General features: G+C 36.8%; 1 protein-coding gene across 1 annotated transcript; it reads right to left on the reverse strand.

Annotated features, from left to right (window-relative positions):
* Window positions 1-34,245: 34,245 nt before the first annotated feature.
* Window positions 34,246-38,275, reverse strand: LOC131055111 (G-type lectin S-receptor-like serine/threonine-protein kinase LECRK3). Its single transcript, XM_057989758.2, has 2 exons — window positions 37,755-38,275; window positions 34,246-36,457 (listed from the first exon to the last, which is right to left on the reverse strand). Exon 2 carries the CDS (start codon window positions 36,416-36,418, stop codon window positions 34,487-34,489), a length of 1,932 nt encoding a protein of 643 aa, XP_057845741.2. The 5' UTR covers window positions 36,419-36,457; window positions 37,755-38,275; the 3' UTR covers window positions 34,246-34,486.
* Between the last annotated feature and the right edge of the window lie 33,814 nt (window positions 38,276-72,089).

The following is a 72,089-nucleotide window of genomic DNA, read 5'->3' on the forward strand; positions in this document are numbered from 1 at the left end:
TTCTTCTTTGATTCACTAGACTTGACTACATTTTCCTCCATATACTTCTCCATACCAACCTCATTTCTACACTTATTAGCATAATGTCCAAATTGCTTAAACTTGTAATATTTGATGTTTGTGTGCACTGAATTCGTTGAATGTATTCTAGATCTATACTAATTAGCTTTGTGACCATAACCATTGCATAGATGATAATATCCATGAAAGTTACTATTCATCATACTCATTCCAACCGGATAATGATTCTGACTGACAACATGATTCCTACAATAATTTTCTTTGTGATCAAACTTCTTGAAATTGTAACATTGAAAGATTCTACAATTTGCAACCTTATGACCAAATTCACTACATTGTAAACAATAACCATTAAATGATAGTTACCTTTGTGCATTCGGTTGATGAACCAGTTGTCCTCTCGTAGTACATATTTGATTCTGTATTTTTCTTTTATCTTTAGGTTTGTTCTCTACTTCAACCTTAACTTCTTTGTCTTTTTCTTTGTCATTCTGGTTTTAACAGTCTCTAGTTTGAAATCTTGATCCAGTCTTGTCTACATGAGATTTCTACATGTCAATCAAATCTTCCAAATGTTTTCTACTTTCAAGAACTTTAGTTTTTGCCTTTAGTTTCTTTACTTCTTATTCTAGCTTCTCACATTTTTCAGTCTTCAACTTAATTGATTATTTTAGAGTTTCTTCCCCTTCTTTCTTTTCCTCAATTTTCAGCATCAAATCTTTAATCGTTTCATTCGCCCGCTTTAACTAATTATTAACTTGAACCTTATGTTGAGCAACTAGAACTTTCAGATCTATTCTCTCAGCTTCATTACACACTCATTCACTACCTTCACATTTTATTTTAATTCTTCATTCTCTAATTCCACACTTTTCATATCTTCAAAAGTTGTCTTTAATTTGTCATTCAGATGATATTCTTTGGTCATATTCATTGGTGCCATGATTCAACCAACAAGGATCTCCCTCAAGCAATTAAGCTAGCAATCAAGGGACCAAGCTTTGATTCAATTTATTGATTGGTTGAATGGATTGGAATACTAAGAGGGGGACTGAATTAGTATTTCTAAAGCAGTAAAACCTTTATTGATATTTTAACCTTAGCAGTTAATCTCATCAATATGAATCAGCAAATGCAAAATGAATGGAAAACATAATCACAAGATAGACACCAAATTTTTATACATGAAAAACCCAAATGGGAAAAACCATACAGAGGGTTAACTCTCAAGATAATATAACCAGTTATATGGTTTTTACAAAAAGGGGTGGCTTACTACCTGATTACAATTCAGCTCACTTTCAGAATGCTCACTGTAATAGAAATAAGTGAAATGAGGAAAATTCCATCTCCAAATGCATGAGGTCAGTTCCAAGATAAGCTCAGATATCAAAACAACAACTTACAACAAATCTAGTGAGGGACCACTGCAACACTTTCTCCAACCTATCATCACAATTGCTTGCAACAAATCCAATAAGGATTACTACAACACTATCTACATTATTTCAATTTAATTGCTTGCAACAGATTCGGTAAAGGATTATTGTAACTGTAGTCACATAAATCTGTCCATTTTAATTAAATGAATATTTGTTATTTATTTGATTAATAAACCACTAGCCATCAATTAATTAAATTATCATTTAATTAATTCATCTTCAAACATTCTCCTATTAATTAAATAAATTATTTAATTTATTTTAATTAATTCATTAAACCAAATTCACAATCAATTAAATGAATAAATTCTATTTATTTCATTTAAACCCCTTTCCTCTTTTAAATTTATTAAATAAAATATTTATTTAAATCATTTAAATCCCCCCCACTTGCATTTTCCTAAAAATGCAACTTGCACCTATTTGTTAAAATAAATGAATTTTATTCTAATAAAAATCCTATTTTCCCTCACCCACCAAACCCACTTGCAATCCTAACCCCCTTCTAGATTCTTCTAACTCCTTCCTAAATTAGCCTAATCCATCGTCTAATTATTGTCACATTCCTAAGCAACTTGAAGTCACTTCTCAAAGACTCCAAAGTCTTTGAAAAGCATTTAATGCTTTGCATGTTCAACAATTTAACCTCTAAAGTCTTGCAAACCACTTATGGCTCTTACATGACCATTAATGGTTAAATCCACTTGCACCCATGGTTAAATACTTTAACCCCTAAACTCAACCCTCATGTAACCCATGTGTCTCCTCAAGTATTTATTGCTTTGACCATGGTTACCCCTTTAACCTTTGCACAAGAGTTTATCCATTGGATAAAAGCATTATTCTTTGAATAATGAATTTATTCACTCAACCCAACCTTGACCTTAACTCCCAAATTAACACTCAAGTCATGTCAAGCATTTAATGCTTATTCCCTCTCCTCTCAAACTCATCTCATGTTGACACTTGTCATCCTAAGATTGGGTTGAAATCCCTCCCCTCGATTGAATATCATTCAATCCCGACCCTTGAGATTGCTCAATCTCAACAATCCATTGCTCCATTTTTCCTATAAATGGAGCCCATTTCTTCATAATCCAGATCCTGAAAAACTTGTATGCATTTAACCTATAGTGAATTTTAGAGAGAATTTAGTATAAGCATTTACATTTACTCTTTTGGACTAAAATCAACACTAGATTAGATAATAATCTCATTTCTAGTTTGTTCATGTTTGCATTTCATGAGCTTTTTATTTCATAATCTTGAATCTCCATAAGACATCCAAAAATAGTGCAAAAAGCTACTGAGAGCTACACTCATTTGGGAACTTGGAGAGGAGAGGAACAAGGGAGAAGGAGCTAAGAGCATGGTAGAAGGCATTTGGAGATGCCTTGTTGTATTTGCTTCCATAGTTAAATATTTCATCATTTTTTTAGTGTCTCTTTTGATATGCCTGCTTAGACTAGTTTCTGGTTGATTAACACTAACATTTGTCTTTGTTTCTTGTGTTTTTGTGTGTTATACGACCACAGGTTTTAGTCTAACATCATCCATTTTGTAGAGCATCAGTAACTATCTATACTCTATCAATTTAACAAACAACAGATCTCATTAAGGATTACTACAATATTATCTGCACTCAATTTCTTGCAATAAAATCGGTAAAGGATTACTACAACACTACACTCTCACCTTTTCACATACACCTTCACTCTTACACATACATCATACTCCATTATTCACCTTGCTATTGCTCGCACACTCCATACACTCTCATACATATGTATCCATATGTCTTCTATATATACCGGTGAGCACATACACCATGATAATATATTGGTCAAACACAAAAGGTTTATATAATAAAGCATTGCTCAAATCAACATGTTACCAAAATTAAAATATGTCTTGATCAAAATAGGGTAACCAAGTTGGCCTTTATAGATCTTATACATGCTTCCTTCACACACTTCACTTACCTCAATTATTGAAACAGAACAAGGGTCTACCAGAACCATAGATACGGGCCCATAGACATAAATTTCAGAAATAACAACTTCCATATTCAAGATATAGATGTCATAGATTTTGGAGCATAGAATTCATAAATTATAATGCAATACAACTATTCAGTTAGCAATACAATAGACACAACAAATACCAGAACTCGATACCAACCATGATAAGAAAAACTCAATATTTCAAAGAAGAGGATCTTCTGGAAAGTGCTCCTATAAATCGTACATTCCTTATTGCCCAATGTCACATACATACCTAATTTCCATTGTTGTCCAATATGCCACATCTGGTCCTAACCAAACCACCAGGTTTAACATCAATGACAATATTTACACTAATCTAACACGGCCACTATTCTCATCAAGTATGCATCTACAATAACATTTGGGTGTTGAACTCGAGGTGGGTGAGTAATAGGCATGGGAACATAAGGTCTCTTTACTACTCAAATTGCTCAAGGTCTATCGTGGGACATACGTCTACCCACACCCTATACATCTCTCCTTTCAAAGTAGTTGACATGGTTACCTAGGATAAATGAATTCAACATATAGCTTATGAAGGAAATACTGAGGAACATTGATATTGTTGTTGGTTGGTTTCTCAAAATCCATCCACCAACGATCCTAAAAGTTATCTAAGAGACCTTGATGTTGGTACCATATAATAGAATATTTTGGCTTATACACATTGAAGGGTTGTCTAGTTTTAGGATTGATGAATCACTAGGCTAATTTTTCTTTGGTAATGTCAAGATTGTTCACCTCATCATACAAAAAGCCATTAGCATGTTGTTTCTTCATGACCTCTCACCATAATATATAGGAGTTGTGTTGGTGTGTGAGGATTTCTACATTAGAAATTATCGACTCTAAGATGGCTATCACTAAGGATAGATGAGGGTGCCTATAAAATAGTTTACAAATATTTCTCAATTTTATCAAATTGACATTCATTAAATCCAAAATTGATGGAGGGTTTGGTTGTGGAGAGATTGGTGGTGTAGGATGATTTGGTTGGATAGGGTTTGGATTATTAGCCATGTTTGTAAACTTGATTGAAGTTAAAAATTAAAAAATGAACACATTTTAATCTACAAACTATAATTCATATTTAAAATATAATTTACAATTTTAATAAACCAAAAAATAAATGCCAAAATTAATCAAAATGAAGAAAAACAAATAAAATACATGCTTTGCAAGTGATCTTGACATGGATTAAGGGATCTTCAAAATAAATATCATTTTGACTTTGATATTTGTTATCTTACCTTCACTTGAGGTTTTTTCATCATCATGGGTTCAAATGATCCATGATGGCTCTGATTTTTTTTATTTATTGTCTAAGAGCAAATGACTATTCATTTGCTGAATTAGGATTTTTTAAAAAATATCTCAATTTCTAACCAACTATATTATATGTTATACTATATATTATTATATTAGGCATTTTTATTAATATACATTATATATTAACATATAATATATATTATATTTTTACTTTTTATTTTTTATTATGGGATAACTAATGGATATCTATTTCAAACGAATATTGCCATGATTGCATGTACTATTACCCAACCCAAGTAAAAAGTCTAAACTGATCTTTGCATTTTTGGGCAAATGAAAAATACATTTTTTGTTTCACATTGTCACTTTTTTGACCCTCGTGATCCTACACACACCTAGAAGTTTTTATTTTGTGAAAAGGTTAATCTTTTTTAAGCTTTGGATTAATTTTTATTGATGTTTTCATATCCTTTTTAGAAGTTGATTAGGTTCTCACAACCTTGCTAGAGGTTGACGAAAAACACACAACCATCGAAACATGAATTTCTTGAAGACCTATGTGAAAGTAAGAAAGTTCTCACACATTGGTGTTTTGATATAGTTTTTAATTTTTTGTGAGATCTCAACAAGGTTCTTGGTACCCCTTTATGGGTTGAAAAGGTTTTGAGAACCTTTGTTCATTCTACATGGTCTCACTAAGCAAGAAAAAACTCTAAAACTAGAGACTATGCATTCCATGTGGCAACTCCTCATTGTTTCAATGTGCACCCTTTACTTTTCAACTAGGTGATGGAGGAAAGTGATGAACTTTGATAGATTTGATCAACGACCCTATGGTATGGTCAATATAGATCCCTTGTGGCTTCCAATAGCCTACCAATAGATCTGATCCAATGGTATGGATTTAAACATTTAAACTTTGATTAATGGTTGTGACAGTGGCTTCTTTTGCAATAGAGATTGATATAGAGGATACAATTTATTACACCAACTGCCTTAATGATATTATTCTTAGGCCTGAAAGTATAGAATGATGACATTAACTTCATTCCCAATACCTTATAGGTAAGATTTGATTGTGAATATGTTTGTTTATTTTTCACAACGGGCACATTTTTTATATCAATATGTTTTTATCAACCTTTGAGTTTCTTTCTTAAGAAGGATTTGTTGATCCCAGCCACTGAAATTAATGAACATTCATAATTATACACTAGAGAATTATATGTTTTTACCCTTTAGTTAAATATTTGATTGAGTGTGGTGTCTAGTTAGTTTTTACCCTTTCGTTAACCCCAACAGTGTTAGGGCTTGAGTTCTAAGTCAATATTTCATCTTAGTTACACCTAAGTTATAATGAAAATCTTTGTAGCTATTCAAAGGTTTGGATTTTTATCCAAGGTTGACCTTAATTTAGAGTTTGACTTATTTCTATAATTAGGGATTGTAAATTATGTATTTTGGTGTCCTATAGGCACATTATCTTAATTCAATTTTGAGTCTATAAATCCTGTTTGATTAATAATTATATATATGTATGCTTAAATTTGAATATCTCCACCATTGTGTTCATGTATTCTAGTACAAATTTAGTCACAGGATAAACCTCTTACCTTGCCAATTTTCCTACATTTTGGCTTTGTTACAATTGTCATCTAACCAAGAAGTGGAAGAGGTACTTCTATGACAAAATAGAGAGTGCATCCAAATATAATTAGATTATAAAGAATGTTCATATTGAAAGTCATTTACAAGTTACATCATTTAAGGAAATGATCATTTTAAATCCATCAAATTATAATTCAGTGTGCACGATGGATACATATTGACTATTTGACTCTTTTTTAATAGGCACCAATATAGTTTTCATCCCCTTAATTCTCAAGTCATCCACCCAAACACAAAAAGAAGAATATAGATTCACTTCCTTTAAGAATTTTTATATATTTTTTATCTATATCATCTCATAAAAGCCTAAAAACCCACAAGAGTTGCTTATACCATTGACAAAACTTGTATACTCTTGTCTTATGGTATGAAGTGAAATCTATAGTAATAGCACTTATGTTTTCACTAGTTCTCAAGTATTTTTTGTTGTGGGATTACTAACCTAGATCTAATAGAATGTAAAGAGAAGACAATGATCATATTAGTAGAGGTAATCCTTTGTCAAGTTGGCCAACACCTTGGGGCCTCTAAGTATAAAGAGTGGCATACTTTTAGAGAATCTCAAGGCCATTTGTTGTAATAACCAATAGTAGTAATATTCTACTAATGATTAACAAAGGTCTGAAGATGCCAAATATTAGGGGTAACTTTATTGGCTTAAACTTATATCTCCATGAATTAATTAAAGTCGCTCATGATTTGGAGTGACTAGGAAAATTAAAACCCACAATGAAGTTAGTAAATATAGTAGAAAATTCCTATATTTCCTAAAAAAGCATCTTTGACTTGAAATAACGTCATAGTTGAGATAAATTGATGGGAAACTTAGGTCATCACCCAAAAAAATTATGTCAATTAAACAACTCTAGTATTATAGGCTAGAAAAACTCATGAGTCCATTGTTGGGTCATTTGTATACAAGTATACAACCAAAATAAATATAATAAAAATTCAAGTTATTCACAAAATAGTTATCTTGAATTATCAAGACCAAGACATATTAGACAATTGTAAAAGGCCTTCATAAAGAAAACACTAGAAAAAACATGAACAACCAAGTGGGATCGACAATCATTTTCCAAATCATTTGAAAGAATTTATCCCACATAAAATATCAAAACTATAGGGACCATCAAAAATTTAGTTTTTGGAGCATACAAAAATACAATGAAAGACTATTTATATTTGTTTGTGGAGGTACACCTATGAAAGACTATTTATATTTATTTATAGAGGGAAGCCACATCAAGTCCTTCCACCAAAGCTTAGTAGAATGCATAGAAATTTTGTACAAGTGTTGTGAAGGCATGACCTTCACTATTATTTGGATGGTTTCTTTATCTACAAGTTCAAAAGAAGCTCAACTTTGGCTTGCTACAAAGAGAGCTAAATAAAATTGATCTTGGAGAATAAATCTTGGAGATTCCAAAGCCTCCTCAAAAAATGTAGGGGGTGCATGGAATAATTATTTACCAATGACTTATCTTGGAAAAAAATGGTAGGAGTATTGACAAGAGACATTGCATGTATGTTGAGATGTTGTCATTGATGGCAACTCATATCAGAATCGGAATCCACAATTCATGTTTTCATCATTTTGGAAGATTGAGTGAAGATTGCTTAAGTTTGGTAAGGTTCGGTAAGATGAACAGGGTATCCGACAGAGTGTACAGTATTTTCATTGGTGGATTATTTTGGTTGAGTATTTTGTTTTGCAAATCTCTGAGATGTATTATGGATATGCAATTTACCTTATTCTAGGTTTGTGGCCTCCGGTGATAAGTTTTGTGCAAGTTAGAAGGTCCAGTAATCATGTCTTTGGCTAGAACAATGGCTATCTATGGTAATGTGTGATGATTCATTTTGCGGATCTTGTAGATCAATTTTTGTGGTTCATTGTGTGTTCAAGGTTGGTAATCCAACTTTTGGGAAGCATAAGGATGTTGCTTTTTGGTCCTCTTAATTGGTTTTGGATCAGTTTGAGCTAACTTATGTACACATTTCATATTGTGTGTTATGTTGTTTTGGGGCAGACATGGTGGTGACTTAAATTGGTGATGTAGATATATTAGATAGGTTTATTTGATCATTTTGGTATTTGATGATTGTGTAGGATGTGTGTATGAGCAAGGATGTGCAATTTCACATGCGTAAGGTGAAGATTAGTGCTCTGGTATGCTGTAGAATATCAAAACAAAGCAGTTTTGCATAATAGAGTTAGAATATGTTTTGTGCTTAATCGGAACTAAATCTGGGCATTTGTTGATGCTACATCATAGTTCAAACTTCATTGTAATCTCTTGCAAACATTTTGTAAGGTAGTGAGCCTTCCAGGTTGTAGCCCTTATTTGTAAATTGAGTAGTGAGCTCTAGGCAGTGTGCCTAAATGCATGTGCATTCTCCTATGCAATATTTTTATACTTTTAACAAAGTAATAATATTGTGAGTTTGAATCCCACTGTGGTTTTTCCCTTGACTGGGTTTCCAAGTAAAAATCTTGGTGTTATGATGTTGTTGATCTTTGCTTTGTATTTCTGCACTTTAATTTCCTTCATATGCATTAAGTGGTTTAATGAATATATTATCAAAGTTAAAAATTCCGAAACACTGATTCACCCCCCCTCTCAGTGTTCCTTGATTCCAACAACTGGTATCAGAGCCAGGTTCCTTGGAGTAAGCCTAACAACTTGAGGTTGATCTAGGAAGGAGAATTAATGGATTTCACTAGTCTTAGAAAGTAGTTGATTGTTGCTCTTAAAGATCTTAATCATGTACAAGATGAGAACCAGAAAGTGAAAGAAAATCTCAAAGATGTTGAAGAATATATTGAAACATTGAAGTATCAATTGAACAAATAAAGGGAAAAGATAAAAGAACTTGTTGATCAGCTTAAGAAGAAGGAAAGTCGGAGCATTGATGAAGAAGCCTTGAAGGAAAAGACAGAAGAATGTGATATACTAGCTAGAGAAAATATAGTCCAAAAGAATGAAAGGGAAGCTATTGTGATAAGATTGACAAAAGAGATTGAAGAAAGGAAGAAGAATGAAGAAAAGCTTGCTCAGTATTCGAAAGACAAATCTGAAGAATGCTACAGACTTGAGACTGAGAATGGAAAACTGGAGCTTGACCTAAAAGATGCTAGACAACATGTTGACTTGAATTTCATTCTCAGAATGCTACCTACAATAAGTTAGTTTCACAAAATACAAATGGAAATACTACAGGAAATCCAAACTCAACCAATGAAGATGCATGAAATACATATTAAAATAAAACATTATTTTTACCTTCATGATTTATGTCTCATTGTGTCCTAACTCCACTGTTCCTGGTTCCAGATAGTGTGCTCTCAGATAATGCACTGATGGCTTCCAAGATGGCATATGAAGAATGGACTGATAACTTGTAGTTAACTGATACTATGATATGCAAATACTACATGATTATGCTAAATGATTATGCTATGTGATAATTGCTATTGCTATTACTATTTGCTATTTGCTATTTTCTATTTTCTATTTGCTTCAAAAACTCATGGATGCATATGATTGATTTGAAGACTAACTCTCTCTCAACTAAAGCTCTTGATTTAATAGACCTTGAGAGGATTGGATGATGTGGCTCAGATCAACGATCCTGATCAGATCTGCAGATTTGAATGCCTATGAAAAAAGGTGAAGGTTGAGAGAAAGGGGGAAGGAGAAGACAAGTGTCACTCATCTCACCTTGACTGAATTGTTGAATGAGGGAATCTAGGGATGGTTGGAGAATATTTAGGCATGATAGGACAAGTGGACTCAAGTCCTTCCTAAGATGTAGGGGGTGTTGGAGAGAATATAGGAAATGGTTATGAAATATGTGTACGTACACAATTTTCATTAATATTGGAAGTTGAAGATAAATGATGAATTAATATTTAAAAAATATTAATTTCCTTTGCCACATGTTTGATGAGTTGGCAAAGGGAAGATGAAGTGGAGATGGAGGGTGAGTTGGAAAAAGGATTTAAATAATTTAGGAAATTATTTAATATTTGAGACTAGAGGACAGGAGAATAACTATTAAATATTGGATATTTAATTGTTTGAAGGAGATAATTAAATATTAGATATTTAATTAACTTGGTTAAAAGGATAATTAAATATTAGATATTTAATTAATTAAAAGAATAGGATAAATGAATTAATTAATACAATATTAATTAATAGAAAGACATAAAAATGAATTAAATAAATTAATCTTTTCAAATTAACTATTTAATAGAAGAATAATCATTAAATAAATATAAAAGATTTATTTAATTGCTCATAGCCAATTTTTATGTGTATACATTTTGCCCCTCTTTGAAATAATGTCAAGACAAACATTGTTTCAAAGATTAAAGCAAGTCTCAAAAATGCCTGATAGAGATTGAAAATCCTAATTGTGTGCCCCCTCAGGAGATTGATCGTGAAATTGTCAAAAATTCTGGTTGGAACGATTAATCTCATGATAATTTGATAAAAATTCAATCAATTGAATTCATTTCTAAAAAACAAATTAAATTGCCCAGTGAAATTAATTACTCTTCAAATAGTAAATATAAAATTAACCAAGGCTAATTTTAATTTCATTGTTATCCTGTGGCGAAATGGTGACTCCTATGGAGAACCATCTATTTGAGCGTGTTCGGTGTTATTAGCGACCTGTCGAGCATGGATATCCGGTAGGTATCTTATCCTAAGCTTTGTTTTCAAGTTTTTGTGCAAATTTTCATGCTTTTAGGCACGTTTTTGAATTTTCCAATTTTTTTGATTTTTTCGGTGTTAGGTTAGCATTTTTGCAATTTGTTTTAGCGCATATGCAATTAGGTTTAGTTCAAATGCATGTTTTAGCACAAATGCTCTTTCTGCTTGCACATATGTTAAAGATGTTAGCGCATATGCATAGGGTAGCGCAAATGCGTTGTTTGTTAGCGCTTTTGCATGGGTTTGCGCATATGCATGTAGAGTTAGCACATTTGTTCAAAAAGATAGTGCATATGCTCTAGTTTAGCGCAAATGCTCAATAGGATAGTGCTTTTGCTCAAATGTTATGTTTTTGATAAGTGCAAAGGTTAAAAATCACTTTGATGATTAGATTTAACATGTTTAATACGCATTGATGATGAAATATAGACTTGATTAAGTGATTACGTTATTGATAGATTGATAGATATCTTTGATTGCTAGACTGATTGATAGGATTGCTTTGATTAGCTTGATTGATAGATTGGATTTCTTTGATTAGCTTGATTGATAGAGTAACTCTAAGAAACTGATTTAGTTTCTGATGTGAGAGCTTAGCAGAGTTTTGAGTGAACTCAGTGATTGATAGAAAACCATGATTGATAGGTTTTAAAATGTTTTGATAGCGTAAGTTGCTTCAATTTGATTTGATAGATAGATAGATGATGATTCAATTTTGATTTGATAGATAGATCTCGTAGTTTGCTTCAGGTTGATTTTATAGATAAATAGATGATTTGATGATTGATTTATTTCTCTTGACAAATAGGAGAAACTTGATGTTCTCCAGTGTCGGGAGAAATTACCGAGATGCATCATTTAGTTCCAAAGTTGACACACGCTGAGATTAGACACATAGATGCTTGTGGTTTATGCCATTTGTTGTATATGCCTGACAGTACGCATAATAGAGGATTATTGATGGTGTTGGCCGAGAGATGGCATAGCGAGCATAACACTTTCCATGTGCCGACGGGTGAGATTAGTGTGACTCTTGAGGATGTCTACAGGATTCTGCACATCCAAGTGACTAGCGAGCTAGTGCAGTATGATTTTCAGGATCGGGTTGGGATAGAGACTTGCAAAGTCGTGTTTGTTGATGAGAGCATTGGTAGAGGAGAGATCCGATGGGTAGATATGGTGATGTATTACGAGGCTCTTCCTGTTATTCTTGCTGGTCTGATTGGAGGATTTATATGTCCTAATAGGAGATCACGAGATTTTCCCATTGGATGAGGTGAGATTATCCTGAGTATGATGCAGCATCGTACTCGATATGCTTGGGGTGTTTGCATGCTGGCACACTTATATCATGATCTTCATCAGGTAGTGTATGATGAGAGTGTGATTTTGTCTACAAGATGCACTTTATTGTAGATCTGGTGCTGGGAGCACATTGTTGTCACTCGGCCTATCCATCACAGAGTTCGTGGAGAGAGATAGCCATATGTATATTTTTATGCAAGTATCCTTACTCAGCATAAGCTGGGTAAGATGGAGTATTGCCGGTGGGTGCTAGATTCATTGGATAGCATTACTTGGAGACCATATCTTGATTGTGAGCCATGGATGGATGATGCACAGACATTACCATTTATCATGCATAGTAGATATCTCATTGGTCGGACTCCTTACATTGTTGAGCAACAATTGATTGGTCGCATTTTGAGACATTTTGGTATCATCTAGCCTATGCCTACTGGTGTGACGATATATGCTCGGTGGTATAGAGATAGACGAGATTGGGGACCTTTCTTGTCATTTGAGATTGCTCGCGCAGAGTTTGTTGCTACTTTGAGGGTGGCTTATGATATGAGATTGCACATTCTTGATCCTGGGGTTACTACAGATTATGCTCAGTACATATTAGTTCATCCATTTCCTCGCATTACTGATCCAACAAATCCTCCTCCCAGCTCAGGAGATGAGGATGATGATTCAAATGATCCAGTTTCTAGGAGATGGAGACAGAGACGAGAGCTTAGAGCTGCTCATGAGGCTGGGGGAGGTGGAGATGAGGGTGGGGATGGAGGTGGTGGTGGGAGGAGACCTAGACAGAGGGGAGGTCGATTGAGAGTCCGTGGAGGACTGTTTGGACTGGCTGGTAGGATTGAGAGAGTATGTCCTATGGGTGGGAGAGCTGTTGGACGGATTAGGAGGGACCATGGCAGGATAGGTATGAGATCACCAAGAGGGTTGCCATTGACAGGAGGAGGCAGGTTGACTAGACTGGATGGGGGTTGTGGGAGAGGCATTGGTTTTGGACAGATTCAGCCAGATCCTAGGGTTATTATAGCACATGGTGGAGATGATGAGGATCCTAAGGATCATGTTCCCCTAATTAGACGACAGGTTCAGAGAGTTACTCGAACCGAGATTCCAGCAGTTGGATAGGTTGGTGGTGAGGGGATTGGGGTTCATGCACCACAACAGGATTTGCCAGAGCAGGTTGCACCAAAGCATGATATGCCAGAGCAGGATGCACTAGAGCATAATGTTCCAGAGCAGGATACTATTGATAGTCTGAGAGCATAGATTGATCAACTTCAAGCATAGGTGCAGACTCTTATGACTGAGAGGGATAGAGCTATTAGGAGACAACAGGATACTCAGGGCCTTCTTGATCACATTTAGTAGGTTGGATCAGGTACTCTCTCAGCTGACACTATTAGAGCATTAGTTTGGGCTAGGAAGGAGACTTCCCATTGAAGAGATCCAGAGAGCAGGTAGTTATCATACCACCATGTTGATGGACACTAGCAGTGGTGGGGTCATGTGACCTCCTCAGAGGAGTGGTGATCATGGGAGATAGGCATCTGGAGGATCATCTTGCCCATAGCCATAGAGATGAATAGAGTCAAGTGGTAGTGGTACAGGACAGCCATGACTTGATTTTTATTTGATGAGGCATTTGTATTGTTTATTTGATATCATTGTATACTTGGACTTTTATTGTTTTTATGATGATCTATATGCAGACATGGATTCTATATGATGATGATCTTTATTATGCATGTTACTCTATTTGATGATCTATCTATGATGATGTCGTGATTAGATGGATAATGATATGATCTTTTCTTTTCATTATGATGATGCTTTATATGATGATGCAATGATAAATGCTTTTGTTGATTTTCAGTTTTTTGATGATCTTGGATGCAAATGAAAATGATTACTAACTTAAATGATATGCAAATGAATGATTTCTTTAATGCTTATGATGATGTAAATGCAAATGATCTATATGGAAATGCAAATGAATGATTGCTTTAATACTTATGATGATGTAAATGCAAATGATCTATATGAAATGTTTTTGAGTTTTTATGTAATGCTTATGAGTCTAAGTGCAAAGATGCAACTAAATGATCGTTAATGGAATGATAATACAAATAATAATGATGATACACTACATGAAGAATAAAATTCACTTAATTTAATGCAAACTAATGCAAATGATTTATATACAACTAAATGAAATGGATAATGATTCTAAAATGACCGTTATGACCGTTATGACCGTTGATCCAAGTATACTCAATCTTTATTTATGACCGTTGATCTGTTAATGAAATGATATGCTTACAATGCAACTGACAAATGAATGATTTATAATGCAGACAAATAATGAGCTAATGAAATGATCTAACTAAAAATTGTACTGCCATTCTTCATATGCTATCTTGTAACAGTGCTTGATTTCATCATTGAGCTTTAAAATGTTATAAGAAAATATAAGCAACTTGACATAATGATTCAAGATGACCTGAGTATTCCTTACATGGATTTTGATATAGTAAGTTAATACAAGCAACTTGATATATTGGATCAAGTTGACCTAAGTATTGTTTGCAGAATAGACAAGGATTATCCCCTTTCATGCATGACTTGAAACATCCTCCTTGATCTTTTGCCGATAATATCCTGACACAAGTTCATACCGTAGTAAGAGATAAACCACAGATAGCAATCAAAGAAAATAATCATGCCGCATCATAGCTTCTCTAGTCATGGACATTCTTGAGTTGCATAGAGTACATTATTAGCAATAAAATCAAGATATAAACATTAAATCTTGCATGTCATTCACATGTTCTTATGGTCATTAACTGATATAATTATCTTTATGAATGATCTCTAATAATCCCATATTACTTGCTGATCGATTCTTCAGTTTCTGAGTTTCACGATTCAGCTGTTGATGAAATGCCTTGATTTTTGTTGCTTTGTTGCTCGTTATCTATTTCAAAACCCTAGGTGTTTTTTGTTTTTTTTCTAAATTTTTCAAATGTTTTGGATTTTCAAAGATTCAAAAGATCACCTTAGCAAAAAGAATGAGGATTTTGCCCCCAGTGGAAACAAAAATTTATTATGGATGTATGAATTGATCAAGGTCCAAACCATAGCAAGAGAAAAATGCAGATATGATCGATTTTGATAAGATCCAAGATAGTGACTATGACAAATATGTCAAAGATTGATAACTGTTGGTAGGATGCATATTTCTTGCTAAATAGTTCAGAGCAAATGGATGCTAAAGATGGAATGGATAAACTATGATAGATGGAAGCGATAGATGCGATAGGATGGAGTGGATAGGTGCGCAAAGCGATCTCATAGATGGAGGAACTTACTCCTTAGATAGCGCCTTTTTACCAGTTTTTCACCATCTAAATTTATTGCATTTTTTTTTTTTTAATATGCTTTTTGTTGATTTTTTCAGGACTTTATATGCTTTTTGTTGATTTTTTAAGGACATCATATGCTTTTTGTTGATTTTTTTTCTTTTTCAGGACTTTATATCTCAAGCATAGAATTTATTGAGATGGATAGAATTGATAGGTTCATTAAACCAATCAACTTTAGGGGTAGATAACTTGTATGCTCTTGATCCATATGTTGCTACTATGACAAAAGGTCCTAACCAATTTGGTTCAAATTTTCCCTTCTTTTCCCAGTCTTGCTAATTTCTTGGATTCTCTCTTAGAACTATATCCCCAATCTGGAAAATATGTGGCTTGACTCTATGGTTATAGCTTCTTACCATTCTTTGTTGGTATACTTTCAAATGTTCTATTGCATTTTGGCGACATTCCTGAATCAGTTCTAGTTCCTAGAGTCAAGAGACTCGTTGTTCTTCTTTTGGTATAAGACTGTGCAAAGATACACGTAGAGAAGGTATCTCTACTTCTATAGGTAATAATATGGCTTCTGATCCATAGACCAAACAATATGGAGTTGCCCCTGTTGGAGTGCGGACACTAGTTTAGTATGCCCAAAGAGCAGGATTTACCTGAATGTGCCAATCTTTTCCAGCTTCGTTGACCATTTTCTTCAAGGTTTTCTAGATAGTTTTGTTTGATGCCTCAGCTTGACCATTACCTTGTGGATAATATGGAGTAGAGAACCTATGTTGGATATGGAACTGTTCACATAGCTCTTTCACATCTTGATTTTTGAATGGTCTTCCATTATCAGTGATGATGGTCATAGGAACTCCATAGCGACAGATTATATCGTTCAAGATGAATGATGATATTTATTTTCCTATCACTGTTGTTAAAGGCACTGCTTCAATCCACTTAGTGAAATATTTAGTAGCAATTAGAATAATCTTATGTTTGTTAGAAGATGAGGGATTGATCTTTCCTACCAAATCAAGGCCCCATTGTGAAAATGGCCATGATCCTATCATAGGATATAACTATTGTGCTAGTGCATGAATGAAATTTCCATTGATTTGACATTGTTTACATTTTCTAGCATAGGTGAAAGAATCTCTTTCCATAGTACGCCAAAAGTAACCCATACGAATAAGTTTCTTAGCCAATGTTAAACCACTTGAGTGTGTACCACAAATATCCGCATGAATGTCATTAAGAACTCTCTCAGATTCTTCTTTTTCAAGACATATCAACAACGTACCATCTAGACCATGCCTATATAGGATATCAACAATAATAGTATAGTGAGAGGACTAACGGATAAATTTTCTTCATTGATTACGAGATAATTCAAGAGAAAGGATATGATCTTTCAAATATTGGTAGGTTTGACCATATAAGGACTGACTAGTTCCTGATATATGGCAAATTCGATAGGTATGTTGGGATTGGATGGTAGGGGTTAAGATATCTTTAATGAGAAATTCACAATGCTATTAATTCTCCTTATTTTGCAAGAGAGATGCTATTGTAGCCATTGCATCTGCTGCTTTATTCTCATTTCTGGGAATCTGGGTGAATGTGATTTCTTTAAAGTGTCCTTTAAATTCCTCTATCAGATATTTGTATGGCATAAGCTTATCATCCTTTGTTTGATATCCATCATTTATTTGATTAATGACAAGTTATGAATCACCATAGACATGTAGTTCTTTTACATTCCATTCAATGGCCATTTTGAGTCCTATAGCTAATGTTTCATACTCTACAGTATTATTGGTGCATGAAAAGCATAATCTATATGATTTTGGAATTGTATATCCTTGAGGTGTGATGAAAAAGATTCCTGCACCTAAACCATATTGGGTATAAGAACCATCAAAGTACAATTCCCAAAATTTTGTACTTACTGTCAAGATATCTGCATTAGGAAATTTGATGTGCAAAGGCATGCCATTTTGTAAAGGTGCATCAGCCAATTGATCAGCGATGACTTGTCCCTTGATAGCTTTCCGGTCAACATATTCTATGTCAAATTCACTCAGTATCATAACCCATTTGGCTAGTATCCCTATCAATGTTGACTTGCTCAACAAATATTTGAGAGGATCTATCTTTGCTATTAGTTTCACATAATGAATCAACATATAATGTCATACCTTCTGAGTTGCAAATACAACTACTAGACATATCTTTTCAATTCAAGAATAATTTAATTCATAGCCAACAAGTGTTCTACTGAAATAATAAACTACTCTTTCTTTTCCTTCATCATCATGTTGAGCTAGAAGAGCACCTAATGAGACACTTGTTGCTGAGACATAGAGTAACAATGGTTTCCCTTTGGTTGGTGATATCAGTACTGGAGGACTCATAAGGTATTCTTTTATTTGCAAGAAAGCTTCTTCATATTTTAGATCCCATTTAAATGGAATGTTTTTATGTAGAAGATGGGTAAATGGAAGACATCTATCAGCTAACTTAGAAACAAATCTCCTGATTGATTGCAATCTTCCTTGTAAAGATCGCAATTGACTTATGTTCTTAGGTGACTCCATCTCCATGATAGCTTTAAATTTTTCAGGATCTACTTCAATGCCACGAGCTGATATAATGTACCCAAGGAGCTTTCCAGAGGTTACCCCAAATGAACATTTCTTTGGATTTAGTCTCAATTGATATCTTTCTAGCCTACCAAAAATCTTGCTTAAAATGTTCAAATGTGCTTGTCTTGTGTGAGATTTTGTGAGTATGTCATCGACATAATCTTCCATAAATGTATGCATCATATCATAGAAAAATGTCATCATAGCCCTTTGATAAGTCGCTCTTGCATTCTTAAGCCCAAATGGCATAACATTCCAGCAATATGTTCCCCATGCATAGGTGAAAGTCGTCTTCTCTTGATCTTCAAGTGCAATTCTTATTTGTTTATATCTTGAGAAGCCATCCATTAATGAAAACATCTCATGTCCTACTAATAAGTCCACTATGATATCAATGTTTGGTAGCAGGAAATCATCTTTTGGACATGCTTTATTTAGATCTCTGAAATCTCTACAGACTCTTATGCTCTTATCTGGCTTTGATACTGTTACAATACTTGAGACCCATTCTGGATAAGCAACTGGTCTTATAAAATCCACTTCTAATAGTTTCGTTAGCTCGATTTTTACAAGAAGAGCAATGTGCGGATGCATCTTTCTTAGTTTCTACTTAACGGGTTTTGCTTTTAAATCCACATTAAGATGATGCATGATAAGATCTAGATTAAGACCTGGCATATCTGCATAAGACCAAGCAAAATTTATTTGTCTTTGCATAAAGAATTCCTTGTATTATTTCCTCTCTTTTTTTGACAGTGAGGTAGCAAAATGAAGTATTTTAAGATCCTTTGATGTACCAATGTTTACTGCTTCCATCAGTTCTATCAGGATAGCAGATCTCTCTTGAAAATATGCAAGAAGAATGTCAAAATTTCCATCTGTTGGTGCCTCAAGGAGATTTTCACCATCAGATATGTCCTTTGTTTTCTCTTTTGATTGATCTAATGTTGCCATGAAATGGTTTTCAACAATAGGTCTCTTTCCTTATTTTATTTCGCTTTTGCGACTGAAGAGTTTGGCATTCTCCTGACTACAAGAAACATCACTTGATTCTGCAATGGAAGATATCTTAGGATGGATGGGTTCAACAATGTTAAGTTATACGGCTAAGTCATGATCATTGGAAAAGACATTCAGTTCGGGGTTGTCTAAATTATCCCAATCAATTGGTTCAGGATGCAGAAGGGGTAAATCATAATCACTGTCATCATTAGGTATTTCAATGTTCATGACATAATGATCATAACCTGGCGTAGAATAGGTACCGTCATAGATTAAATGTTTTTGAGAATTGTCTTTCTCAAGCATTTCGAATTAGTCTTAACAAAATTAATATTAGCATTTTATAGTTCACACTCAAATGGTTCTTCAACTAACGTTTGTCCCTTAAATGAATGGATTATATCCACACGCACATCTTTGATACTACAATTTCCTTCTTAATTGATCTCATTTGCATTTAGAAGTTGACATTTTTGTGCACATGGTAAAGTGGATTCTTTTAATAGATTTTATCTCCTTTCAAACTCAACTTCTTCTGGACTAATAGTCAATCCAACTTGACTATCTCTTAGTTCTTCTATGGTTCTTCCATATCTGACTTTTGTTTGTGCTTCTTGTGGCATTGGTTCTCTGTCTTTTTCATTCCCTTTTCTTTTTGCATATGCCTCTTTTCTCTGAATTCTGAGTTTCTCTTGTCTTCTTTCTAACTTCATCTTTTGTTCTACAATAGACAAGTCTTCTTTCATGATAGCTGCTTGATCTTCATTGTGTTTCTTACTTGATGTAGTGGATAAGGCATCTGGACTTCATTCATATTCATTGGAATCTGTCTCTGAATCCTAATCTAAGATTAGTCCACTATACCATACTGGAATGTCATATGATGCAAAAAGTTCTCTAATTTCTGTCATCTATATTTTTACTGCTTCTGGAATATGTTGTTCAGATTTTACCTTTGTTTGTATTTTCAGAACTTGTTGACAAGATTTTTCTTCACCTTGGATGATAATCTCCTCCTCTTTCTTTTCATGTTCTTCTTGCTTCTTTTGTTTATTGGTTACTATTTCGACCGCTTGATGTAGCTTTTCTTGCCTGTTTTCTTCTTTAGAAACTGATTTCTTCCTCCATTTTTGTTGTTGATGATTATGTTGCTTTTGATTGTATTTTAGATATCCTAGCCCGGATTTATCTTCTGTGGATTGTGAGTGTAGACAAATAGGTTCTGAAATACCTTAATGTTGCTTACCAATTGGTCCTTTTCCTTCATATCCCATCTTTTGCATGATTTCATATCCTTTGCCATATTGTTTTATGGGAATATTGACTTCTGTTGTTGTTGCTATAGTTTTATCTTCATCCTTGTACAACCAACCAATAATGTCTTTGTCTTCATTTTCTTCTTCAAGAGTTCCAGCACTAACAAAGGTTGCTTTAAACATATGTTTTGATTTTCCTGATGTCTTTGATTGAATATCTATAGGTTTTCCATATGACTTAGGGGAAAGTGGAAAATTTTGCAAAGAATACTTTCCCATTCCTTTATCATTTAATTTGAGCTTTTCTTCAAAAGTTTCCCATAACTTTTCTTGAATTTCTTTGGTAGGATATACAGATTCTCTGTTATGTGGAACTCTTGTATCTTGTGTGGGCTTCAAATTATTGCAATATTGATTGGAATATGCAATTATAGTGATTTCTTTTCCTTCATGAGGAAATTTAACACATTGATGATATGTAGAAGGAATTGCTTGCATCTTGTGAGTCCATGGTCTCCCTAGAAGAATTTTGTAGGAGAGGTTCAAATCTAAAACTTGACACAATGTATCTTTGTCCATAGGTCCTATTCTTATTGGTAGTACAATAGTTCCTTTAGAAGAACGCTCTGCTTCATCATAAGCTTTGATGGTTACTTTCTTTTTCGGATCTACTACATTCTCTAAATATCCCAAAGCTTTTATCAAACTTAACACACAAATGTTTAAGTGAGCTCCTTCATCTATGAGCACACGTTTGACACGAGTTTTATTTATGGAGACTTCAACATGTAAGGGAGCATTGTGAGGATGTTGTAAGGATGCATCATCATTTTCAGAAAATGATAAGCAATGAGGAGCCATAAAGTGTCCTACCATGTTTTGTAATTGATCTGCATCAAAATCTTTTGAAACTGTTGTTTCCACTAAAGCTTTTTCCAAAATTTCTTTATGCATAGGTGAAATCTTGAGAAGTTCCAGAATTGATATTTGAGCGGGTATTCTTTGTAATTGCTCTACTAAATTGTATTGTTGTGAATTGGGTGTTGGGTCTTTCGCTACACCTGGAAAGGTAACCTTTGCTTTGCTTCTCGTGATAACATTAATTGGTTCTGAAGATGGACTTTCATTAACAATGATCACATTCACCACATCATCATATGTATAAGTGTAATTCACTTTGGTTTTTCCTTTGTCATCTTTTAATTGGGATGATTCACCTTTTTCATAATTCAGAAGTGGAGTTTTGAAAGCCAAGTGTGATTCGTTTGTGTTATGGCTATCCACTGTGATGGTTCCATTATCAATTAAATCTTGGATAAGGTGTTTCAATCTCTGACAATCATTTGTTAGGTGTCCTTTATTCTGATGATAGTTGCAAAAATGATTGTCATTCCACTAATTAGGCTTGACTAGCGGTTCATAATTTCTTTCTTCTGGTAAAACAATTAATTTGTTAGCAAGAAAAGTTTTTAGAGTTGATTCCAAAGATTCTCCAATGTTTGTGAATTTCCTCTGCGGATTGGAGAAAAAGGACTTGGCTTTATTGTTTTCTAGATTGTTATTGCTTGGGATTTGACTTGATAGATTGAAAATTGGTTTTTGTTGTTTTGTAGTACTATTACCGCCATTCCCTTCATTGCTGACATTCCTATTCTTTAACCAGAACTTGGGTTTGTCATTACTGTTGTTGTTGTTGTTGTTGTATGAATTATTGTAAAGTTTTAGTTCTCCTTTCTTTACCATTGCATTCTCTATTTTCAGACCATTCTTGATCATTTTGGAAAAAGAGAGAGGACATTGCATCCTTAGTCGATAACTCATTTCACTAATAAGATTATCAATGAATATGTCCATCTTTTCTTGATCAGGTACATCTCGGGGATACCTATTAAACATGCGTTTCCATTATTATAAGAAGATCATAAATGATTCACCATTCTTCTGTTTAACATTGTAGAGATCCAACATTGTTATTTCATTCCTTATATTGTAGGAGTATTGTGAAATAAATCTATTCACAAGTTCTTCAAAGGATTTGATTCCAGATCATAATCTTGAAAACCACTCCATTGATTGTCCATTTAAACTCATGGGAAAAAGATGCATAAGGTAAGTTTCATCATGAGCAAATTCCATGTTCATAATACAAAACTCCCTAATGTGATCTTGAGGATCAGATTTTCCATCATATTTGTCATATTTAGGAATCTCGCAATGTTGCGAAAATGGTATCATATTCAGATTTTTATCAAAAGGATATAGGCATATATCTTCTAATGAATATTTCTTGGAACTTGTCCCATTTTGCATGTCTTGTATCTGTTGTTATAGAGTTTGTATTTGTTAATTAAGGTTTGATAATGGATTATCCACATAGTTTCTCCTTGTTTATTCGTGAGCTCTCTTATCACTACGCTCTTTTCTTTTGTCATCCCTTTCTTTCCTTGTTTCTTCATTACTTTCTTTGTTCACATCTTTGTTATTTTGCTCATCCATGTTTTGAGTGTTACTTGTCTCCGCATCTTATTTCAAGCTTTCTATGTTAAAGTCTTGTGGTAGTTTAGCTCCAGATTTTGCCAACATCAAGAGCTATTTTTCTTTTTGTTTTGCTAACAATTTTTCCATCAGCCTATCAAATTTGAAATCTTGCTCAAGGTCTCTAATGGTGCTATTGACTACTTCTTTGTCAATAGTGGTAAATCCAAAAGTTTGGAATATAGGAGTATCTTCTTCCTCCATTTGTTGTTGTTTTCTAAGTTGTTTGTGTTGGGCTCTAGTCCAAACTAGCATGTGATTCTTTCAAAGTTGTTGAAAGTTCCAAAGGATAAAGTCAATAGGTGATTATCGATTTAAGAAGATATCCTTTGTTGATCTTACCACTATTGTTTGTTCGTTGGGATAAAGCATCTCTTTGTTGAAAAGCACATCTTTGTAAAGTTTCAACATCAAATTCTGTACCGCAGCCACGTAAGTAGTGATGAAAACGGTGTAGGAATGTCCTATGTTTCAATAAGATCTTCTGATTGATATACAAGAATCTTATCCTTTTCTGAGTAGCTTTATAACTGGGTTTTCTTTTCTTAAGGTGATACTTAAAAGTCATATAAGCATTTGTCAATTCACAAGTTTATTTGATTCTAATGTTGGTGCGATTTTGGTTTTGATATAACCTAGGTTTAAAATAGGAAAGATATATCCAAGATTAGGAACCTAGTATAGATTTCATTAAGCTTTGTGATAGAGGATTTGACTATCCTGATGAGAAACTTGACAAGGATGTTGATTTTTGCACTTAAGATAGTTGAATCGATAGCTTGTTAAACGTTGATCTTTATAGAACCTTTTGAGTACAACCTGTTGGATTAGTAACCTAGTTGTTTGAGCTAGTTTGAAAATACGTGATGGTTTAGAGACAAACCTACTTCAAGAATTATTTTGATATTGATGTTTTGACACTTTGATTTTGATCTGGTGTTTCAAGTGTTGGAAAAAATTTGTATTCCCCTTTTCGATCAAACTTTTTCAGCAATTTGTTTGATTTTTGCTCACTTGTAGATGACAATTTTCTTCAATTTTTGACCATTTGGAACATGTTACAGACATAGAAGACACAATGTCTAATAAACAAAATGCACAAGCAAGTACAATCCCTATGGCAGGCTGAGACAATAGTTGTTGAATCTAACATGGGGTTTCCCCTGAGGCTACGTTGTTCAAAGCGGATATTTACATGCTTGACCCCACTGGCTCCACCCTCGGCACTCACTTCTTCGGGGCAGCCAAGCACCAGTTTCCATGAAAACTCCCCATGGCAAACTTTATATCTCTACTAAGAACCGTATGTATGTGAGCCGCTTCAGATGTCCAACCTCCTACGCCAACAACTAGAAGGATTTTGGCAACTAGTACAAGTGGTTTTTAGTAAAGGCTTCTAGTCATGTGGCCATACATGCGACACTTTCAGCTCTGTAAATACAAAAGGTTCCCGACCTATAGTGGTTACGCTCCATAGGGTTTATTGGGAAACATAGTGTCGGTATGAACTTATCAACACATGTTGTTTGGGACTTTCGTCACAAACATGACTTATTTATAGTGGATTGGAAGGACTCGGTATTAGCCCATTTCCACTTTAAGTCGTTCCCCTCTCACTGGCCCCCTCAAGGCAGCTTAGGAAGGCAGGTCCTCTAAAGGATTTAATTGCTTGAAAGTAAAGAAAGTGTAAAAGAGTGGGTTTGGCTTTTTGGTCACCCAATTAAAGGGAGAGCATATACCTACCACTTTCGAGACACAAAATACAAGTGTTCTTTTTAACCTTTTCAAAGCAATTGTTGGCTAAAGTCCTATTTGGAGATGTTGCTCCAACAAGAATGGTGTTCATTTTAGCCCTTTTAAAAGTCTATGTGCAACTATTTTTAGAGAAAATACTAAAAATGCAAGTTGCATGTTGTCAATTCATCCTCTTAGTTAAAATAGATGAACAAGATATGATATATTTCTTCCCAAATGAAGACTTTTAATTAACTAGATGATGAAATGCATAAAATTTGCCTTGAACACCATCCTACACATGCATGTTAGTAGTCTGAAAAATCTGATTTCTTGGACATTCGGACCTACAAGAAAATTTTGTCAGTTTTATAAACAGAAATGCTAATCTAACATATGCGCTATCTTTTTGCTCAAAAGCGCTAACCTCCAGATCAAAAGTGCTAACCTGCAGATCAAAAGCGCTAACCTAGACTACAAAAGCACTACTCTGTTGATACAAAAGCGCGATTTCTTTGACATAAGTGCTAACCTAGGATACAAATGCGTGAATCTGTAATGCAAATGTGCAAATGTTAAGACAAAAGCACTAACCTAAAATGCTCATGCGCTAACCTATGCTGCAAATGCGCTAACCTGTAGAACAAAAGCACTGTCAGAATTTAAACATGCATGAATCTACATTACAAATGCGTTAATTTTACTATTTGTGAGATTTTTAAAGGTATATGTGAGGTCTATGAGCCCCACGGTGGGTGCCAAAATGTGTCGACTTGAATTTCATCCTCAGAATGCTACCTGCAATAAGTTAGTTTCACAAAATACAAATGGAAATGCTACAAGAAATCCAAACTCAACCAATGAAACTACATAAAATACATATTAAAATAAAACATTAGTTTTACCTTCATGATTTATGTCTCATTGTGTCCTAACTCCACTATTCCTGGTTGCAGATGGTGTGCTCTCAGATAATGCACTGATGGCTTCCAAGATGGCATATGAAGAATGGATTGATAACTTGTAGTTAACTGATACTATGATATGCAAATACTACATGATTATGCTATATGATAATTGCTATCGCTATTACTATTTGCTATTTTCTATTTGCTTCAAAAACTCACAGATGCATAAGATTGATTTGAAGACTAACTCTCTCTCAACTAAAGCTCTTGATTTTATACACCTTGAGAGGATTGGATGATGTGGCTTAAATCAACGGTCATGATCAGATCTGCAGATTTGAATGGCTGTGAACAAAGGTGAAGGTTGAGAGAAAGGGAGAAGGAGAAGACAAGTGTCATTCATCTCACCTTGACTGAGTTGCTGACTAAGGGAATCTAGGGATGGTTGGAGAAGATATAGGCATGATAAGACAAGTGGACTCAAGTCCTTCCTAAGATGTAGGGGGTGTTGGAGAGAATATAGGAAATGGTTATGAAATATGTGTACGTACACAATTTTCATTAATTTTGGAAGTTGAAGATAAATGATGAATTAATATTTAAGAAATATTAATTTTTTTAGCCACATGTTTGATGAGTTGGCAAAGGGAAGATTAAGTGGAGATGGAGGGTGAGTTGGAAAAGGGATTTAAATAATTTAAGAAATTATTTAATATTTGAGACTATAGGACAGGAGAATAACTATTAAATATTGGATATTTAATTATTTGAAGGAGATAATTAAATATTAGATATTTAATTAATTAGAAGAATAGGATAAATGAATTAATTAATACAATATTAATTAATAGAAAGACACGAAAATGAATTAAATAAATTAATCTTTTCAAATTAACTATTTAATAGAAGAATAATCATTAAATAAATATAAAATATTTATTTAATTGCTCATAGCCAATTTTTATGTGTATACATACAACATGAGGAAGATATTTAAAGGTAGCTCATTCTTATTAGATATGATCTTGAAGTTGCAAATGAATACAAGTAGAAGTTCCAGATCAATTCAGCTAAACTTGATGAAATGCTTGCAAGTCAGAAGAATCCTAATAACACTCAAGGTCTTGGATATGAGAAACAATAAAGATCTAGTTTTAGTCAAAGCAATCCTAAGACTCAACAGCAGAAGAACAACTCAAGAAGGCCTCCGGTAAGATAACCTAATGCTCGTAAATTCAATGGCAACTATTTTGTTTGTAATAAATTAGATCATATGGCAAGTCAATATAGAAGTAGGATGATCAATAATGCTCCATCTTTTATTGGTCAATATTTCAAATGCAATAAGTATGGTCATAAGGAAAATGTATGCAGAAGTATGATGAATAGCCTTCAAGGTAAGAAAAATATCAAATGTTATGCATGTGGTATGTTTGGACATATTGCTAATCAATGCAGATCAAGAAGAAATCAGATGAATTTCTAACCTATGCAAAGATATGTTATTTTCTATGCTTGCAACAAATCCAGACACATTACTAAGTATTGTAGAATAAGAAATAAGAATAAGAGAGGTTCAGAAGATGAAAGGCAATAACAAGAATGAGAAACTAGATGAGAAGGGAAAAACAAAAGTTGAGGAGATCAGAGATCAGATGAAGAAGACATCATAGGTTAAGAATATAGATTCAGAGGCAAGATGTGAGTCTGCTATTGATTCTGGTGTTGTAACTATATCTGGTAACTGAACCTAGGTATTTGGCCTTGGGGGAGTTATAAAGCAAATATTTCAAAACCCCTATTTGAAAATCTGTGCCTATTTCCAACAGGTTGCATAAGTATTTATGATTGCAGATGTTTGTGGTAGATTTTCTGAAGATTTGAACCTATTTCAAGATTTGATTAAGAAATTCTGCCAGATATAGAGCATCTAGAAGAATTAAGGTAGAGTTCATTTGTTGCAGTTAAAATTTAGGTTTGCGAAGAGTAAAAGGTAACTTTTCCTCTTCATTTCTCATTTTTCGATTGAAGAGAAGAAGTATAGAGAGCTCTGCGAAGAAGGATATCAAGCAAACTTTGGTGCTATTGATTTTTGAAGAGATTTGGTGAGTAAAAGTAATCCGACATCAAAGTTATTTATTAGTGAAAACCCTCTTTCGGTTGAAGTTTGAAATTTGAATCAGTAAGAATGGTTGCATCCGGTACTGCAACAACCCCTCTGGTTGTCAATATCACTGAGTGTGCTCATCCCAACTTTAAGAATCATCCATTCATTTCGATGGAGGATGATCTAAAGAGTGATTTTTCATTTGTACCCCATGGAGTGGTACACATTGAAGATATAAGGGTTTACACTCATGGTTTGATTAAAGAATTGGGAAACTCCCAACTGTTGAATCTTTTCAACAACCAATTACCCGATCAATTTTCCATGTTGAAACCTGAATTTCAAGAACTATAAAGCAAAGGTTTTATTCAATTTCTGAAGTTTCCAATGGCGTATGAGTAGGAGTGGATCCGATATATTTTGAGTCGCGTTCATGATGAATTCATGTGGTTGGATAAGCCGCACAAGATCACTAAAGGTATGATTCAAGCAGTTATAGGGTTGTGTGCATTTGGTCCATTGCCCTCTCTAAAAATAGTGAAGAATGACATTGTAACCAATGCAAATGGGTCAAAGTTTGATAAACGAGTGATGACTATTGATGACATCTTGGAGGATGACATCTGGTTTGCATCTATGGTGATAGGGCTATAAGATTTATTACTCTAGTAAAATGAACTTTCTATCCAGTACTGCAATGTACACTACATATGAGATGTTAAGAGAGAACAAGAAATATGATCTTTGTGAGTTGCTTCCAAGTGAGCTCATCAAGAATCTAAAGAAGATAAAAGAAAATATGAAGCACCCCTTTAAATACGGTACCCTACTTCTATGCATATTCTTCTATTTCAAGAATGAGATTTTGGGAGTTGGTCCGGTACAGTGGGCATTTGATAGGCCTATGGGAATGTAGATTAGGGAGTATCTCTACAGCTCTGGTCACTCTAAAGCCCAAAACAGGAATCTATGGGGATATTCCAAGAACTTTCAAGAGGAAATGAATGATATGGAGAGAATCCCTAAAGCTATTATGGAAAAATATACTGACACCATCTAATTCATGATTGAAATTGATCAATTCCTTATGGAAGCAGTGAAGCCCCAAATTTCATGAATTTTACCAATGGGCTATGAAGTTGATGAGCAAATTTTGGAACTATATGTGCAACATTTGCTGAGCCAATTAGTGGAATCTAATGAAGAAAGGTTTAGAACCCACTAGGAGAAGAGCCTAAAACTTCATCAACAATTTAAGAGACCAATCATTTAGGAGAAGGTCCGAAAAGAGGTTGAAGCTTTTGCAGAAAGCATGGGAATATCAAAAGGGGTTGTCTGGAAAGATAGAGAGGAAAACATTACCTCTGAAGGGCAATCGGTAAGAGTGAAGAAGGAACCAATAGCAGTCCCTAAGCCAAAATCCAGAACCAGAAGTATTGCTCCTATCTCTCAACCTCCCAAGCCTAAATCACCAATTAAGCCATCTGGTGGAGTGCAGAAGAAGAAATTACTCAGACTTATGGTGGTTGATGAAGAAGAAACCAAATTGGATGAGGCAGTAACAGAAGTAAAGGCAAAATCTCTTAAGGCCACCAAGGTTTCTAAGGAGAAACCATCCAGCAGAACAAGATCCAACAAGAAGCCAAAATCTAAGCTTGATGAGGCATTGAAGTTAGGCAAACTTCAAGGTAATTACACTATTGTGCCTCCTATTACATTAAAACAGATTGTTAATTCAATTGTCAAAGATGGTAATTTGAAATCACTATCTGAGTAGTATGAAAATTTTGATGAAAGTGGGAAAAGGTCATTAGAAGAAGCCATAGTTGAATACATGAATCTATATGGTAAAGCCTTGATAGAGTTCTCACCTGTCATTGCAAAGAGTTTGTATGAAATCTTGGACACTCGAAGATTAATAACAAATAAAGAAGATGAGAAATTGAAGGAATATATATTAGTCAATTTGTGTTCAGTTATTACTAAGGAGGAGATAGATATATTACTCTAGTTAGCCAAGTCTAAGTTTTGAAGTAAGCATAGAGTAAACAAGATCATGTTCAGTAGGATTGATGAAGTGGCTAAGGAAACAAAGAAGATTTGGACAATTTTTTTTCAAGAAAATCAGTATGAAGTCAATCCAGCAAAGGATCAAGATCACTCCCATCTGGAAACTGAGAAAACCAAGATGGATACACCTTCAATTCTGAAAGAGCCTCCAATTGAGTAGGCAATGAGTGTCACTTATGTTCCATAAATTCAATCACCAAAACATGTGGAAGCCAATATTCTAGAAGAAAGTAGAATGGAGAATGATATAGGTGTGGATGAAGCAGGTAAAGTTGAGATCTCTTCGACACCTAGAAAGGAAGCAGTCACAGAAGATAATGTGGAGAAGATAGAGGTCAAGGTTGAAGTTGAAACTGAAGCAAGAGACATTACAAAGAGAATGAAAGGTAAGCAGGTCATTGATGACCCAAAGTTTATACAAGGACCAATCAATCTTGCTTCCCTATCTCCCATCCAAAAACTTCAATTAGCATCTTTTGCTCAAGCCAAAGCCAGTGAAGACCTTTTAAAATCTCACACTGAAGGCATCTTGTTGATGAAAATGGTAGTCAGTACTTTGGATAATTTAATGGACTCATTCCAAAAAGATACATCTGCTACATCATCCAGGCAATTGAGAAGTCTAATTGATTATGTTGATACCCATTTTGAATATTTTGAGAAATTTGTAGAGGTAAAGGTCAAGAGTAAATTTGATGCTAAAAGGTTATGCACTTTGACAAAAGTGATCCCAAATGATAGACCTACATTAAGTAATTGTGTGAGAAGCATGCAAGATGAAATAACCGTAGGTGGAAACTTCTATAAATCAAGCTTATCATTGAACAAGTTCACTGCGGATATTGAAAAGTCTTAGGAGTACAAGGATTAATTGGAAATATTATCTTATTCAGTTGATTCAGTGTCAAATTCTTTAAGCCAGCATGAAAATCAGGTAATTTCATTGCTTGAGAAGATTCTATGTTTGAGCTATGATCGGGAAATGATAATTGGTAGAGTTGGAGAGCTTATGAGTCATATTGTCCCTAAGTTTGATGTAATGCTAAATGCTCTTCAAGATGTTTAGAGTGCTCTCAAGATAGGTGATCCAGATGATCTCAGGACCGTAGAACCATAGTCTTATCTTCTTAGAGGGTTTATAATAGTTTTTGAGAATCTGCAAAAGGCTTGGGATAGTTACTTGGACTCTTTGAAAAACCTATATGCAGATATCTTCAAATTTTTATGAAGACTATACAACATTTTTGGCCTCAATTCCTGATTTCTAGTATCTTACCTTTGTCATTGATGTCAAAGGGGGGGTGTATAGGAGTGAAAAATGTCAATCTAAGGGGGATTTCCTTAATTATTTGATTCTTTGAAATCTAGTGATCTGATTTTTGGTTGTAGTGTATATATTTTTTGGTTTTAATCCGACACTTAGTCATTTTTCACTCAATGTTTCCATCAATGTCAAAGGGGGAAATTGTTGGCAAGAGACACGGCATGTATGTTGAGAATTTGTCATTGATGGCAACTCATATCAGAATTGGGATCTGCTCTTCATGTTTTCATCATTTTGGAAGATTGAGTGAAGATTTCTTAAGTCCAGTAAGGTCCGATAAGATGAACAGGGTAATCGGCAAAGTGTACAATATTCTGGTTTGCAGATTATTTTGGTTGAGTATTTTTCCTTGCGGATTTGGGAGATGTATTATGAATATGCAATTTACCTTATTCCAAGTTTTTGGCCTCCGATGATAAGTTTTGTGCAAGTTAGAAGGTCTGATAATCATGTCTTTAGTTAGAACAGTGGTTATCTATGGTAACATGTGATGATTTATTTTGCAGATCTTGTGGATCGATTTTGTGGTTGATTGTGTGTTCAATGTTGGTAAGACAACTTGTGGGAAGCGTGTGGGATTTTTTTTTTGGTCCGCTTAATTTTTTTTGGATCGGTTTGAGTCGACTTGTGTACATGTTTCATGTTGTGTGTTATGCAGTTTTTGGGTCGATGTGGTGGTGACTCAAACCGATGATGCAGATATATAAGAGAGATCTATTTGATCATTTTGGTATTCGATGATTGTGTAGGATGTGTGTATAAGCAAGGATGTGCAATTTCACATGTGCAAGGTGAAGATTAGTGCTTCTGTATGCTGCAAAATATCAAAACAAAGCATTTTTCTATAGCAGAGTAAGAATATGTTTTGTGCTTAACTGAAACTATATCCAGGCATTGACTGATGCTACTTCATAGTTAAACCTTCATTATAATCTCTTGCAAACATTTTGTAAGGAAATGAGCCTTCTTTGTTGTTACCCTTATTTGTAAATTGAGCAGTGAGCTCTAGGTAGTGTGCTTGAATGCATGTACATTCCCCTATGTAATATTTTTATACTTTTAATAGTGTATACTAATATTGTGGGTTTGAATCCCACTTGTCATTTTTACCTTGGGCAGGTTTCCATGTAAAAATATTGGTGTTATGACATTGTTGATCTTTGCTTTGTGTTTCTGCACTTTAATTTCCTTCATATGCATTAGGTGGTTTAATGAATATATTGTCAAAGTTAAAAATTGTGGAACACTGATTCACCCCCCCTCTTAGTGTTACTTGATTCCAATAGGGAGAACACCATAATAATTGTTGGTTGATAGATAAACTAGTATAAAATGATCTCCACTCCAATGAGCCACAGGCTAATGAATTTGCATGCCTTCCATAATCTTAAAAATTAGAAGTGCCAATAATTTCAATAGAAACATGTAAGATCACACAAAAATTAAAACCAAATCCATTCCCAAATATTTATTTCATATGAATAGAGACTAAGTTCATCCTAGAACATTCTCCCTCATGAAGAATCAAATGTGATACAATCAAATAGCAAAAAACATTCAAATTTTCATTACCATCACAAACTCCAACCATCTATGGAAAATCTATTTTGTGCATAGCATAATTTCTTATTCATTCACATCAATAAGCCCTAAACCTATAGAGTCCTTAAAAAGGAAAATGAAGTCCCACATAATCTCTTAAAGGGTATTAAATATAATTTTGATTTAAATGAATAGATGGAAATTTTATATTAATCTTCCATATAAATTGATTTTTATTCCTTCATTGAACATATCAAGGAGAGGGATTAGTAGTCTTGCGAACTAACTTTGTCAATGTGTAGTTGTTACATGGAATATCATACGACCTCCATTGTTTTTAGAAATATGTAAAATAGACACTTATCTATCAACAACTAAAGTTTGGAGTTGTGACTCATCATGCAACTCATCAAAATAACATGTCTAGTGCAAAGTGTCCAAAAAGTGACTTTTTAAAGATTCAACCAAAGCTGAATCTAAAAATCCCTATTAGCTGAATTAAAAAGCATCAATTGTTATTAGTAGAATATCATATTTTTATGTTAAATATAACTCATATGCAACCTAAATGGACCAAATACCTAATTGTAAGCATAAATTTTTGTTATATCTAGCTTTATATCCAACACAAATGGACTGATAGTTGAACATAGAAAACTATTTGTTGTGATAAAAACAACACATTGCTATATAAAAAACAACTTGTATCCAACACAAATAGACCAATAGTTAAAAACTGAAATCTTTTGATCAAAACTAAAATGAACCTATTATATTTGTGACAGGACGAATTATTAATATGAAATACTCCAAAGCATATGCATTGCTACCCCAATAGATGTATACATAAGATTAATATTTTTTCACTATGACAACAATACTTGATTAAATGAGCATTCTATTTTATTGAATAAGCATCTTATTTTATAAAAGGCGCATTTATAGTGGATAGTTATGATATTTTATTTGAAACCGAAAAAAAATTTAAAAAAACACTTGTTAATGAATAGTATTTACTATTTATGCCTTTTCTATATAACATTTGTTCAATTATGAATCTACTTTGACCAACATTTGATTATTTTTTTATTTACATACTAAATATTATAAGCACAAACAAATATACAACTAATTTGACTAAAAGCCTTAATCTGTCCGCATCAGGTGTCAAAACTCGGCTTTGGCGCACATTTGAAACGATAGAAAGAATGAGATCAGAGAACGGAGCAGAGCAGTTTCCGATGCCATTCAAGTATCTAACATTATCTCATGAAACACACAAAGAAAGAAGTCATGGAGTAAGATTTATTTATTGAAATGTTTAAATAGATTGGCATCTCTTAAGAACTATGCTTGAATGACTGCTATAATAAACCAACAGACAAAAGAAGAAACCGAACTGTTCATAACACTTTTCATCAGCAGGATCTAAGGAGCATTCTGATTGGATTGAGATTATTATATATGCCTAAGGCATACCATGATATTGATGCCTATCTATTATATAGAACCAAAGCTATAATTTTATTTTATATATGTAGAAATTGAGCTGCTGAACGATCCTAGCAAACGGAGCACCGGCGGTGGGGAAACTGGAGGTTGGGGCATTGCGATCTCAACCTTTCCTTCCATCATCTGAACAACGTTGTTGATAGATGGCCTTAGATGTGGGAGTTCCTGAATACACCACAAACCCACCAACACCATTCTTTCCAATTGCCTTATGTCAATTTTGACACCTTCAACTTGTTGTTGGGCCACCAGCTCCACAAGATTGCCACGTTCCAAGCATTTGTAGATCCAGTTGACCAGAATGATTTGATTTTCTGGGGTATCTAACTTTACAGTTTTCCTGCAACAAATTATTTCCAGCAGCATCATACCAAAGCTATAAACATCTACTTTTACAGTAACGGGCACACTATCAATCCACTCAGGTGCTATGTAACCCCTGGTACCCCGAGCTGCAGTGAATGTTCGAGTCTGTTCGGCCCGCAACAATTTTGCTAAGCCGAAGTCAGAAATTTTAGGATTATAGTTTTGATCCAGCAGGATGTTTTGCGGTTTTATGTCGCAATGCAGGATCTGGGTCTGGCACTCCTCATGCAAATAGAGGAGCCCTCTAGCTGTGCCCATTGCAATCTTAACACGTATACTCCAATCAAGAAATCCGCTATCTACAAATAGAGGGGTGTCCAAAGATCCATTGCTCATGTACTCGTACACCAGAAGCCGGTGAGAACCCTCGTCACAGAAGCCATACAGCTGAACAAGATTTTTGTGATTGCTTGTGCCAATCACGCTCATCTCTGTACTGAATTCTCTCTCTCCAAGTTCCTCCTGCGTCACTTTATCCAGAACTTTCACAGCAATTATTCTGCCATCCCGTAATTCGCCTTTGTAAACCTTACCAAAGGCACCCCTTCCCAATTCTTGTATGAAACCATCTGTAGCAGCTTCTATTTCTCTGTAAGAGAATGCCATCAACCCCGCCACAGTCTTATGCTGCTGCCTATTTTTTCTGTTCCTGTGGAACTTGCTGCCACATAACCACATCACTAAGAAGGCCGCTGCGAGAAGAGATGAGATGCCAGCCAGGAGAGCTATGCCAATAAATACAAGCGTCTTTCCCTCTGTTTCCTTACTTTGTTCTGGAGACTCTAAATTAAAGTCGTCAGATACTTTCACAAAAACTCTACTATTGATTTCTACAGCTTGACGGCCGTCGAACAGAGGCATCTGTTTCTTCCTGCAAACAGCGTTGTCATATGTGACCACAACACACATGCAATCGTTTAAGCAAGACTGCTGGCATTCAATTTCACTAAGATCCAGCATTACAGAATAATCGCTATCAGTATCGACTCCCCGCAGCCAATTTGTGTTGTCAAGCCGATACATCGTACTCTTTGTTCTGCAAGTCTGCCCTGGCGACGAGCTTCGCATGCATCCCTTAAAATGGTCCTGCCTGTCGATAAAATTGAATTGAGGAGGACAACTGCAGTCGGGCTTGTTCTGGTCAGTTAATCGACAAATGCCGTTGTTTCCACACTGACCCTTGACGTCTTTACATGGATCTTTCAAAGGCTGCCATGCAGACGACCAAGAGGAACCATTGCCGTCCATGTTCCACACATATTGTGCAAAAGTTCCCTCAATTTCGAGCGTCACTCTGCGAAGAAACCGCCCGTCTCCAGCCTTGCCCTCTGTGACCTTGTAAACCATCATGTTGGTACTGTTTACTAAGTACAATAGACCGCTCTCATCAAATTTCAAGCTTAATTTGTCTTGGACTCCATTAGTATTACTAGCCCAGTACGCACTATCAGGGTCGCCCAAGCGCTCCACAGGATAAAGAACCAAATCGCTGTCCGCTTGCATGGAAAGCTCAAATCGTCCGGCTGAGAAATTTGTAGTTGAAGCCTTGGAAAACAAGTTAGATTTGGGGTTGAGCATCTGACCAGGAAGGAGGGTGTCCGTAGGATAGTCAAAGCTCTGCCAGATGATATCAGATAATGCATTTAGTGTTGGAAGTGGAAAACACTCTGAGAGGGGGGGGTGAATCAGAGTGTGACAAATTTTAATGAGTTATACTTTTATGGACCTTGACAATTTTAATTCACTGTGTGCACAGATGGCTGAGACTTAACACATTGTTGAAACACATTAATGCAGTATGAAATATACCATTGAACCAACTAAAACATTTGATTCAGACCTTGTTTTAAAACAATGGTATTAAAATATTACACAAACTTGAAACATTAAAACAGTACTTTCAATATTGCATTACATAAATCCAACTAAACAGAGTATGAGATAAAGAGGACTAAAAATATGATGTATCAGAGCATACACTAGTAAAACAAAATGAAACACGACAATGCACATAACACAATATTTTTCATGAGTGGAAAACCCTCTTGGGGTAGAAAAACCACTCGGAAGATCCCTTATATTGATTCAAAAAGAGCACCAACTCAGTTCACATGTTTTAGAAACCACAAGGCCTCAAGGAGCACCAACCCCTCTTCTTATCAATGAATATTTCAACTCGAGCTTACAACCACTGGTGATTTTATGCATGCATTTTATTCTTGCAGTCACAAAACCATCAGGGATTGAAGCGAGAATATTTTACCAGTCTGTACATATGAATAATTTTGCAACAATATTCTTCAAGGATAAAATTAACACTATCCAATCACTGACAAAAATCTAGTTTCAAATCATTAAAGCCTCATATGCTCTGAACAGTATGGTTTCGAAAAACCCTGAACAATATGGTTTCACATCAACAAAGTTTCATATACTCTGTAACAAAAACAGAGTATTGATTCTTAAGAAACCCCTTGGTTGTGACTGGTAATCTACTGCACTGTTTAAAAATGTTATCACTTTCTTCACACTTGTCTCACTGTATCTCACTGTTTTTCACACCTCATCTGTTCTGAGAATCAAACGTTTTATATATATGCCAAAAACAACAGACAAGTCTTCATAAGAAACTCACGAAGTAGTTTGCAAAACCCACGTTAGGGTTGAGAGAAAGAAACTGTTTTACGGCACACAGTTACAGCAACTGTTTTCCTTTCATTTTAAATAAACAACTCTTCTTCAACTAACAGAAGATAAACAACAATAACTCTTTCATTCTTTTTCATTTCCAAAATAAAACCGGAATGAACAAAATATTTACCATAACTGATTCGAAAAATCACCAGAGAGTAACAAGTTTTCTCCATTTCGTCCATTAATTTGCTCTTGTACAAAATAAAGTTATAGAGAATACCTGTCATTGAAGACCATAAAAAAAACTGTAGAAAAGCGACGGCCGAATCCACATAATCTTCATTTTATGCCAACGAACAGAGTCAAAAATACTATCAATCGAAAGCTTGCACTGGACTGGTAAACATATCAAAAACCCATATGCAGATTTCAAGGAAACGTTCCACATTTTCCGCATAATATACAGTGATAGCTAGGGTTTGAAGAATGTAGAGATGAAATGCGAACAATCAAACTTCTTTTCCAAGCTTAACCAAGACTGAGCATCCGTAACAAATGAAAAAAAAACTTATTTGAAGTCCACATTACGTTGCCCACCACGTGGATCATTATTTCCAAGACATAAGTGCTTAGTCAAATAACATGTGCATTTATCCTTTACTGCCACGCAACCATCCATATTGCCCGATGGGAGTCAAAAACTTAACCATGATTAGGAATTAGCCACTACGTATACTTTTTGGCATCAAGGTCAAATCAGGGTCAACAAACTCCCCCTTTGTCCTTGATGACAAAAACCATACCAACAATGATCTAAACAGAATAGGCAATCTGGAAAACTGTAATCATTAAAAAGATCAAGTGTCAAAGAAAAAATGACACAATATACTGCCCATAAGACCTGTTAGATATCAAAATCTGTGATGCAATGATAACCTGTATAGCACCAAGCCCAAAAACTGTGCTGAGCAAACAATTGTCCAAAATCTGAGCTGAATACAAAAACTGTAACATGATCAAAACCTGTATAGCCTTTAATCCCAAAACTGTAACATGAATACAAAACTGTAACATCAAAACCTGTGTAGCCTGAATCCCAAATGATCAAAAATCTGATCAAAATCTGTGAAAATCTGAGTTGTCCAAACACTAAGCAAACAAGATATAGACCACTGAGCAAATCTGAGCTGAGCAAACACTGAGCAAACAAGATATAGACCACTGAGCAAACAAGATATAAAGTACCAGATGATCAAAAATCTGATCAAAATCTGAGAAAATCTGAGTTGTCCAAACACTGAGCAAACAAGATATAGACCACTGAGCAAATCTGAGCTGAGCAAACACTGAGCAAACAAGATATAGACCACTGAGCAAACAAGATATAAAGTACCAGATGACAATTTTCTCCCCCTTTTTGTCTCAAGGACAAAGAATATAGAGTACCAGATGACAACATATTGCTGCGCAGAAGAGAGCTATGCTCCCCCTTAATATGTGCAGGGACTAAGAATGGAAGACTGAGAGAAGACTCCCAACCGATCGCGAAGCCTCTCAAATGTGTCTTTAGATAAAGCTTTTGTAAATATATCAGCAACTTGAGCTTGTGAAGGAACAAACACTAGTTGAAACTCATTAGCCAACACCTGATCTCGTAAAAAATGGAGTTTAATGGCAACATGTTTAGTACGAGAGTGCATAATAGGATTTTTTGAAAGATCAATTGCACTAGTATTGTCACAATAGATTGAAATGGGCTTAATAGTAGAAATGCCCATATCAGTAATTTGATGAGACATCCATATCAGTTGTGTGCAACATGCAGTGGCTGCTATATATTCTGACTCTGCGGTGGACAGAGTGACACAATCTTGCTTTTTACTGTGCCACGCAACAAGACAATCACCAAGAAAGAAGGCAGCTCCACTGGTGCTTTTACGATCATCTAGACAACCGGCCCAATCAGAATCAGTGAAGCCAACAAGAGTGAAGTCATTAGTACGGGGATACCAAAGACCATAATCTAGTGTGCCTTGAACATATCTAAAGATTCGTTTTACAGCATTCAAATGAGATTGTTGAGGTGCAGATTGAAAGCGAGAGACTAGACAAACTGCAAACATTAAATCTGGTCGAGATGCAGTTAAATATAATAGACTTCCTATCATTGACCTGTACTCAGATTGATTTACTGCAGGTGAGTCATCAGATTTGGTCAATTTACAGCCTGTTTCCATTGGAGTGCTGACTGGTTTACAATCTGCCATATTAAATTTTCTAATCATCTCTTTGGCATATTTAGTTTGTGACAAGAAGATACCTTGCTGAAGTTGTAACACTTGAAGACCAAGAAAGAAATTCAGTTCCCCAAACATAGACATTTCAAACTCAGATTCCATGATTTTAGAGAACTTTTTGGATAAAGAGTCATTATTACAGCCAAAAATGATATCATCTACATATATCACAACCACTAGGACATCATTACCTTCGAGTTTAACATATAAGTTGCTATCTACAGCACCTCTAGTGAATCCATTTGCTTTAAGATGATTATCCAGTCTAGAATACCAAGCTCTTGGAGCCTGTTTAAGGCCATAGAGTGCTTTCTTTAATTTGTATACACAATCAGATTTGTCTGCAACTTCAAAACCTTCCGGTTGTTCCATATAAACTTCTTCATCAAGATAACCATTCAGAAAGGTAGTTTTGACATCCATCTGATAAACTTTAAATTTTTTATAGCAAGAGTATGCAAGAAAAATTCTGATTGATTCTAATCTAGCTACTGGTGCAAATGTTTCTCCAAAATCTATTCCTTCCTGCTGAGCATAACCTTTACACACAAAACGAGCTTTATTTCTAACAACCTTCCCAGATTCATCAAGCTTATTTCTAAATATCCATTTGCCTCCTATCACATTCTTATCATCTGGCCTAGATACTAATTCCCAAGTTTGGTTTTTCTCTATTTGACTGATTTCATCTTTCATTGCATTTAACCAACATTCATCAGATAAAGCATCAGAAACATTTTTGGGTTCAAAATCAGTTACCAAACAAAAATGTTCAGCCAGTTGAGCTTGTTCAGTTGTTTTTGCCCTTCTCCTAGTCAAAATACCTGCATCTATATTGCCAATAACTTGACTTTGAGGATGTCTCTTTGTTATAATTTTTGAGGGTGTATAATGAAGAGTACCTGTCTCTGCATTTGAATTCTCTGTATTTTCTTCATCGGAACTTGATGAATTATTTTTCTTTTCTATTTCTGCAGGTTTAGGAACTTGATCAACCTTTGTTAAAGTAATTTCCTCTTCCTCAATATCCTGCAAATCATTACTTAACAAAAATTGTTCATCAAACCTTACATTTATTGTTTCAACAATTTTATTCAGTCTATTATTGAAACATCTATAGGCTTTGCTATGAGTAGAGTATCCAAGAAAGATACCCTCATCAGTTTTAGCCTCAAAATTTCCTAGATTTTCTTCATCTCTTTTTAGATAACATTTGGCACCAAAAATCTTGAAATATTTGATAGAAGCAGCTTTTCCATACCAAAGTTCATAAGGAGTAAAGGTAGATTTTACCCTAATTTGTACACGATTCAAAATGTAAACAGCTGTGTGTACAGCTTCTTTCCAATACCTATCTAGTAGATTTGCTTCATTAAGCATTGTGCGAGCCATTTCTTTGACTGTTCTATTTTTTCTCTCAACTACTCCATTCTGTTGAGGTGTACGAGTAGTAGCATATTGTCTCTTAATACCATGTCTTTCACAGTAATCAATGAATTCTTGTGAAGTGAATTCACCACCCTTGTCTGATCTCAAGCATTTCAATTTTAGATCAGATTCTCGTTCAACCATTTTTCTGAAAATCTTAAACCTATCAAATGCTTCGGATTTGTGTTTAAGGAAAGTGACCCATACCATTCTGGTATAGTCATCAACAAAAAGCATAAAATATTTTTCACCATTTAGAGACTGTGTCCTTGTAGGACCACATAAGTCTGTGTGAACAAGCTGTAATGGTCTAGTAGAAGAATGTTCTTTAGGTTTGAAAGACACTTTTGTTTGCTTTCCTTTCAAACATGCTTTACAAACTAAATTGAATGGTTTATTCAAAATTGGCAAACCTCTAACATTCTGATTTTTACTGATTCTAACCAGATTGTCAAAATTTATATGTCCTAGGCGTTTATGCCATAACCAATTTTCTTCTATTTGACCCATAAGACAAATGCCTTCATTATTCTCATAGTCAGTGGGATCAAGCAGACTATAGACATTGCCAATTGTTCTCAAACCAGCAGCAACAGTTTTACCAGATTTATTTTTGATAGTACAGTCTTGAGAACTAAAAGATACACTGTAACCACTATCACAAATTTGACTGACACTCAATAAATTGTGCTTTAACCCTTCAACAAAGTACACATCATGAATAGGAGTATCATCATTTAGCAATAATGTACCTTTACCTCGTACATAAGCTCCTGAATTATCCCCAAAGCGTACAAAGCCACCATTAAAGTCTTCAAGATGCAGAAATTTATTTCTATCTCCTGTCATATGGTGTGAACAGCCACTGTCCAACACCCATAAAGATTTCTTATTTGAGAAAAGTGCAGTTTGCACTATCATTGATTGCTCAATACCAGGTACAAACTTAGGTTTCCATATTTTATTAGGACTTGCCTTTGTTTTGCATTGTATAGTAGTATGCCCAAAAGTATTACACTTATTACACTTTAACGTGTTTGGAAAGTCATACCCTTGATTGTAACCAAACATAGGAGATCTTTGTTGCAGAAATCTGCAAGTATTAACCTTATGACCAAACCTATTGCAATAAAAACAGTATCCATGAAAGAAGCCAAACCTAAAAGGTTTTGTTCTGTTATAAGTCTGAAATGTTTTTCTAGTTGCTGACTTAGTGTTCTGTCTTGATGATTCAGCTTTATCAAACCCCAAACCAGCCAAATCTTTATGCAACTTTTGCTTGCTCAAGATATCATTTAGATGTATTGTACTTTCATACTGTTCAATTTGTTTTTGAAATTTTGTGGACTGTTGTTCTAATGTTTCAATTTTCTTTTCTTTTTCTTCAAGAAGGGACTTCAAGTTTGAAGTCACTAAATTTGCATCATTTAACTCAACTTGTAAAATCTGATTTGAATTTTCATATGAGGCTACAAGTTTTTTTAACCTCTTTATTTCTTTTAAGGCACATAGCAATTCTCCTTCAAGATCTATTTCTCCTTGATCTAGATCTTCAAATTCATTTTTTGTTTTGCTAGTTACATCTTCTAATTCTGCCATAAATAGAGTTTCATCACCTTCACAAGGTGAATCATCTGATTCATTTCCAGAGTCTTCTTTAGTAAAAAGACTCTTCTTTTTCTTGAAGGTATTAAATCTCCTTTTAGAATTCCACATTTTCTTTTTGTAGAATTTTTCTGGTTTTTCCTCTTCACTGTTTTGATCACTTAGAGGACATTGAGCAGCAAAGTGTCCAGCTTTGCCACAATTAAAGCACTTAAAAGGTAATTTACCCTTATATTACTTTTTTAGTTTTCTAACAAGAAGGGCTTCTATAGCATCTGAAAGTTCAGATTCACTATCAAGTTCTTCTTTCTTTTCTACTTTAAAAGTTGTTTCTTTTGAAGAAGAAGGATTATTACCTATCCTCATCTCATAGGCAGTAAGAATGCTTTGAAGGTTATCAAGTGTCATGGTAGAAAAACTTTTCTTTTCTTCTAAGGTTGAAACCTTAGTTTCAAACTTGGGTAACAAGGTTCTAATCACTTTATTGACAACTTCCTTTTCTTCAACCTCTTCACCAAGACTCTTTCTCGAATTTACAATTTCATCAACTCTAAGAAAATAGCTTGCTACTGTTTCATCTTCTTTCATTCTTAAAGATTCAAACTGATTTTTGAGTGTAAGGATTTTAGACTCCTTAACCTTAGCATCCCCTTGATAAATGGTTTCAAGTTTTTTCCAAATATCATAAGCAGAAGAACAGTGCATGACTTTAACAAAAACATCTTTAGTGAGACCACATAAGAGAGCATGCTTAGCTCTGGCATTTAACTCATACTTGGTTTTATCATCAGGATCAGTAGGAATAATGGAAGGAACTGTGTATTTTGTAATCACAATATTCCACACATTAAGATCAACTGAAATGAGATAAGTTTCCATTCTAATCTTCCAGAACACATAATCAGTTCCATCAAAAAGAGGAGCTCTTGAAAGTGAAGCACCTTCCTGAGTTTGAGCCATAAAAAAAACTTCCAAATGACCAGGAACAATCCCTAGGACAGACCTATATGAGGGACCCTAGGCTCTGATACCACTTGTTGGAAGTGGAAAACAATCTGAGAGGGGGGGGGTGAATCAGAGTGTGACAAATTTTAATGAGTTATACTTTTATGGACCTTGACAATTTTAATTCACTGTGTGTACAGATGGCTGAGACTTAACACATTGTTGAAACACATTAATGCAGTATGAAATATACCATTGAACCAACTAAAACATTTGATTCAGACCTTGTTTTAAAACAATGGTATTAAAATATTACACAAACTTGAAACATTAAAACAGTACTTTCAATATTGCATTACATAAATCCAACTAAACAGAGTATGAGATAAAGAGGACTAAAAATATGATGTATCAAAGCATACACTAGTAAAACAGAATGAAACACGACAATGCACATAACACAATATTTTTCATGAGTGGAAAACCCTCTTGGGGTAGAAAAACCACTCGGAAGATCCCTTATATTGATTCAAAAAGAGCACCAACTCAGTTCACATGTTTTAGAAACCACAAGGCCTCAAGGAGCACCAACCCCTCTTCTTATCAATGAATATTTCAACTCGAGCTTACAACCACTAGTGATTTTATGCATGCATTTTATTCTTGCAGTCACAAAACCATCAGGTATTGAAGCGAGAATATTTTACCAGTCTATACATATGAATAATTTTGCAACAATATTCTTCAAGGATAAAATTAACACTATCCAATCACTGACAAAAATCTAGTTTCAAATCATTAAAGCCTCATATGCTCTGAACAATATGGTTTCGAAAAACCCTGAACAATATGGTTTCACATCAACAAAGTTTCATATACTCTGTAACAAAAACAGAGTATTGATTCTTAAGAAACCCCTTGGCTGTGACTGGTAATCTACTGCACTGTTTAAAAATGTTATCACTTTCTTCACACTTGTCTCACTGTATCTCACTGTTTTTCACACCTCATCTGTTCTGAGAATCAAACGTTTTATATATATGCCAAAAACAACAGACAAGTCTTCATAAGAAACTCACGAAGTAGTTTGCAAAACCCACGTTAGGGTTGAGAGAAAGAAACTGTTTTACGGTACACAGTTACAGCAACTGTTTTCCTTTCATTTTAAATAAACAACTCTTCTTCAACTAACAGAAGATAAACAACAATAACTCTTTCATTCTTTTTCATTTCCAAAATAAAACCGGAATGAACAAAACATTTACCATAACTGATTCGAAAAATCACCAGAGAGTAACAAGTTTTCTCCATTTCGTCCATTAATTTGCTCTTGTACAAAATAAAGTTATAGAGAATACCTGTCATTGAAGACCATAAAAAAAACTGTAGAAAAGCGACGGCCGAATCCACATAATCTTCATTTTATGCCAACGAACAAAGTCAAAAATACTATCAATCGAAAGCTTGCACTGGACTGGTAAACATATCAAAAACCCATATGCAGATTTCAAGGAAACGTTCCACATTTTCCGCATAATATACAGTGATAGCTAGGGTTTGAAGAATGTAGAGATGAAATGCGAACAATCAAACTTCTTTTCCAAGCTTAACCAAGACTGAGCATCCGTAACAAATGAAAAAAAAACTTATTTGAAGTCCACATTACGTTGCCCACCACGTGGATCATTATTTCCAAGACATAAGTGCTTAGTCAAATAACATGTGCATTTATCCTTTACTGCCACGCAACCATCCATATTGCCCGATGGGAGTCAAAAACTTAACCATGATTAGGAATTAGCCACTACGTATACTTTTTGGCATCAAGGTCAAATCAGGGTCAACATTTAGAAGCACAAAGTTGCCTTTGTCGAGAATTGCAGCACCGGCTATCTTGTCAGAGGACTCAGATGACCACAACACATTTTTTCGATCGTCAGACAGGATGAGGCCGCTGTCTGTAAGCTGCAAACTAGACTTCTTTTCAGCAGGAATATCCCTCTTATCCTTGACAACTGTCCAGGCTAGAGTTTTAGGAGTCATATTGTCATACCAAACGCCGACAACGTAAACAGTTGGAGTCTGCGGATAGAATCCAAAGGCAAACTGCCCGTTTGGTGAAACCCATTTGGAATTTTCGGAAGGACTAAGAGTGGAGCCAAGCTTGATATTCTGCTGCTTCTGTGCTGAAGCGCAGAAGAGAATCTGAATGAAAAGGAAAATGAAAGTGTGTATCTGAATAGGAGCCATGGATTGAAGCAGGGAAAGAAACTAGAAAATCTGATGGAGGAGTCTAACGATTTAGTACCTATGTTATAACATCATCGTATTCAGCACAGATGAAAACTTTGCTCTAGCTAGATAGGAATTGCAGTCAGTCAATGCTGGATTCTTCCGATTCCGCGTGGAATAACTGCAAGAAGAATTTAACGAATATTTTGCTTTAGATAGATAGGAACTGCACTCAGTCAATGCTCGATTATTCTGATTCCGCGTGGAAAAGACTGCAAGAAGACTGGACGAAAGCGGCTCAAATGCAAATGACTGATATTGCATTTGAGCCATTCAAAGGATAACTATTTTGAATCACAAGTATCTTAAATTTTTGTAGTAATGTAGTTAGCAAGTTAAAATCCTGAAATTGTGCTTTAATTTTACTTCCAAATTTTTTGTAAAATTATTCTTATTATTTAATTGTTGCGAAAGTTTGATCAAATTATTTGAAGGTACGGTTTATTATTTATCATTTTTATGTGGAATGAATTGATAGATAGGTAAACTGGTGTCTCGAAGTCATAAAAAGGGGCCAGTAAGACTTCCCCTAATCACGGGTCGTGGAAGTTAAACTTACAAAACACGCAAGTTTACGATTTTTCCATGGCTGAGGTTCCATCGGGTCCATTCAAACAGCGGTACCTACTGCAATTTTATTCTAGTCAGACCGAGCTGGAGAGCATTTTGAATGGCTGAGATTCGATTGGATCCATTCAAACAGACGTATGACGATTTGCTTTCCAATCAGAAAATAAATTATGACAATGCCGTGTGCCAGTAATTGCAGTACAGTTTCGTTTAATATTCATGCTTCATTCAAGTTGGTATTCGTACAACGGACCTTTCAGTCAAACTAACAATGATCCATAGGTTTTGACAATGCAATTATAAATTATTGGTAAGAATAGAAAGAAATGAAAACATTTTTTATTTTTGAACATGGGCTAACGTCTTAAAAGAGATTATATAAATGGGATACAAATGCCATCAAATATTATTTTTTTCGGAGAATGATGGTCATTTTGTATAGTGTAGGGGAGAGGGATCAGTAGTTGTAAGGGGTCCAATAGTCGTTATAGCAATTGTGCATATAATATCCAGTCTTGCCACATATTTATACTATATAATGTAAATAAATAATCCACATGTAAATAAAAAAATTGCCAAATGTTGATCAAAATGGACCAGTACTTGAACATAAGAGAACCTATAAATGTTATATAAAAAAGGCATAAATACACTAATTAACAAGTGAAATACATATTTTTTGTTTCAAATAAAATATCATAGCTATCCACTATAAGTGTATCATTTATAAAAGGTGAACACAATAAATACCTTGTTTTTCTCCATGAAATGTGAGGGATTGTCCAAAGATTTAAGTGTTCAACAATTGGTCCTTTTGTGTTTATATAACTTTTATTTTATATCATAATATGTTGTTTTGTGTTCAACTATTGGTCCTTTGGTGTTGGATATCAAAGTTAGAGATAACACACATTTATGATTACTAATAGGCATTTGGTCCACTTAAGTTTCATATACGTTATATTTTACATAAAAATACAATATTATATTAATTACAAATGATATTTTTTTATTCAACAACTAGGGATTTTTAGATTAAGTTTTGGTCGAATCTTTAAAAAGTCATTTTTTTGACACTTTGCACTAGACGTGTTATTTTGACGACTTGCGTGATGAGTCACGCCTTCAAACCTTAGTTGTAGATAGTTAAGTGTCCATATTACATTTCTAAAAAAAATGGAGGTCTTACGATATTCCATGTGATGGCTACATGTTAACGAAGTTAGCCCTAATGACTACTGGTCCCTCTCCCCTAGTATGTAATTGATGGAACTCTATGTAGATAATAGTCTATATGATTTTGAGGGATACATATGTAGTATTTTGTACATATGTGTATAGTCATTAGTTGAAAGTTGGGAGAATGTTGAGGTGTGTTAATAAATCAAATGTTGTATACATAAGAGATCAATGAATGTGAGGTTCTAATAATCAATCTTTATTGATGCCAATTAACACTCTTCCAAGTCTTTCAAGTGTCAGACCTTTTGGATTCATGGATTGTCAATGATTACAAGTAATTGAAACAATTAGATCTAGTTCTGGGCCATTAATATCCCAACGTGTGCTTACATAATGTTTGAACTTGATAGCTCTAATAAAAGGAACATCACATAGATAGTCATTTATTTGAATAGGATCACCCCTTTGATTGTTTTTCATTACATTGTGCACTTAGCAACCTTAATGATTTTGGCATGTATTTATTATATGATGCAACCAATATATTTTTTGCAAACAAATGAATGTAGGATCAAAATGTAGCCCACTCATCATTGGTGAGGGAAAACGATCAGAGCGCGACATAAGGAGTTCAAAATTTAAAATTGTTTGCATTGCATTCATCAAATTAGAGAGAAGGCTACAAAATGAAAGTTGAGATGGCTTAAATTGCCTTGCTGACAAAAGGTATCATTCACAATGTAAGAACCATGTTAAATATACACCAAACTGTTGACCCATGGGATGCTCCACTATGGGAATGTTTTTTATAGCTGGAAATTGAACTAATTTTTTGTTGAACACAATATACCATTAAGATGGGGGTGAATCACTGGTTCCTAAGAAATGTTTTCTTTTAAACCAAGATTTGAGTACCTTCTTGCAAATTAATTATGCAACACCTAATCAACTTTTGTATGTCAGTAACACTGTTCTTTGCTACACCAATTCTTTCACTACCGGTTTTTTAATTTCTTTCTCAGATCATCTACCGGTCTCCTTCTTCCTTTCTTCTCTTTCTATAAATCTCTCCTTGCACAATAACGCACTCACAGATGCTTTCCTGCCAGTACACCCTTTGCTGATATACTTGACTCATAAGTTTATTTCAATTCACCGGTTGCTCTATCACTGTCGGTAAAGACCTCTTATCGGTTTACCTTGCTAACACTTCAACACACTGATTCTCAATGAAATGTCTCTCAAATTGATTTCTCTCTTCTTTCTCAAGATCACTCTACACTCATGACTTGCATCTAGCATCATCAATTTGAGTCTCGAGATGACTTATTTATCTGAGAGGGTTCCTTCCAAAAGCAATATTCAAATGGTGGCATGTTAGGGTTTTTCTTCACCACTCAATATGTATCATATCTGATCTGGTCTGCTTTTCTGGAATGGTGATTTGCATCACATCAAACAACATCGCCATCTCCTCGCCTTCCAATATGTATTTTCTATTTGTAGTTGTCTACAACTGGTTTTTCAACCTTTTCGTGTACATCACTATTAATGGCTCAGTTGTTACCTTCGACCAATGTGCATAAGGATCAGATCGTCCTGCAAGACCAGATCAATCATCCCACCTCTCTGTCTTCCTCGAGCTGCAACATTCTATCATCAACCTATGATATTCGAGTTCTCCATTAATGTCGACCTACTTCCAGCTACCATGTCGATGAGCACTTCACCGACCTCTGCATATCGCCACATGTCATCCTTGTCGACATTTACCTTTGCCCGGACTGTTGAGTCAGTTTTCTTGATCTTTAGACTTGCCATGTTGATTTGCCTCCATTCACCAGCTAAGACTTACTAGTAGTTCATCTCACTTTGTCGGTTTGATCTGACTTTACCAATGAACCTCCATACATGTCGATGAGTTCACCTGACCCACTACTAGGAATGATCAAACACATCAATCCATCACCAGTTCATTTCACTTAGCTTACTTACCAGTTGTCCTATTCACCGGTTGGCACACACACACATACATTCATACCCTTAGTTGGGGATAATATCGTTATCGGTGGGAATCCTACTAGATAACATCACACTAGCATATTGGTGGCCTACACATACTTCACCTTCGGTGTTGTTGTGATTCTTGTAACATTCTGTCTCTTCATCACAATCAACATCCACCATACAGGTTGAATGCATATCGATGACCACACTTCAATCCCGATGCCAACAATCTTGGTCTGCATAGCGGTTTCCATTTCAAACTTGTTGACATCAATGACAACCTAATGCCAACAATCTCCCCCTTTGGCATTGATTTTAACACACTTTGATGTCAACACACTTTGTTCCTTCATCATTCATTTGACCATTCTCCCCCTTTAACAAAAATGACAAAGGGTCAGGGAATCTTTGCATCTAATTCATTATCCATTGGTTATACAGTGTATTCTCCCCCGTAATCATGAAATTCTCTTGGGTATTCCTACAATAATTTTGGTCTTCTACAGTTTGTGCTTCTAGTACACCCAAAAGTTCAAGCATGTTGGTATTGCATTATAATCACTTGATCTCCTCCTGTGCATATGGTCCAAGAGATAGGGTATTTTACAATGAACTCCCCCTGAACCATAGATCTCCTTCCAAACTTAAGTGCATGAGGTCACAACTCCCGACTTGTGTCTTAAGTACTCAAAGGTGCTGACAGGTAATCATTTGGTGAAGATGTTTGCCACTTGTTCTCCTATAGGAACATATTTCATTACGACTTCTTGTCCTTCAAACTTCTCTCTAAGAAAATGATACTTGATGGCTATATGCTTTGTCCTTGAATGCATCACTAGGTTCTTTGATATGTTGATGGCACTTGAATTGTCTCACTGGATGGGAATAGGATCAAAGATATTGGCATGTATGTCTTTGAGGGTCTGCTTCATCCAAACCACTTGAGAGCAGCATGTGGCAGTAGCAATGTATTCTTCTTCAGCAGTGGATAGGGAGACTGAATCTTGCTTCTTGCTATGCCATGAGTCTAACCGGTCACCTAGGAAGAATGCACCACCACTTGTGCGCTTTCAATCATCAATGCAACATGCCCAATCAACATCAGTATATGCTTCCAAAGTGATTTCTCCTTTCCTATGGTACCATAATCCATAGTTGAGTGTCTCATGCAGGTACCTAAAAATTCTTCTTACTGCATTCATATGTGAGTGTTTTGGTACTGCTTGAAACCTAGCCACCATGCATATTGCATGCACTATATTCGGTCTAGATGTTGTTAAGTATAGCAAGGTGCCTATCATGGATCTAAACAAGGTCTAATCTACTACCGATGACTCGTCATTTTTGCTCAGCTTGCATCCGATTACCATGGGAGTACTCACAAGTTTGTTGTCCTCCATTTGAAGCTTCTTCATCATGTCTTTTGAATACTTGGTTTGAGAGATGAATATCCCCTTTTCATGTTGTGAAATCTACAAACCAAGGAAGTATGTCAACTCACCAAGCATTGACATTTCAAACTCTGATTGCATTTGATCAGCAAAATCCTCGTAAAGGGTATCCTTGTTGCCACAAAATATGATGTCATCTACATACACTACCACAATGATCATATGGTTTCCATCTGCTTTGATGTAAAGGTTGTTGTCAGCATTTCCCTTATTGAATCCCTGCTCCTTTAGGTACTTGTCTAGCCTAGAATACCAAGCTCTAGGATCTTGCTCCAAACCATACAAAGCCTTCTTCAGCCGACACATGAAGGTTTCATCATCATGTAACAAAAAACCTTTTGGTTGCTCCATATACACTTCTTCTTCTAGATTTCCATTGAGAAAGGCAAATTTTACATCCATCTGATACACTTTATATCCCTTGTAGGATGAAAAAGCTAGAAACATCCTAATGGATTCTAGTCTAGCTACCGGTGCAAATGTTTCTTCAAAATTAATGCCCTCTACTTGAGAGCAACCTTTGCACACAATTATAGCTTTATGCCTAACAATCTTACCTTCTTCATTCATCTTGATCCGGTAGACCCATTTGGTGCCAATAATGTTCGTGTTTGTCGGTCTAGGGACTAATTCCCAAGTCTTGTTCTTCTCAATCTGCTACAATTCTTCTTCCATTACAACCATCCACTTCTGACTTTTTTTGGCCTCATTGAATGTCTTAGGTTCGACTTCAGTCATGAGGCAGAAGTTTACTTGTTCATCAATCCGAACAAGTCATATTCTAGTCTGCACACCATCACTCTTATTACCTAAAATATGCTCTTTCAGGTGATTTTTCTGAACATACCGATTAGGGACCTTATTGGATGCTTCTTCCAATTCATTGTCTGACTGAGCGTCTTCACCTTCATCACCGAAATCATCATACCAGTTCATCTGTGCTTATCTTCCTTTATGCATATTCTCATCAACTCTTACATGCACACTCTCAGTGACTCTTCTTAGTCTTTTGTTGTAGCATTTGTAGGCCGTATTGTTATTTGAGTAACCAAGGAAGATCCCTTCATCACTCTTGGAGTCAAAACTACCTAAACCATCCATGTCTCTGTTGATAAAAAATTTGCTCCCAAACACCTTGAAGTACTTGACTGACGGTTTTCAATCATACCACAACTTATAAGATGTCATTCTACTATATGTTCTTAACCGAACCCGGTTGAGAGTATATGTTGCAGTATGATCTGCTTCCTTCCAATACATTTCCAGTTGATTTTCCTCATTTAACATGGTTATTACCATCTCCTTGATTGTCTTGTTCTTCCTTTCTACCACACCATTTTGTTGTGGTGTCCTAGAGGCTGAATATTGTCTTTTGATTCCATGTCTTTCACAGTAATCTTCAAACTCAGTTGATGTGAACTCTCCACCCCAGTCAAATCTTAGGCATTTCAATTTGCACCCACTTTCCTTTTCTACCATCTTCTAAAAGATCTTAAATCTATCAAATGCTTGTGATTTATCTTGTGAGTATGTGCACCAAGTTGTGGTACCAAAAAGGGGTCTTAAGATGCCACTTTTTTCTGAAATCAGCAAACTCTGAATGTCAATGACAAATTAAACATAGTTACACTCCAAATTTGAAGATGCAATAAGAACAAGAATCAGAGTGCTTCGAGTCTACTTTCTAAACTACTACTTTTTTTTGAAAATGGTGGAGATTAAGGGCTTCAAAAAGGGGGGCCACAAAAAGTGGTCCCGTTTTTATGCAAAAAACATAACATAGCATTTGTTATGGCCCCCCTAAAATGCTAACTTTTTTTAAAAATTTTTAAAATCACTTTGTTGAGAAATTAGCTAACACCTTGTATTTTATGCCATATTTTTTGGCTAATTTTTAATGAGTATATAATTTTTGTACTAATTTTCGAAGTGGACACATCTTGAAAAATAGAAATTTGAGCATGCTCCCCCCTAAAATAATTGAAAACTAATCAAAAATCAAAACTTTTTTTTTTAAATAGTGCATGTTGGTTATTGACCAAAAACTGACACACTAACAAAACAAATTATAGATGAAAGCCTTAACAAAATCAAAATGTGAAAATAATTACATGCTTGGATAGCTAAGAGAGAGATCGAGGTCTCTATGGTGTTTTTTTTATTGAAATGAGTGCAAACCTGATGGAGAGAACAACAAAAAAATGTGTGATTTTCTAATCTTCTATTAAAAACACGTCTCAAACCTAAAATGGTCATCCAACCCTTTGGGTTGGATACCCAAGTACAATCCAACCCAAAGGGTTGGTGGTTTCCAATGCAGACCATTTGGCAAGTGCCAAATATGGCACTTGCCCTATTTGGTGCTCGCCAAATGAAAAAAAAATGACTTTTCCCATTTGGCGCGCGTCAAATTTGGCATGCGCCAAATGAGAAAATTCAACTTTTTTTATTTGGTGCGTGCCAAATGTCCATTGTCCAATTTGAAGGTTTTGTGATGCAATTTTTTCAACTTGGGCACAAGTTATACCCATCATGAGAGGAGAATATATACATGAAATATGTCTTTTTCTTTCTTATACTTTAAGTTATATGTCATGTATATATTGGTAGGATGTTTGAGAGTGGTTTCAACTCTATAGGATTTATAATGTAGATTCTAGTGTTTAGAGGATCATATTGAATTTCACACAGTCAAATTTTAATAATCAACATGCTCCTATTAGCATTCTTTAGATCTGTATCTCACTATCTTTATCCTCCCTAAACTTTGCACCTATTTCTCTCCCTCTCTTGTATCTCTCACTTCTCTCTCCCCTCTCTAGGTATATCCCATCCTCTCTACCTTTCATCCCTTCCTCTCTCTTCTCTCTCACCCTCTTATTATTTATGTCCCCTCCCACTCGTTTCTCTTGTTTACTATTGTTCCCTTCTATCCTCTCTCTCTCCCCATATCTAGGGCTCTCTTTCCCTCCCTATTCACCTCACTACCTCTCTCTCCCTATATTATTACCCACCTCTCTTTCCCCCTCTAGGTTTCTCACTTATCTAATTCTCCACCCTCTAGTTCTCTCCCTCCCTCTCCACCTTTCTCTCCCTTTCCCTTCCCCCTATCTATTTATGAACACTCTCCCTCTCTTCTCTCTCCAAACCTAGATCCATCTCCTCATTCTCTAGGTCTCTTGCTCCCTCCATTTCTACCTCTCCATCCATCCCCTCTTACTCATCTCTTTGTTCTTCTATCTATTCTCTTCTCTCTCCCTTCTCTCTCTAGATCTCTTCCTTCCTTTCTTCCCCTCTCCATTTATATCTTCTTCCCCCACTCTCTCATTATCTCTCTCCCTCTCTCATTCTCTATCTTCAATGTCTAGTTCATTAACTCTCCAACCCACCCTCTCTCCCCTCTCTAGGTTTCTCCCTCCCTTCCTCTCCACCTATCTACCTTTGCATATAGGTCTTGTTACCCACCTCTCTTTATCCCCCTCTATCTATCTCACTCCTCTCTTGCAATCTAGGTCTCTCACCTATCTATATATCCCCTCTATAGTTCTCTCTCTCCCTCTCTATCTCTCTCTCCCTCCTCCTTAACCCTATTCCTTTATGAACTCCCTCCTCTTCTCTTCCTCCCCTAACCTCTTTATCTCCTCCTTCCATAGGTATCTCACTTCATGCCTAACTCTTCATCCATCCCCTCTTACTCCTCTCTTTTTTCTTCTATCTCTTATCTTCTCCCTCCCTCCCCTCTCTAGGTATTACTTTTCCTTTCTTCCCCTCTCCCTCTCTATCTCCCCATCCATACACACCCCCATATATATCTCACTCCCCCACTTTTTTATTCTCTATTCCTCTTATATTCTCTCACTACATTCTATGTCATCAACTTTCTATCTCCCCTCTCTTGGTTTCTCACTTCCTTCTTCTCCACCTATCTACCCCTACAACAAGTCTCATTATTCACATATCTCTCTCTCGCCCCCTTTATCTGTCTCAATCTTCTCTCTTGTCATTGAGGTCTCTCATCTCTTTCCCCATATATTATGATGCCTAATGACACGTAATGGGTCATAGGACACCATATGACCCCTTAAGACACCATACAACCCATAACGACACCATATGGTGTCCTAAGGGGTCATAAGACACCATATGACACCTTAGGACACAATATGACCCTTAATGACACCTAAGAGATCATATGGTGTCCTAAGGGGTCATAGGACACCATATGACCTCTTAGATTACCATACGACCCATAACGACACCATATAGTATCCTAACTGGTCATAAGACACCATATGACCCCTTAGGACACCATACAACCCATAATGACACCATATGGTGTCCTAATAGGTCATAGTACACCATATGACCCCTTAGGACACCATATGATCCCTTAGTACACTATATGGTGTCGGTATGGTTCGTATGGTGTCTTATGACCCCGTAGGACACCACATGACCCCCTAGTACATCATATAGTGTTAGTATGGTCCTATGGTGTCCTATGATCCCTTAGGACACCATATGACCCCTTAGAAAACCATACGGCCCATAATGACAACATAAGGTGTCATAAGGGGTCATAACACACCATATGACCCGTTAGGACATAATATGACCCCTAATAACACCTAAGGGATCATATGGTGTCCTAAGGGGTCATAGGACACCATATGACCCCTTAGAACACCATGCGACCCATAATGACACCATATTATGTCATAAGGGGTCATATGGTGTCCTAAGGGGTCATAAGACACCATATGACCCCTTAGGACATGATATGACCCATAATGACACCATATTATATCCTAAGGGGTCATAGGATGCAATATGTCCCCTTAAGACACTACAACCCTTACCAACCCCTTACGAGGTCATAGGGCACCATATGACCATTTAGCACACCAAATAACTTATAATGACACCATATGGTGTCCTAAGGGGTCATAGAACACCATATGACCCCTTAGCACACCATACGACCCATAACGACACCATATGGTGTCCTAAGTGATCATATGGTGTCCTAAGGGTTCATAGGACACTATATAACCCCTTAGAATACCATACAACCCATAACAACACCAAGTGGTGTCCTAAGGGGCCATAAGACACCATATGACCCCTTAGGACATAATATGACCCCTGACGACACATAAGGAGTCATATGGTACCCCCTAAGGGAAAACCATATAACCCCTTAGGACACAATAAAATCCATAGAGATATCATATGATGTCCTCAGGGGTCATATGGTGTCCTAAATGGTCATAAGACACCATATGACCCCTTACGACATAATATGACCCCTAATGACACCTAAGGGGTCATATGGTGTCCTACAGGGTCATAAGACACCTAGTGACCACTTAGGACACAATATGACCCTTAAGAACATCTAAGGGGTCATATGGTGTCCTAAGGGGTCATAGAACACCATATGACCTCTTAGGACACCATACAACCCATAACAATGCCATATGGTGTCCAAAGGTGTCATAGGACACCACATGACCCCTTAGGACACCATATAACCCATAACAACACCATATGATGTCCTAAGGGGTCATAGGACACCAAATGACCCCTGAGCACACCATATGACCCATATTGACACCATATGGTGTGCTAAGGGGTCATAGGACACCATATAACCCTTTAGAACATAATATGGCCCTTAACGACACCTAAGGTGTCATATAGTGTCCTAAGGGGTCATAGGACACCATATGACCCCTTAGGACACAATATGAGCCCTAACACCACGTAAGGGGTTATATAGTGCCCTAAGGGGTCATAGGACACTATATGACCCCTTAGGACACCATGTGACCCATAATGACACTATATGGTGTCCTAAGGGATCATAGGACACCATATGACCCCTTAGGACACCATAGACCCCATAACGACACCATATGGTGTCCTAAGGGGTCATAGGATACCATATGACCCATTAGTACATAATATGACCCCTAATGACACTTAAGGGGTCATATGGTGTCCTATGGTGTCATGGGACACCATATGACCCCTTAAGACACCATACGATGCATAACAACACCATATTGTGTCCTAGAGGTCATATAGTGTCCTAAGGGGTCATAGGACACAAAATGACCCCTTAGGACACAATATGACCCCTAACAACCCCTCAGGGGTTTATATGATACTATATGACCCCTTAACACACTATATGATCTATAACAACACTATATGGTGTCCTAAGGGGTCATATGATGTCCTAATGGGTCATATAACACCATATGACCCCTTAGCACACCATAAGACCCATAATGACACCATATGGTTTCCTAAGGGGTCATATGACCCTTTAGGACACCATATGACCCATAACAACACCATATGACCCCTTAGGACACCATATGACCCATAACGACACCATATTGTATCCTAAGGGGTCATATGGTTCCTTAAGGGGTCATCGGACACCATACGACCCATAAAAAAACCATATTGTATCCTAAGGGGTCATAGGACACAATATGACCTCTAACGACCCCTTAGGGGGTCATAGGATACCATATGACCCCTTGAAACACCATATAATCGATAACAACACCATATCATGTCCTAAGGGGTCATACAACACCATATGACCCCTTAGCACACCATACGACCCATAACAACATCATATGGCATCCTTCATCTTACACCATATGACTCCTTAGGACACCATATGTCCTATAATGACACCATATGGTGTCTTATATGATCATATGGTGTCCTAAGGGTTCATAGGACACCCTATGAACCCTTAGGACACAATATGAACCCTAACAACACCTAAGGGGTCATAGGGTGTCCTAAGGGTTCATAGGACACCATATAACCCCTTAGGACACAATATGACCCCTAACAACACCTAAAGGGTCATATGGTGTCCTAAGGGGTCATAAGACACCTAGTGACCACTTAGGACACCATACGACCCATAATGACACCATATAGTGTCCTAAGGGGTCATAAGACACCATATGACCCCTTAAGAATAGAGAGAGATGGTGACCTTGAGAATGGAGAGAGAGAGAGAGAGAGAGAGAGAGAGAGAGAGAGAGAATAAGAGAGGGTATATGCATGAAGTTGGGGTACCAAAAAGGTGCCACACTTCAAAAAAAATTAAAAAACGCATAAGGCACACGCCTTATAAGGCGTATGTGCATTGTAAACAGCAAAAAAACCTTGCTCTGCATTTCTGCATTCCAAACCTGTGTTTTGGCATTTTTGGGTGCTATTTTCTTATGCGCGCCCTTTGTAAAAGCTTGAAATTGGGCACTAAGTTGTCCATCTCTCATCAAAATGCCGCCACGCCATCAAAGAGCTCGAAGAAGTATGTATTTTTATTTTCTTATTGTCATTTTTTTAATTAATTTGAGGATTAAACTAGGTTTATTGATTTAAATTTATTTTCATTATCAGGAAATGAGATTAGACAAGAAAATGTTGAAAACACTCAATCACCTCCTCATGAAGACCATATTGAAGAAGAAGCACATCAAGAACCTCCTACAATCCCTAGACACCCCATAGGTACACAAGAAAACCTATTAGGTCAAATAGAAAATAGCCAAAAAGAGCTTGAAGGTTTAATCACAAGGCTAAAAGATCCCACTGGAACAAACTCCCATAGGACAAACCTTGCTAGTTCTTTGCAATCTATTGTATCTCACACAGAATCTGTGAGTGGGCAAATAAATTTTTGGTCCCATAAGAAGGAAGATCAAAAGCAATTTTATGCTGACAAATTATCATATGCGGCAGTGAAGAAAAAGAAAATTAATAAATTTGACTTGTGTGCTCTTTTTATGGACCCCCGAATGAATCAACCTTTACACCCTGGATGTAGGAGATTCCCTATTCATTGGTGTCATCATGAAGGGATTAAGAAATTTTTTGGGGATAGGTGGTGGATGGTATTTGATTAGCCCCCATGCAATAATCATGAGGTACCCCAATACTTTTTGGGAAAACTATATTGTGAGTTTGTCCTTAATGAGATCCCAAACTATTTTGATTTTCTAGATTTCCAAGGTAGAGGTGGGGGTTCCTTGCATGATAGAGAGGGTGCACAACATGATCCAAATCTCCCACCAATACCCTTGGCCAGACCTATGTTGGAGCATGTTATTATTCCTTCCATTATGAAGGAGAGTATTGAGGTCGAAACTCTAGACTCGATTAGCTCACTCACTTAGACCCTTATACAACATGCTAGTCCTCTAGTAGAGGGTGATGCGAGTGATGATGTTGATTCTTCTAGGCATCAAGTTCCAGCTCATTTTTGTCGATCTTGTGGTTCTCTTTGCACTTATGATCCTAATAGTTCTGACCATGCATGTGCACGAGCAGAGTTTGCTACAGAGAACATTGTCGTGACAGAATCTTTGCTGAAGGAAACATTTGGCATTGATACCCAGGTGAATTTCATTACAAGTTCATTTCATTCTTTTTATTAAATCTTATATGTAAATTTGAGAATATATCTAAATTAGTAAATTATTATGATAAAAAATCAGGGTCAAAGTGTTCACAATACTAGCAACATTCCTGTAGCACCCTTTTTCACTACTTCGTCGACTCCACAGGTATACAACAAGTGAAAAAATATAATTATTATATGTAGATAGTTGAACCTTATGTGAATGATTTTCTAATTACTCATTTTGGATGTCAAATAGTTTGATGCTAGAGCTTCAACATCAACACCTCGTAGTATATTTCATCGACAATATTTCACCCAGGTAAACAATTTATCTTTAATATTGTTATTAAATAATATAGATAGTTTTGGTGATTAATCAATATACTTTGTTTAATTTTTAGATGTTGAATTCAAAGACTCCTCCTGCTGTCTGCGTGTCAATGGAGCGTGGTGTTGCTGCAATAGTAGCAAGTTCAACTGCTTTAACAGAAGTATGAGACATATTTGTAAATTTAGTAAATTTAGCATTACATTTGTTATCTTAATAATATGTTATTGAAAATTTTAACGACACTTGTATTTAGTTTAATTTATATTGTGATGCTTATAGGAGGGGCTTGTCACTCCAGATCATGAACGTGCACCTGTTGTGGATAAACATCAAGACTATTTGTATGCGGTAAGTGACTATTCTATTATATGTCATTCTAAAATTCAATTTTTATATATGCTAACATCATTCTTTTCATTGTATCAGGTGGAGTTACAAAAAAGTCTGGAGAGGAGGTCGAGTGGACGTACTTGAAAGACACCTGCATCATATACATCTCCATCCCCTCGACAAGCAAAGATATCTCGTGATCTATTTCCTTCCCCTAGAGGGAAATGAATAGAATAGGGTCCTATGTTGTATGCTTATATGGCAATTTTGAACATATGTTTTGTATTACGAATATGTGACATTCTATCGCCATATGGCTTTTGGCAAGCTCCTATTTGACTTTATTGGATACCATGTTGTATGCCTATATGGCAAATTTGAACATATGTTTTGTATTACAAATATGTGACAATCTATGTCCATATGAATTTTGGCAAGCCCCTATTTGACTTTATTGGATATCATGTTGCATGCCTTTAAAGCAATTTTGAACATATGTTTTGTTTTATGAATATGTGAAATTCTAAGTCCATATGGCTTTTGGCAAGCCTATTTGTTTGTATTAGATATATTTGATAGTTTTAACGGTATACAATGTTGCAAGGATTTGTAGCTTTTTGGTTAATGCAAATCATTTATCATGGTTATCCATAATTGCAGTACAAATGATTAGATGAATAATTGCACAAAGTTTATTATATGGTGTCCTATGACCCCTTAGGACACCATATGACCCCTTAGGACATAATATGGTGTTGTTATGGCTCGTATGGACACCTAAGGGGTCATATGATGTCCTGTGGGGCCATAGGATACCATATGACCCCTTAGGTGTCGTTATGGGTTGTATGGTGTCGAAAGGGGTCATATGGTGTCCTATGACCCCTTATGACACCATATGACCCGTTCGGACACAATATGGTGTCATTATGGGTCGTATGGTGTCCTAAGGGTTCATATGGTGTCCTATGGGGCCATAGGACACCATATGACCCCTTAGGTTTCATTATGGGTCGTTATGGTGTCGTAAGGGGTCATATGGTGTCCTATGACCCCTTAGGACATCATATGACCCCCTAGGACACAATAATGGTGTCATTATGGGTCGTATGGTGTCCTAAGGGGTCATATGATGTCTTATGACCCCTTAGGACACAATATGGTGTCATTATGGGTCATATGGTGTCCTAAGGCGTCATATGGTGTCCTATGACCCCTTAGGACACCATATGACCGCTTAGGACATAATTTGGTGTTGTTTTGGGTTGTATGGACACCTAAAGGGTCATATGATGTCCTATGGGGCCATAAGACACCATATGACCCCTTAGGTGTCATTATGGGTCTTATGGTGTTGTAAGGGGTCATATGGTGTCCTATGACCCCTTAGGACACCATATGACCACCTAAGACACAATAGGGTGTCATTATGGGTCGTATGGTGTCCTAAGGGGTCATATGGTGTCTTATGACCCCTTAGGACACCATACCCTTTGGACACAATACAGTGTCGTTATGGGTAGTATGGTGTCCTAAGGGGTCATATGGTGTCCTATGACACCATATGACCCCTTGGGACACCATATGACCTGTTAGGACACAATATGGTGTCATTATGGGTCATATGGACACCTAAGGGGTCATATGGTGTCCTATGGGGCCATAGGACACCATATGACCCCTTAGGTGTCGTTAAGGGTTGTATGGTGTCCTAAGGGGTCATATGGTGTCTTATGACCCCTTAGGACACCATATGACCCCTTAGGACATAATATGGTGTCGTTATGGGTTGTATGGACACCTCAGGGGTCATATGGTGTCCAATGGGGCCATAGGATACCATATGACCCCTTAGGTATTGTTATGGGTCGTATGGTGTCGTAAGGGGTCATATGGTGTCCTATGACCCCTTAAGACACCGTATGACCCCCTAGGACACGATAGGGTGTCGTTATGGGTTGTATGGTGTCCTAAGGAGGTATATGGTGTCTTATGACTCCTTAGGACACCATATGACCCGTTAGGACACAATATGGTATCATTATGGATCATATGGACACCTAAGGGGTCATATGGTGTCCTATGGCTTAGGTGTCATATGGTGTCCTATGGGGCCATAGGACACCATATGACCCCTTAGGTGTCATTATGGGTCGTATGGTGTCGTAAGGGGTCATATGGTGTCCTATGACCCCTTAGAACACCATATGACCCCCTAGGACACAATAGAGTGTCATTATGGGTCGTATGATGTCCTAAGGGGTCATATGGTGTCTTATGACCCCTTAGGACACCATATGACCCCTTAGGACACAATACGGTGTCGTTATGGCTCATATGGTGTCCAAAGGGGTAATATAGTGTCTTATGACCCCTTATGACACCATATGACCCCTTAGGACACAATACGGTGTCGTTATGTGTCGTATGGTGTCCTAAGGGGTCATATGGTGTCCTATGACCCCTTAGGACACCATATGACCCGTTAGGACACAATATGGTGTCGTTATGGGTCGTATGGTGTCCTAAGGGGTCATATGGTGTCTTATGGGGCCATAGGACACCATATGACCCCTTAGATGTCGTTATGGGTCGCATGGTGTCCTAAGGGGTCATATGGTGTCCTATGACCCCTCAGATGTCGTTATGGGTCGTATGGTGTCCTAAGGGGTCATATGGTGTCCTATGACCCCTTAGGACACCATATGACCCCCTAGGATATAATAGGGTGTCATTATGGGTCGTATGGTGTCCTAAGGGGTCATATGGTGTCTTATGACCCCTTAGGACACCATATGACCCCTTAGGACACAGTATGGTGTCGGTATGGGTCGTATGGTGTCCTAAGGGGTCATATGGTGTCCTATGACGCCTTAGGACACCATATGACCCCTTAGGACATAATATGGTGTTGTTAGGGGTCGTATGGACACCTAAGGGGTCATATGATGTCCTATGGGGCCATAGGACACCATATGACCCCTTAGGTGTTGTTATGGGTCATATGGTGTCATAAGGGGTCATATGGTTTCCCATGACCCCTTAGGACACCATATGACCCCCTAGGACACAATAGGGTGTCGTTATGGGTTGTATGGTGTCCTAAGGGATCATATGGTGACTTATGACCCCTTAGGACACCATATGACCCTTAGGACACAATATGGTGTCGTTATGGGTCGTATGGTGTCCTAAGGGGTCATATGGTGTCCTATGACCCCTTAGGACACCATATGACCCCTTACGACATAATATGGTGTTTTTATGGGTCGTATAGACACCTAAGGGGTCATATGATGTCCTATAGGGCCATAGGACACCATATGACCCCTTAGGTGTCGTTATGGGTCGTATGGTGTCGTAAGGGGTCATATGGTGTCCTATGACCCCTTAGGACACCATATGACCTGTTAGGACATAATATGGTGTCATTATGGGTCCTATCGACACCAAAGGGGTCATATGGTGTCCTATGGAGCCATAGGACACCATATGATCCCTTAGGTGTCGTTATGGCTCGTTATGGTGTCGTAAAGGGTCATATGGTGTCCTATGACCCCTAGGACACAATAGGGTGTCGTTGTGGGTTGTATGGTGTCCTAAGGGGTCATATGGTGTCTTATGACCCCCTTAGGACACCATATGACGCCTTAGGACATAATACCGTGTCGTTATGGGTCGTATGGTGTTCTAAGGGGTCATATGGTGTCCTATGACCCCTTACGACACCATATGACCCGTTAGGACATAATATTGTGTCGTTATGGGTCGTATGGACATCGAAGGGGTAATATGGTGTCCAATGGGGCCATAGGACACCATATGACTCCTTAGGTGTAGTTATGGGTTGTAAGGTGTCGTAAGGGGTCATATGGTGTCCTATGACCCCTTAGGACACCATCTGACCCCCTGCAACACAATAGGGTGTCGTTATGGGTCGTATGGTATCCTAAGGGGTCATATGGTGTCGTATGACCCCTTAGGACACCATATGACTTGTTAGGACACAATATGGTGTCATTATGGGTTGTATGGACACCTAAAGGATCATATGGTGTCCTATGGGGCCATAGGACACTATATGACCCCTTAGGTGTCGTTATGAGTCTTATGGTGTCGTAAGGGGTCATATGGTATCCTATGACCCCTTAGGACACCATATGACCCCCTAGGACACAATAGGGTGTCGTTATGGGTTGTATGGTTTCCTAAGGGGTCATATGGTTTTCTTATGATCCCTTTGGACACAATATGGTGTCGTTATGGGTTGTATGGTGTCCTAAGGGATCATATGGTATCTTATGACCCCTTGTGACACCATATGACCCCTTAGGACACAATATGGTATCGTTATGGGTCGTATGGTGTCCTAAGGGATCATATGGTATCCTATGACCGCTTAGGACACCATATGACCCGTTAAGACACAATATGTTGTCGTTATGGGTCATAATGTGTCCTAAGGGGTCATATGGTGTCCTATGGGGCCATAGGAAACCATATGACCCCTTAGGACACCGTATGGGTCGTTATGGTGTCATAAGGGGTCATATGGTGTCCTATGACCCCTTAGGACACCATATGATCCGTTAGGACACAATAGGATGTCGTTATGGGTTGTATGGTGTCGTAAGGGGTTGTATGGTGTCTTATGACCCCTTATGACACCATATGACCCCTTAGGACATAATACGGTGTCGTTATGGGCCGTATGGTGTCCTAAGGGGTCATATGGTGTCCTATGACCCCTTAGGACACCATATGACCCGTTAGGACATAATATGGTGTCATTATGTGTTGTATGGACACCTAAGGGGTCATATGGTGTCCTATGGGGCCATAGGACACCATATGAACTATTAGGTGTCGTTATGGGTCGTATGGTGTCATAAGGGGTCATATGTTGTCCTATGACCCCTTAGGACACCATATGACCCCCTAGGACACAATAGGGTGTTGTTATGGGTCGTATGGTGTCCTAAGGGGTCATATGGTGTCTTATGACCCCTTAGGACACCATATGGCCCCTTAGGACATAATACGGTGTCATTATGTGTCGTATGGTGTCCTAAGAGGTCATATGGTGTCCTATGACCCCTTACAACAACATATGACCCCTTAGGACATAATATGGTGTTGTTATGGGTCGTATGGAGACCTAAGAGGTCATATGATGTCCTATGAGGCCATAGGACACCATATGACCCCTTAGGTGTTGTTATGGGTCGTATGGTGTCGTAAGGGGTCATATGGTGTCCTATGACCCCTTAGGACAACATATGACCCCCTAGGACACAATAGGGTGTCGTTATGGGTCGTATGGTGTCCTATGGGGTCATATGGTGTCTTATGACCCGTTAGGACACAATATGGTGTCGTTATGGGTCGTATGGTGTCCTAAGGGGTCATATGGTGTCTTATGACCCCTTATGACACCATATGACCGCTTAGGACACAATATGGTGTTGTTATGGGTCGTATGGTGTCCTAAGGGGTCATATGGTGTCCTATGACCCCCTAGGACACCATATGACCCCTTAGGACACAATAGGATGTCGTTATGGATCGTATGGTGTTGTAAGGGGTCATATGGTGTCTTATGACCCCTTATGACACCATATGACCCCTTAGGACACAATACGGTGTCGTTATGGGTTGTATGGTGTCGTAAGGGGTCATATGGTGTCCTATGACCCCTTAGGACATGATATGACTAGTTAGGACATAATATGGTGTTGTTATGGGTCGTATGGACACCTAAGGGGTCATATGGTGTCCTATGGGGCCATAGGACACCATATGCCCCCTTAGGTGTCGTTATGGGTCGTATGGTGTCATAAGGGGTCATATGGTGTGCTATGACCCCTTAGGACACCATATGACCCCCTAGGACACAATTGGGTGCTGTTATGGGTTGTATGCTGTCCTAAGGGGTTATATGGTGTCTTGTGACCTCTTAGGACACCATATGACCCCTTAGGACACAATATGGTGTCATTATGTGTCGTATGGTGTCCTAAGGGGTCATATGGTGTCCTATGACCCCTTACGACACCATATGACCCCTTAGGACATAATATGGTGTTGTTATGGGTCGTATGGACACTTAAGGGGTCATATGATGTCCTATGGGGCCATAGGACACCATATGACCCCTTAGGTGTCATTATGGGTCGTATTGTGTCGTAAGGGGTCATATGGTGTCCTATGACCGCTTAGGACACCATATGACCCCCTAGGACACAATAGGGTGTTCTTATGGGTTGTATGGTGTCCTAAGGGGTCATATGGTGTCTTATGACCTCTTAGGACACCCAATGACCCCTTAGGACACCATATGACCTCTTAGGACACAATACAGTGTCATTATGGGTCATATGGTGTCCTAAGGGGTCATATGGTGTCCTATGACCCCTTAGGACACCATATGACCCGTTAGGACACAATATGGTTTCGTTATGGGTCGTATGGACACCTAAGGGGTCATATGGTGTCCTATGGGGCCATTGGACACCATATGACCCCTTAGGTGTCGTTATGGTGTCGTAAGGGGTCATATGGTGTCCTATGACCCCTTAGGACACCTTATGACCCCTTACGACACCATAACGACACCTAAGGGGTCATATGGTGTCCTATGGCCCCATAGGACACCATATGACCCCTTAGGACACCATATGACCGCTTAGGACACGATAGGTTGTCGTTATGGGTCGTATTGTGTTGTAAGGTGTCATATGGTTTCCCATGACCCTTTAGGACACCATATGACCTCTTAGGACACAATATGGTGTTGTTATGGGTTGTATGGTGTCCTAAGGGGTCGTATGGTGTCCTAAGGGGTCATAGGACACCATATAACCCCTTAGGACATAATATGATCCCTAACGACACCTAAGGGGTCATATGGTATCCTATGACCCATGAAGACACCATATGGTGCCGTTATGTGTTCTGTGGTGTCCTAAGGGGTGATATGGTTTCCTATGTCCACTTAGGACAAAATATGGTGTCGTTATGGGTCCTATGGTAACCTAAGAGGTCATATGGTGTCCTATGACCCGTTAGGACACCATATGACCCCTTAGGTGTTGTTAGGGGTCATTTTGTGTCCTAAGGGGTCATATGGTGTCCTATGACCCCTTAGGACCTAGAGAGAGGAGGGAGTGAGGAAAAAACTAAGGGAAAGAGGTGAGAGAGGGAATTAGATGGGTGTAAGGATGAAGAGGGAGATAGCTCGAGGGATAGGAGAATAAGGGAATTGTGAGAGATAGAGAGGGGAGGGACAAAGAAGAGTTTGTATCTATTCCACATTTGGCGTGTGCCAAATAGGGAGAGTGCCAAATGTGTACATAGAAACCCCCATCTCACCTCTCCCTTCTTTATCTCCCTTCCCTCGTAGTTTCATCTCTCTCTATGAACTAGATCTCATATTCTCTCTCTCCCGTTACCTCTTCTCGGGCTCTTCATTCTTATAGATACATACTCTTCTTTGTCCCTCCCCTTTCTATCTCTCACAATTCCCTTATTCTGCTATCCCTTGAGCTATCTCCCTCTTCATCATTATTTGGCGCGGGCCAAATGTATAATATGGACCACATTTGGCGCGTGCCAAATGGAATATCCATTCATCACATTTGGCGCACGCCAAATAGGGCACTTGCCATATTTGGCGAGTGCCAAATGTCCCGCTTTAGGAAACACCAAACCTATTGTTTGGAATTGCCTTGGGCATCCAACCCAAAGGTTTGGATGACCATTTCAGGCTAGAGATGTGTTTTTGTGAGAACATTGAAAATTTTGACATATTTTTGGTCGTGCTCTCCGTCAGGTTTGCACGTGTTTCAATGAAGTTAAAAAAATACCATGGTAAACTTGAGCTCCCTCTTAGCTATCCAAAAATGTAATTTACTTCAAATTTTGATTTTGTTAAGTCTTTCATCTATAATTTATTTTGTTAGTGTGTCCGTTTTTTGTCAAAAACCAACATGCACGATTTTGGGTCTAGATTTTTACACACTCATCAGATTTTGAAAAAAATTACATTTTTAGAAACTACACTCCATTCTACACAATTTTAAAAAAAAAGTTTTGATTTTTGATTTGTTTTCAATAATTTTAGGGGGGAGCACGCTCAAATTTTTGTTTTTCAGGATGTGTCCACTTCAAAAATTAGTAAAAAATCATATACTCATTAAAAAATTAGCTGAAAATTTTGGCATAAACTTCAAGGTGTTAGCTAATTTCTCATTGAAGCGATTTTAAAAATTCAAATTTTTTTTTAATATTTTAGGGGGGCCACAACAGACGCTATGTTATGTTTTTTGCATAAAAATAGGACCACTTTTTGTGGCCCCCTTTTTGAAGCTCTTAATCTCCACCATTTTCAAAAAAAATTAGTAGTTTAGAAAGTAGACTCGAAGCACTCTAACTCTTGTTCTTGTTGCATCTTCAAATTTGGAGTGTAACTATCTTCAATTTCTTGTTGAAGTTCAGAATTTGCTGATTTCAGAAAAAAAAGTGGCATCTTAAGACCCCCTTTTGGTACCACAACTTGGTGCACATACCTGAGATTAAAGAAGATATATGAGAGAGTTGGGGAGGAAGATATATATGAGGGTAAGGAAGGGGGAGACAGAGAGGGAGGGAGAGACTTAGGAAGAGGAGAGAGAGGTGAGAGAGAAGAGAGAGAAGAGAGAAAGGAAGATGGAGAGATAGAGGGAGGAATAATTATGACCACTACCCTCAAACCTATGTTCCCTAAACTATGTACCATCAATCTTGTATCTTATAGCATAAATCTTATATCCTACAACCCATTATATAAATACTATATTAGGGAGGAAGAGGTGATGACCTAGAGAGGGGAGGGAGAGAGAAGAGGAGAGTGGGAAGAATAAATATAAAGAGAGAGATAAGAAGAGAGGGAGAGTTGGGTATGGGGTGACTGTGAGACCTAAAGAGGGATGGGGTAGATAGGTGAGAGAGAGAGAGAGAGAAGAAAATAAGAGAGAAAAATAGGTATGGAGATAGAGGTTGGGAGGGATAGGTAGTGATCAAGAGAACAAAGAGATAGTGGAGAGAAATAATAGGAGGAGAAGAGAGATGGAGGGAGGGAAGGATAGATATGGAGATAAGGAGGGAAGGTGAGAGAGAGAGAGAGTATAAGAGAGACCTAGAGAGGGGGGATAGAGAGAAGAAATAGAGAGAAAGAGAGAGTAATAGGTCTATAGTCTATGGAAGATAAAGAGGTTATAGGAGAGATAAATGAAGGAGAATGTTTATAAAGGGAGATGAGTAAGGGGTGATAGATGGAGATGAAGGGAGAGAACTAGAGAGGGGATACATAGAGAGATGAGATATGTAGAGTGAGAGAGAGAGATTAAATACCTAGATGAGAGAGAGGGAGGGTCATAGAGATGGGTTCCTATTAAGACATATATGAATAGGTATATATGTGGAGAGGGAATGAGGGAGAAACCTATAAATTTGAGAGAGGGAGAGATGGTAGGAGGGAGAGGTGATGACCTAGACAATGGAGAGAGGGAATAGATGGAAGAGTAAAGAGATAAGTAAGAGGGGATAGATGGAGAGGTAGACATGGAGGAATTCAAATACATAAGGAAGGATAAAGTAGATAGTTTTAGAGAGAGATAATAGAGGAAGAGAGTTCATAAATGGATAGGGGTAAGGGAGAGGGAGATAAAGATGGAGATGAATGAAGACAACTAGAGGGTGGACAAGTAGATATGTGAGAAACCTAGAGGGAGGGTGAGAGGTGGATAATAATATAAGGAGGGATAGGTAATGAGATGAATAGGAAGGGAGGGAAAGCCCTAGATATGGGGAGAGAGAGGATAGAAGGGATAGGTAGTGACCAAGAGAATGGAGAGGGAAGGGAGAGAAATAATAAGAGAATGAGAAAGAAGAAGAGAGAGGGAGGGAGTCAAGGATAGATATGGAGTTAAGGAAGGAACGAAAGATAGAGAGGGTGGGATATACCTAAAGAGGGGAGAGGGAAGTGAGAGAGATAGAGAGGGATAGATATAGGTCTAGAGTTTGGGGAAGATAAAGAGAGTCAGATCTACATAGCTAAAAAATGCTAATAGGAGCATGCTGATTACTAAAATTTGGTTGTCTGAAATTTTATATGATCCTCTAAAAACTAGAATCTACATTATAACTCCTATAGTGTTGAAACCACTCTCAAACCTCCTGCCAATGTATACATGAAATATAACTTTAAGTATAAGAATCTTCTTTCTTATACTTAAATGTTATATTTCATGTATATATTCTCCTTCTGAAATGGGTATAACTTGTACCCAAAATGGGAAATCTGCACACTTACAAAACCGTCAAATGCAAAAAATGACTTTTCACATTTGGTGCACGCCAAATTTGGCGCTCACTAAATAAAAAAAAGGACTTTTCACATTTGGCGAGCGCCAAATGTGAAAATTCAAAAAATTGAATTTGGCAAGCGCCAAATAGGGTTGGCGCTTGCCAAATGTTTTGCATAAGAAAATACCAACCCTTTGGGTTGGTGGTTTGGACGACCTTTTCATGCCAATGATGCGTTTTTATGAAAAGGTAAAAAGTGGCACCTTTTTGGTACCACAACTTTGTGCACTTACCCTTGTAGGAAGGTGACCCATGTCATTCTTGAATAGTCATCAATGAAGAGCATAAAGTATCTTTCAACAGCAAGAGCTCTTGTCCTAGTTGGACCATACAGATCTGTATGTACAAGTTCAAGTGGTCTTGAGGTGTTGTGTAATTTTGCCTTGAAACTCACCTTAGTTTTCTTTCCTCTCACACATTCATCACAAAATGTTCTTACCGGTTTGATGATGGGCGATATATTTCTCACACAACCCTTTTTTCTTATTGCAACTAGATTATCAAAATTTATGTGGCCTAATCTTTTGTGCCACAACCATCTTTCATCCACGTGTCCCAACAAGCATTGGGATTTAAAACATTCTTTCAGATTATATACATTATCATCTGTCCTCTTACCTTCAGCTACAATTTGACCAGTACTCTCCTTCCTTATTTGCCAACCGATAGAATCAAAGGTGAATTTATAACCTTTGTCACACATCTAACTCACACTCAATAGATTATGCTTTAGGCCTTCCACATAATATACATCATGTGCTTTCAGTTTACCATCAATATTTAGAGTGCCTTTTCCCTTTATCTTGATAGACGATTTGTCTCCAAACCTTACTAATCCACCATTCCAATCTTTGAGCTTGGTAAATTTCCTTTTATCACCGGTCATGTGGTTGGAACAACCACTGTTTACAACCCACAAGTTTCTTCTTTTGTCATGTAGGGCAGTCTGCACTATCAGACTTGATTCTGCTTTGTCCTTTTCTTTCTCAACCCAAACCGGTTGAAATTCCTTCTTCTTGTCTGTTGCACTTTTTTACTTTGGTTTGGCTATTAGTTCCTGATTAGAAGTTGTCCTCTTTTGTTTAATTTTCCTTCTTTTACAAAGATTTTCAATATGTCCAAACCCTTGACAGTTATAGCATTTCACATTTACATTGAAGGATGAATCTTTAAAACTATTGTAGTTCACTAGTTTCTCTTCCTACATTCAAAACTCCTATGAACAAATCCATTGCACTGATAACATACAACATTTATATCCCATAGTACATTAAATGGATTTTTACTTTCATAACTTACAGTGGGCTTATTTGTTAATCTATAGTCAGCT

This window comes from Cryptomeria japonica, chromosome 1 (genome assembly GCF_030272615.1).
Source record: "Cryptomeria japonica chromosome 1, Sugi_1.0, whole genome shotgun sequence".
Taxonomy (NCBI): domain Eukaryota; kingdom Viridiplantae; phylum Streptophyta; class Pinopsida; order Cupressales; family Cupressaceae; genus Cryptomeria; species Cryptomeria japonica.

Excerpts from the sequence above, each read along its gene's own strand:
- LOC131055111 (XM_057989758.2), bottom strand. The coding sequence starts at position 36,418 with ATGCTCAACCCCAAATCTAACTTGTTTTCCAAGGCTTCAACTACAAAT.